At 51.9% G+C, this 70,827-nt stretch overlaps 3 protein-coding genes across 3 annotated transcripts; all 3 read right to left on the bottom strand.

The window, feature by feature from the left end:
* Positions 1-40,122: 40,122 nt before the first annotated feature.
* Positions 40,123-40,821, bottom strand: LOC309685518 (olfactory receptor 14J1-like; the record flags this gene model as incomplete). The annotated part of the gene is made up of 1 exon (XM_082501277.1): positions 40,123-40,821. The coding sequence occupies one exon, from the start codon at positions 40,819-40,821 to the stop codon at positions 40,123-40,125; it is 699 nt and encodes a 232-aa protein (XP_082357403.1).
* A 12,779-nt stretch (positions 40,822-53,600) lies between these two features.
* LOC309685517 (olfactory receptor 14C36-like) lies at positions 53,601-54,536 on the bottom strand (the record flags this gene model as incomplete). The annotated part of the gene is made up of 1 exon (XM_082501276.1): positions 53,601-54,536. The coding sequence occupies one exon, from the start codon at positions 54,534-54,536 to the stop codon at positions 53,601-53,603; it is 936 nt and encodes a 311-aa protein (XP_082357402.1).
* An 8,140-nt stretch (positions 54,537-62,676) lies between these two features.
* LOC309685516 (olfactory receptor 8A1-like) lies at positions 62,677-63,636 on the bottom strand (the record flags this gene model as incomplete). The annotated part of the gene is made up of 1 exon (XM_082501275.1): positions 62,677-63,636. The coding sequence occupies one exon, from the start codon at positions 63,634-63,636 to the stop codon at positions 62,677-62,679; it is 960 nt and encodes a 319-aa protein (XP_082357401.1).
* Positions 63,637-70,827: the final 7,191 nt, after the last annotated feature.

The following is a 70,827-nucleotide window of genomic DNA, read 5'->3' as shown; positions in this document are numbered from 1 at the left end:
CAGTTCTGGGCTCCCCAGTTCAAGAAAGACAGGGAACTGCTGGAGAGGGTCCAGCAAAGGGCTACGAAGATGATGAGGGGATTGGAACATCTGTCTTATGAGGAAAGGCTGAGGGACTTGGGACTTTTTAGTCTGGAGAAAAGGAGACTGAGGGGGGACCCTATCTATGCTTATATGTACTTAAAGGGAGGGTGCCAGGGGGATGGGAACAGTCTTTTGTCAGTGGTGCCCAGTGATAGGACTATAGGGAACAGGCACAAACTTGAATGTAGGAAGTTCCATCTTAACATGAGGAGTAACTTCTTTCCTTTGAGGGTGGCAGAGCACTGGCACAGGCTGCCCAGAGAGGTCGGGGAATCTCCCACTCTGGAGAAATTCCAAACTCGCCTGGATGCCATCCTGTGCAACCTGCTGTAGGTGACCCTGCTCTGGGAAGGGGCTTGGACTAGATGATCTCCAGAAGTCCCTTCCAACCCTGACCACTCTGTGATTCTGTGAAACTGGAGAGACGTGGATTTGAAGGGTGGACTGTTCGGTGGATGAGGAACTGGTTGGATGGTCCCATCCAGTAGTGGTCAATGGCCTCATGTCCAGATGGAGATTGGTGCTGATGACACCACGCTGAGTATTGCGATTGACACTCCCAGGGAACAGGATGTCATCCAGAGGGACCTGGACAGGCTCAAGAAGTGGGCCCGTATGAACAGCATGAGGTTCAACAGGGCCAAGCGAAGGGTCCTGCACGTGGGTCGGGGCAATCCCTGATATCAATACAACCTGGGGGATGACAGGATGGAGAGCAGCCCTGCCGAGAAGGACTTGGGTATACTGAGGGATGAAAAGATGGACATGAGCTGGCAATTTGTGCTCGCAGCCCAGAAAGCCAAAAGAAGCATCACCAGCAGATCGAGGGAGGGGATTCTGCCCCTCTGCTCTGCTTTGGTGAGACCCCACCTGCAGTGCTGCTCCAGCTCTGGAGCCCTCAGCACAGGAGAGACATGGACCTGTTGGAGTGGGTCCAGAGGAGGCCACAAAGATGCTCCGAGGGCTGGAGCACCTCTGCTGTGAGGAAAGGCTGAGAGAGTTGGGGTTGTTCAGCCTGGAGAAGAGAAGGCTCTGGGGAGACCTTATTGTGGCCTTCCAGTACCTAAAGGGGGCCTACAGGAGAGATGGGGACAGAGTTTTTAGCAGGGCCTGTTGCGATAGGACAAAGGGTGAGGGCTTTAAACTAAAAGGGGGGAAATTTACACTCGATATAAAGAACCTTTTAACAATGAGGATGGTGAGACACCGGCCCAGGTTGCCCAGAGAGACAGGAGATGCCCCATCCCTGGAAACATTCCAGGCCAGGTTGGCCGGGGCTTGGAGACAGCTCATCCAGTTGAAGGTGTCCCTGCTCATGGCAGGGGGGTTTAATGAAATCCAGTTTGAAATGGCACAGTGCCCAGTCGTACTGGGAGGGGATGAGAGGATGCAGTTTATACTGGGAGCTTGCTCAGCCTGTACTTGGAGGGGTTAAAGAGGACTAGTTTGTAGTGGGAGGGGCCAAGTTTGTACTGGCAGGGGTTAAAGCAACCCAGTTTGTACTGTGACAGAGCCCAGACTGTAGTGGGAAGGGGCCAGGGGCTCCAGTGTGGACTGGGAGGGTGGCCCAGTGTACCCTGGGAGGGTCTAAAGGGATAAAGTTTGTACTGGGACAGGGCCCAGTCTGTTTGTACTGAGACGAGGCCCAGACTCTGCTGGGATTGGGTCAGAGGATCCAGTTTCTACGTGGAGAGGGCCCAGACTGTACTGGGAGGAAAGTGGGGATCCAGTCTGTACTGAGATGAGGCCCAGTCTGTACAGGGCAGTGTTAAAGCGGTCCATTTTGTACTGGTACACAGAGCAGTCTGCACTGGGAGCTGGGCTGGGATCCACTTTGGACTAGGAAGAGGCTCTTTGTCCACTGGGAGGAATTAAAGGGATTTTCTTCATACTGGGACAAGGCCCCTTCTGTACTGGGAGGGAATCAGGGGATGCAGTTTGGACTGGGACAGGGCCCAGTCTGTCCTGGCATAAGTTAGAGGATCCAGATTGTATTAGAGGTGGCCAGTTGGTACTGGGTGGGGACTGGGGAGTCCATTTTGGACTCAGCATTGGCCCAGTCTGTACTGGGAGGGGTTAAAGGGATCCAGTTTCTATTTGGACGGAGCCCAGTCTTTACTGTCAGGTGTTTAAGGGATCCAGTTTATAAAGGGACAGAACCCAGTCTGTACTTGGAGGGGTTAAATGGAATAATCTCTATTTGTTGACAGTCAGTTCTGTACTGGGAGGGGAGCACGGGATCCAGTTTGTACCAGGAGGGGACCCAGTCTGTACTGGGAGGGGCCCACAGCATCTAGTTCGTACTGCCACTGGGACCAGTCTGTAGTGGGAGGGGTTAAGGGATTTGGTGTGTACTGAGAAGGGCGCAATGTATACCGGGAGGGTTTAAAGAGGTAAAGTTTCTCATGGAATGGAGCCCAGTGGTTACAGGGAGGGGGCCATGGGATCCAGTTTGTACTGGCACCTAACCCAGTTTCTGTGTGGAGGGGATGAGGTGGTGGAGTTTGTACTGGGACAGGAACTAGTTTTTACTAAGAGGGGATCGAGTGATCCAGTTTGTACTAGGAGAGGGCCCCATCTGTACTGGCAGAGGTTGAGGGGATCCACTTCATACTGGGTCAGGGCCCAGTCTGTACTGGGAGGGGTTGAGGAGATCCACTTTCTAGTGGGACAGGGGCCCAGTCTGTCATGGGAGGGGTTAAAGGGATGCAGTTTATACTGGGAGAAGGCTCAGTCTGTACTGGGAGGGGATTGGGGATCCAGTTTGTACAGGGACGGGGCCCAGTCTTCTTGGGCTTGGTTCAAAGGGCCCCATTTTGGACTTGAAAGGGCCCAGTCTGTGCTGGGAGGTTGCCAGGAGATGCAGTTTGTACTTGGATGGTGCCCAGTCTGCATTCCGAGGGGATCAGAAGATCCCAATGACACTGGGATTCGGCCCAGTCTATACTGGGACACGTTAAAATAACCCACTTTGTACTGGACAGGACCCAGTCTGTACTGGGAGGTGTTAAATAAAGGCCAAGAAGGCAGATGTCATGGTGGGAGTCTGTTATAGACCACCCAACCAGGATGAAGAGACAGATGAAATATTCTAGAAGCAGCTGGGACAAGTGTCACGATAGCCAGCCCTTGTCCTCGTGGGAGACTTCAACTTACTGGATGTCTGCTGGAAATGCAATACAGTGGAGAGGAAGCAGCCCAGGAGGTTCCTGGAGTGTGTTGAGGGTAACTTCCTGACACAGGTGGGGAGGGAGCAGAGGAGGAAAGCACCCCGCTGGACCTGTTGTTTGCCAACAGAGGAGGGCTTGTGGGGGATGTGAGGATTGGAAGCCGTCTTGGGCATAGTGATCATGAAATGACAGAATTTTCAATTCTTGGAGAAGTCAGGAGGGGGGTCAGCAGAACTGCCACCTGGGACTTCCGGAGGGTGGGCTTTGGCCTGTTTAGGGGTCTGGTTAACAGAGTCCTTTGGGAGGAAGTCCTGAAGGGCAAAGGAATCCAGGAAGGATGGACATTCATCAAGAAGGAACTTGTAAAGGCACGGGAGCAGGCTGTCACCATGTGCCAAAAGATGAGCCATCAGGGAAGAAGACCTGGCTGAACAGAGAGCTTTGGCTGGAACTCAGGGGAAAAAAGGGGTTTATGACAGTTGGAAGAAGTGGCAGGCAACTCAGTTGGACTGCAAGGATGTCATGAGGTTATGCAGGGAGAAAAGTAGAAGGGCTAAAACCCAAATAGAAATTAATCTGGCCATGCCATAAAAGACAATGAAAAATGTTTCGTAAATACATCATCAACAAAAGGAGGGCCAAGAAGAATCTCCATCCTTTATTGGATGTGGAGGGAAACATAGTGACCAGGGATGAGGAAAAGGCTGACGTACTTAATGCCTTCTTTGCCTCAGTCTTTAAGAGTAAGACCAGTTGCTCTCTGGGTACCAAGCCCCCTGAGCTGGAAGACAGGGTTGGGCAGCAGAATGGAGCCCCCACAATCCAAGGGGAAATGGTGAGGAACCTGCTACATCACTTAGAAATACACAAGTCTATGGCGCCGCTTGAGATCCACCCAAGGGTACTGAGGGAACTGGCAGGAGTGCTCAGCAAGCCACTTTCCATCATCTATCAGCATTCCTGGCTAACTGGGGTGGTCCCAGTTGACTGGAAGATAACAAACGTGGCGCCCATCTACAAGAAGGACCAGAAGGAGGACCTGGGGAATTACAGGCCTATCAGTCCGACCTCGGTGCTGGGGAAGGTTACGGAGGAGATCATCCTGAGTTCCATCATGCAGCACATACAGGACAACCAGGCGATCAGACCCAGCCAGCATGGGTTTATGAAAGGCAAGTCCTGCCTGAGAAACCCGACCTCCTTCTATGAGAAGGTGACCGGCTTAGTGGATGAGGAAAAGGCTGTGGATGTTGTTTACCTGCGCTTCATTAAAGCCTTTGACACTTTTTCCCACAGCATTCTCCTGGAGAAACTGGCTGCTCATGGCTTGGACAGGTGTACGCTCTGCTGGGTAAAACACTGGCTGGACGGCCGGGACCAAAGAGTGGTGCTGAATGGAGTTCAATGCATTTGGCGGCCGGTCACAAGTGACGTTCCCCGGGGCTCAGTACTGGGACCGGTTGTCTTCAATATCTTTATCAACGATCTAGACAAGGGGGTGGAGTGCCCCCTCAGTAAGTTCGCAGATGACACCAATTAAGGTGGGAGTGTTGATCTGCCTGAGTGTCGGAAGGCTCTACAGAGGGATCTGGACAAGCTGGATCCATGGGCGGAGGCAAATGGTGTGAGGTTCAACAAGGCCAAGAGCCGGGTCCTGCCTTTGGGTCACAACAACCTCACGCAGCGCTACATGCTTGGGGCAGAGTGGCTGGAAAGATGCGCAGCAGAAAAGGACCTGGGGATGTTGGTGGCTGAATATGAGCTGGCAGTGTGCCCAGGTGGCCATGAAGGCCCACAGCATCCAGGCTTGTACCAGTAATAGTGTGGTGAGCAGGACTAGGAAAGTAATCGTCCCCCTGTACTCTGCATTGGTGAGGCCCCACCTTGAGTACTGTGTTCAGTTTTGGGCCCCTCAGTATAAGGAAGACATTGAGGTGTTGGAGCGTGTCCACATAAGGGCAACAAAGCTGGTGAGGGGTCTGGAGGACAAGTCTTGTGAGGAGCGGCTGAGGGAACTGGGGTTGTTCAGACTGGAGAAGAGGAGGCTGAGGGGAGACTTTCTCGCTCTCTACAGTTCCCTGAAAGGACGTTGTAGCGAGGTGGGGGTTGGTCTCTTCTCCCAAGTAATGAGAGAGAGGACTTGAGGAAATAGCCTCAAGTTTCTCCAGGGGAGATTTACATTGCGTATTAGGAAAAATTTCTTCAGCTAAAGGGCTTTCGAGCACTGGAACAGGCGGCCCAGGGAAGTGGTTGAGTCACCATCCCTGGGGGTATTTAATGGATGTGCAGATGTGGCACACAGGGACATGGTTTAGTGGTGGACTCGGCAGTGTTAGGTTTACAGTTGGACTCTATGATCTTAAAGGTCTTTTGCATTTCTCAATGATTCTATGATTCTTTTGGGACTCTGGATTTTGTTCTGTCCTTGCCCCTTTTTGGGAGGCCAGGAGGTGTCACAGAATTTTCCTACACTCAGCCTCGCTCACCCTCACACCCCACGGCCCCCAGGAAGAGCCCTGAGCCACCAGTGAGGGGCAGGACCTGCCTTCCCAGGGCCTGGGGGTCAGGTGTTGGCCTTTCTGCTGCATCAACCAAACCAAGGGGTTCCTCAGCGTTACAGCCACCTGCACAGTGCCTTTGCCTACCTGCAGCCACAGCCTCCAGTTATCTCCTCTAACGAGCCCATGGGGAGGCTTTGGCAGTAACGACCCTCAGTGGGGCCAATCAAGGCTTCAAGGTACTTTGCTTCTGACTTGGACTTCTGGAGCACTTTGTTCAATCTTCTCTCAGTGCCTGAGGCTCATGGACTCAGCACCAAATACACCGTGGGGCTCATTAAAAGACAGAAAGCCCTAACAAGGTGTTCATCATTCTTGTAATTTTCTTCAAATCTTCAAGACTTGTACAGCCAATTAGAGAGGTTTCAGAGTGTAGTTAAGGAGGAGATTTCAAAGCGCACCTAAGAAAAATGTCTTTTTTATTTTAAAGAATATATTACTCCTGATTATCACTTACGATTAGGATAGAAGCATTCTCGGATTGTTCTGGATACAGGGTGTCCCTTCAGGGGGTCTGGACAGGGAGGAGAAGCAGTCCCTGGAGGTCTGACACTGTAGGACAGCTTTGCCCCTCACCTCCCCACCCTCCCCATTTCTGACATTGGCCACCTGGGACTGACACCCCTGGTCCTTGCATCAGACTTCTCCACTGAAGTCTGCAGCTGGATGTCACAGCTCCATTGCCCCATCTCCCACCTGCGCTCCTCAGAGCCCTGGCTGCACCCAGGCGCAGGAGAACTTTTCCTGTTTGTAAGACAAGAAAAGTAAAGCATAATCAGATTTCCTAAACAATAACACACAGTCCGCAATCACACGCTCAGGACAAGCTACCTCTAATGAGGCTGCCTTTCTACAAGGGAGTTCTTATGAGAAAGAGTTCAGGAAGTTAGATAGACAAGACATATAAACACAATTAAGGAGTTGGCTGAGGAGACAAACACCTCCAGACATGGCAAATCCACCACCTCCCTGGGCAGCCTATTCCAATGCTTGATAACCCTTTCAGTGAAACAAAAATTCCTAATATCCAATCTAAACCTTGCCTGGCATAACTTGAACCCATTTCCTCTTGTCCTATCACTTGTCACCAGGGAGAAGAGGTCAGCCCCCACCTCTCTACAAGCTCCTTTCAGGGAACTGTAGAGAGCAATAAGGTCTCCCCTCAGCCTCCTCTTCTCCAGGCTAAACAACCCCAGTTCCCTCAGCCGCTCCTCATAAGATTTGTCCTCCAGACCCCTCACCAGCTTCGTGTCCTTTCTCTGGACACGCTCCAACACCTCAATGTCCTTCTTGTAGTGAGGGACCCAAACCTGAACACAGTACTCGAGGTGGGGCCTCACCAGTGCTGAGTACAGGGGTATGGCCAGTTCCCTAGTCCTGCTGGCCACACTATTCCTGATACAGGCCAGGATGCTGTTGGCCTTCTTGGCCACCTGGGCACACTGCTGGCTCATATTCAGGCAGCTGTCAACCAACACCCCCAGGTCCTTCTCCCCTGGGCAGCTTTCCAGCCCCTCTGCCCCAAGCCTGTAGTGTCCATGGGGTTGTTGTGACCCAAGGGCAGGACCTGGCACTTGGCCTTGTTGAACCTGAAACCTTGTTGAACCTAAAGCCTTGTTGAACCTGTTCTTATGGAAATAAGAACAAATGAAGAGATGTCCTAAACCCAGAATTCAACAGACTACTGAAAGACAAATTTTAACTGCCTGAAGCTCAAAGCAGCAGTGGGATTGTTGAGAGGTGTCTGAATGATGAAAGAGGAAGGGGAAGGGAAATGTAGAGAGCAATCACAAGTGCTTCTGTGCACGTGCACGGCTGGAAAGGTGCCTTCAGACATGGTCACTTCCTTTAGGATAGGTGGAAATACGTGAAAGGTGAGGGAGATTAAATTCAGAGGCTGAGAGAGAGAGTCCTGACAATGCAAAGAGAGGGAAAGGTCAGTAGCTCTCATCTTGCTGTCAATGGACATCCTGAAAACTCCTCATCTACATCTCATGGGAGAACACCAAATGTTTATTAAAATTATTCTCTTGTTTTAGCTGATGAGGTCATGCTCATACACATGTCAAAATGTCTCAAGCTTCCAGGCAGCGCTCCGCTGTCTGACCATCAGTACCCAGTGGTACCTCCAGAGGACCCCGTGTCTCTGAAGCACCTGCCTGGGCCTGGCTGCTGTCCCAGAGGAGCTGCTGGAGACCAGAGCCCCTGGGAAGCTGCAGCTGGAGCCTGGGCAGAGGGTCCCAGGCACCTACACTGGCACCGCGCTCCCGTGTCCCTCTCACTGCATCCCACCCCAATTTTATGATCACTTGCCTTTGCAAACAAAGGCAGCACACAAAATCGCTGAGAAATCACTTATTAAAACAAGACAAAACCAAGCAAAGAGAATAACAACACCAAAAATGTTTGAAGTTTAGAGTTGCAAGAGGAAATCAACCAAAGCACAAATACAGGCTGGGTGCAGAATGGATAGAGAGAAGCCCTGAGGAGAAGGACTTGGAGGTGTTGGTGGATAAGCCCAACATGAGCCAGAAATGTGTGCCTGCATCCCAGAAAGCCAACCACATCCTGAGCTTCATTAAAAGCAGCATGGCCAGCAGGTCGAGGGAGGTGATTCTTCCCCTCTACTCTACTCTTGTGAGACTCCACCTGGAGTACTGCATCCAGCTCTGGAGCCCCCAACAGAAAAAGGACATGGACCTGTTGGAGTGAGTCCAGAGGAGGGTCACAAAGATGATTAGAGGGCTGGAGCACCTCTCCTCTGAAGACAGGCTGAGAGAGTTGGGGTTGTTCAGCCCGGATAAAAAAAAGACTCCAAGGAGACCTTATTGTGGCCTTCCATTACCTAAAGGGGGCCTACAGGAGAGCTGGGGAGGCACTGTTTTCAGGGAGTGTAGCAATAGGATGAGGGGTAATGGTTTTAAACTGAAAGAGGGAAGATTGAGATTAGATATTAAGAACAAATTCATTACTCCAAGGGTGGTGAGACACTGGAACATGTTGCCCAGGGAAGTGGTGGATGCCCCATCCCTGGAGGTGTTCAAGGCCAGGCTGGATGGGGCTTTGAGCAAGCTGGTCTAGTGGGAGGTGTCCTTGCCTATGGCAGTAGGGTTGGAAGTACATGGTTTTTAAATTCCCCTCCAACCTAAACCATTCTATGATTCCATGAAATATAGAGATGACACAAGCTCTCTGAGAGATCTCCTCCAGTGCTTGACTATCTTGATGGGGAGAAAGATTTTCTTCATGTTTTTCAGCTGATGCCCATTGGCGTTCTTCCTCCCATCATGCACAACAAGGAAGAGCCTGGCAGCCTTTTAATGCAAGAAGATACGGGGCAAGTCACAAGAGAGGATGAAGAGATTTGTCAAAGTGTTGGTGATGTTCCCCATTTGCAGGAGGGGAAACTGCATCAAGGAGGTTTGATTGTCCCCCTCCCCTTTCTTGGCCAGAAAGCCAAGGAGGGATAACATAGCAGACAGAGGAATTGGTAATGAGCCTGTCCAAGGCAGGTGAGATGAACCTCACTGGGATAGTGGGGGTTGTTCCTGAAGTCAGTCACACAAATGTCAGGGCTGTGAGGTGTCCCCACCTCATTTGGCCTCATGCGCTCTTCGTATACACAGGGGTGTTTGGAGACACGAGTCCTTCCCTTCAACAGGCAGAGGCAGAGCATTGCAGCAGTCATAGTGTCTCCCTGGCCTCCTGTTGCCAGTGCCAGAGGCTGGCCGGCACCTCAGCCCTGTGGTGTGTCCTCCTGCTCTTCAGTCATCTGAGATGCCCCAAATCGTGAAGAATGAACAGGGGGACCTCAGTTCCAGTGCTTCATTAAGAGGGTTTCCCAGGGGACCTTACTCTCCAGGTGAAGTGACCTAAAAACACCGTCTGTCCCACAGTCCTTCATGGCACCCCTAAGAACAGGTGATGGCGTTTGTGCTCACTTGGGTTCATCTTACCACCCGCACGCAATGTGTATACTTCTGTCTCCTCTGTACAACGCAAACATGGTCTTCACACCTCGTCTTTCAATGTCCCTCTGTGGAGGGAAGAACAACCTCTCTGAGCTGGGTGAGAGGGCAGTGCTGGAAACGGTGCTTGTTAGTGGCTGCCCTGTGACGATTGCCCCGGGGCAGCTTCCCTGGGGTGTCCCATGAACAAAGGCAGAGACATCACCCTGCTCTGCTGCTCCTGTGTGTCTCTCCCAGGAGCCCGGGCTGTGTGAGGACACTGCTGTGTGCTCCTACCCTGCACGCTCACACACTTTAGCTGTACATTGGTGTTTCTTCCTCCCCAGCGTTTCCGAGCCCAGCTGTCCCAGCCCCTTCCCAGCTCTCCCCACTCCTCTACCTTCTCCCCAGCTGAGCAGAGCAGCCCGGTCTGGTTGGGCCCTGCAGCAAGGAGGAAACGGAGGTAAGTAGCAGTGTCTCTTCTGCTGTCATGTCCTGGAGATCCCATCCCAGGAAGCGTGCAGCCCCCGTTACCAGCGGCGCTACCCAGAAAAGCACAGAGTCCTGGCCTTGGTGCTCCTCTGGCAGCTTCTGCTGTCCCAGCCGCAGGGCAACCTGGCCCAACCTGGCACTCACAGCAAAGTGTTTCTCTTTCCATGTCTCCCCTGCACACACACCGTTCCCTGCTTTTCTCCCAGGACATCCCACCTGCCCACAGAGCCTTTTCCCAAGGTCAGCACGTCTGTGCTGGCTCAGCCAGTCATTGCTGTGCCCTGTCCCCATGGTCCCCACAGCCCCCGAGCTGGTGATGCTGCTCTGCAAAGCAAGTGGGCTGTGGTGCCCAGGACCAATGAGGTGATTCTGCTGGGCTGTGCTGGTCAGGCTGGGAGGCAGACCCAGCTGATGGTGGTCACTGCCACTGAGCACCTCCCACACAAGCTCTTATGTGGCCATGGAATGTGCTGAGAGGTACCCTGCCTTACTCCAGTGCTGTGAGATGTGTTTGGGTGCTGCGCTGGATCCAGTCTGTGAAAGTTCACTGAGGGTAAAATGAATCACTTGCCAGACTCCTTTCCCTGTGCCAGCTGTCTCCCTCGCGTCTGCAGAGCTCTCATTTGCAGGCTCATACACAGATTTGGTGTGTTGTCTGTGGGTGACACCACAATGGACAGGCTCATGCTCAGTTGGGACCATTCACTGCTGACTCCCTGGCACACGCTGTCCCTGCAGATCCCTTGTGCTCTTCTGGCAGCTCCCAAGTCCCACCAGAAAAAACGCTGCTCTGCCATCAGCCCTATGAACTGCTGCAGAGCCCCAGGCAGGTTCGTTGGAGACCATTCACTGTCTGCATGGGCCCTAGCCACCAACAAGCAACACCTGAACCAGCCCTAAGTCCCTAGAAGGCCATCCTGGGACCACAGTCTCATCGCACTGAGCCCACAGAGAACAAACAAAGCAACAAGGCTCTTTAGAGTCTATTCCTTGGGCATGTTCTTGAGAGCAACTTTGGAAGAAGACGGAAGCTTTCAAGCACTGTGTTGAGGACATCCCCTGTCATAATGGAGATGCCGTTATAGAGGTCAGCTGTGTCACAGAAGTGCTCATGGCCTGTCCCTGCCTGCAGTCACAGGACTACCACACAGCAGGACTGTGACCCCTGAGGCCTTACACCTACACAAGTGCTCCAAAGGAGAGCGTGGAAGTGGCAAGAGAGCAGGTCTGGCAAGACCGAGGCTGGTGCGCCCTGGCAGTGCTGCTGTGCTGGGACTCGTTCCCCTCTACCTCTGCACACAGGCACTGCCCTGTGTCTTTACAGAGGTCTCAGAGGAAGGATCTAAGACAAACAAGTCGCTGCAGGGTCCTTTCTTTTGTTTGAATACACAGAGAGCACTGCACCTGATTTACACATTCTGTGGGTCAAATTCTACAGGTACACAATGAATTAGAACTGGGAATAATAATAAAATTTTGCTGAGCACAACATTATAACAAGAAAAACAAAGAAACACACACACAGCAAAAACTTGAGAACACATTCTGGACCTGCTATGAGTTACACTCTGAATGCTGTGCAGAAGAAAACAGGCACTCTGTTGCTTCTGAAAAACAAAAGATGAGGGGTTCTCTGCTGGAGGCACCACCGAGTACAGCACTGACACCACCAGGTCAAGGGATAGGGAGGTGAGATAGACAGGGGCTTCAGGTGGGTAAACGCTGATGTGCTGACAAACTGAAGCCATGAGGAGGTGAGGGAGGAACATGGGAAAGACTTTGTGCTGCCCCTGCTCCGAGGGGATCCTCAGCACAGCCCTGAAGATCTGCACATAGGACAGCACAATGAAAACAAAACCACCAAATCCAAAAACGATACTAATCACAAGTACTGCATCTTCTCTGTGGTAGGTGTCTGAGCACGGGAGCTTGAGGATGTGGTGGATTTCACAGAAGAACTGGTGCAGGGCATTGCCCTGGCAGAGGGGCAGTGAAAATGTATTGGCCGTGTGCAGCACAGCATAGGGTAAAACACTGCCCCAGGCAGCTGCTGCCATGTGGACACAAGCTCTGCTGCCCAGGAGGGTCCCGTAGTGCAGGGGATGGCAGATGGCAAGGCATGTTTGTAAGCCATGACAGTGAGAAGAGAAAACTCTGCTGCAACACAGAAAAAAAAAAAAAAACCAAAAACAACCAAACACCTGAAGAGCACATCCTGAGTAAGAGATGGCCCTTGTGTCCCACAGAGAATTGGCCATGGCTTTGGGGAGAGTGGTGATGGAGCCCAGGTCCAGAAGAGAGAGGTTGAGGAGGAAGAAGTACATGGGGGTGTGGAGGCGGTGGTCGCAGGCGATGGCGGTGATGATGAGGCCATTTCCCAGGAGGGCAGTCAGGTAGATGCCCAGGAAGAGCCAGAAGGTCAAGAGCTGCAGCTCCCGAGTGTCTGCACATGCCAGAAGGAGGAAGTGGGTGATGGAGCTGCTATTGAACAGCTACTCTGGGCATGGCGCACTGCTGAAAGAGAAGACATTGACAAGTTAAGGGAGACATCTTTGAGCCCATCCTGTGCTCTTTCCCAACAAATCCCCCAATAATGACTTCTTTTTTCTTTGGCATAATTTCCTCCATTTCTGGGAGGACATGTGTTGAAGGACATGTGTCTGAACAACGTGTATTGGGCACAAGGACTGAAGGACAGCAGTAAAATGATGAGGCTTCTGGGTCAATAGTTCCTTCAGTGAAAACCCTGACACAGGGTCCCAGCCTTCCTTTCCACAAAACCCTTCCAGAGGGGATGATGGCCACAGGGCCATGGTCTCATTGCAATTACAGAGACATGGTGGGATAGCTCGCAGGACTGGAATGCTGTCACGGACGGCTATGTACTGTTTCGGAAAGACAGGCCAGCGGGGTGAGGTGGTGGAGTTTCGTTCTACGGGACAGAGCAACTGGAATTTCTTGAGCTCTGCCTGCAGCTGGATGAAGAACGTGTTGAGAGCTTATCGTTAAGAATTAAGGGACAGGCTATGTGGGAGACAATTCTGTGGCTGTTTACTACAGACCACCAGATCAGGAAGAGGAAGTTGATGAGGCCTTCTACAGACAGCTGGAAATAGCCTCATGGTCACAGGCCCTGGTTCTCACAGGGGACCTCAGCCACCCCGATACTTGCTGGAAACAACACAGCCAGGCACACACAGTCCCGGAGGTTTCTGCAGAGCATTGATGAGAACTTTCTGACACAGTTGGTGGGGAAACCAACAAGGAGAGGTGCGCTGCTGGACGTATTACTGACAAATAAAGAAGGACTAGTTGGGGATGTGAAGGCTGGGGGTAGCCTTGGCTGCAGTGACCATGAGATGGTGGAGTTCTGGATCCTGTGTGGAAGAAGCAGGGCAAAAAGTAGAATTACAAGCCTGGATTTCAGGAGGGCTGACTTTGGCCTCTTCAAAGACATACTTGGAGGAATCCCATGAGCAAAGGGTTTGGCAGGAAGGGGGGTGGAGGAGAGCTGATTAATAGAAAAGTTCCACTTCCTCCAAGGTCAAGATGGGTGCATGCCTATGAGTAATAAATCAGGCAGAGGAGGCAGGAAATCTGCATGGATAAGCAAGGACCTTCTGGAAAAACTCAGGTGCAAGAGGGAAGTTTACAGAATGTGGAAAAAGGGAGTGGCGACTTGGGAGTATATAAACATTGCGAGAGTACGTAGGGATGGAACTAGGAAGGCTGAAACCCACTTGGAATTAAACCTGGCAAGGGATGTCAAGGACAATAAGAAGGGCTTCTCCAAGTACATCAGTAGTAAAAGGCAGACCAGGGAAAATGTGGGCCTGCTACTGAATGAGGTGGGTGCCCTGGTGACGGAAGATGCAGAGAAAGCAGAGTTACTGAATGCCTTCTTTGCTTCAGGCTTTACTGGTAAGGCCGGCCCTCAGCAATCCCAGACTCTGGAGAGAAGAGAAGGAGTCTGGAAAAAGAAAGATTTTCCCTTGGTTAAGGAGAATCGGGTTAGAGATCATTTAGGTAAACTTGACACCCACAAATCCATGGGTCCTGACGGGTCACAGCGCAGGAATGTTGAGGGACCTGACAGATGTTATTTCGAAGGTTCGATCTTTGAATGGTCACGAGGGACAGGAGAAGTGCCTGAGGACTGGAGGAGAGCCAAAGTCATGCCTATCTTCAAAAAGGGCAGGAAGGAGGACCCAGGAAACAGGAGGCCGGTCAGCGAGACCTGGAAAGGCTGGAGAGCTGGGTGGAGAGGAACATAATGAAATTCAACGAGGGCAAATGTAGAGTCCTGCACCCTGGGAGGAAAAATGCCATGCATCAGTAAAGGTTGGGGGTTCACCTGCTGCAAAGCAGCTTTGCCGAGAGGGACCTAGGAGTCCTGGTCGACAATAAGTTGACCATAAACCAGCAATGTGCCCTGGTGGCGAAGAAGGCCTATGGTCTCCTGGGGTGCATTACAAAAGAGTGTGGGCAGCAGGTGGAGGGAGGCCATCCTTCCCCTCTGCTCTGCCCTGGTGAAGCCACATCTGGAGTACTGTGTCCAGTTCAAGAAACACAGGGAACCACTGGAAAGAGTCCAGTAGAGGGCTACAAAAATGTTCAGGGGACTGGAGCACCTCTCTTATGAGAATCAGCTGAGAGAGGTGGGTACGTTTAGCCTGGAGAAGAGAAGGCTGAGAGGGGATCTCCTCAATGCTTATCAATTTCTAAAGGACGGGTGTCAAGAGGATGGGGCCAGACTCTTTTCTGTGCTGCCCAGTGACAGGACAAGGGGAAATGGGCACAAACTGGAACACAGGAAATTCCATCTGAACACAAGGAAAAACATCTTTACTTTGAGGGCACCAAAGATCTGGAAGAGGCTGTCCAGAGAGGCTGTGGAGTGTCCTTCTGTGGAGATATTCAAAAGCCGCCTGGCTGCATTGCTGTCCAGCCTGCTGTAGGGGCCCCTGCTTTCGCAGGTGGGTTGCACTAGACAATCTCCAAGGGTTCCTTCCAACCCCTACCATTCTGTGATTCTGTGATCCTGTGATTCTGTGATCTTCTATGATTTCTGTTGGCCAGAGAGATTCCCCACCAGTGCCCACCGATGCTGCCCTGTCTCTCAAAAGTGCTCCATTAGAGCTTGCAGTTCTCTGTACATGTCCTGAACCACCTCTGGCACCTCAAATGCCACCAGGTGTTTGCATTGGAAAAGCTCCCTCCTGGCCTCTGTCTCCATTACTCACAGGGCAGCTCAGAGAAGGAGCTCACAATGATGTTGGGCAGCTGAGCTGAGGCAAGAGGAATCCCCCCACCGGTGGGTCTGTGGGGTGCACCGGGGAAGATGAATGTCCCTCCAGCCTCAGGAACACTGCTGAGAGCTGAGATGCCTCATTGACTTGGCTCAATCCCTGCCCTGCACTGGTGGAAATGATCCCTGGCATGTCACTGCCTCCGTGCCCTGCCTGGCAATGGGACAGGAATGGGGGTTTCCAGAGGGGAACATGGACACCTCCTGTAGGTCCGCACAACCTGGCAGACAATTCCACCTGCAGGAATCAGTCCATTCAGGGTTCAGAAAGAGACAGTCAGTGATGACTTCATTGTGCTTCAAACTCTGCTCCCCAGGAGAGACCCCGCTGCCTTGGAGGAGCTGTCAGCCCTGGAGGCGCAGGGACACCTCGAGGGATTGGGGCAGTGCGGGGAGGAGGCAGACAAAGCCACAGCTGGTCCTCTGCTGCTGAGCTGGGCCGGGCTGCTGGGACGGAGGGAGCTCCTGGCAAGCGGGCAGCGCTGCAGAGAGACAGCTCTGCCCAGGAGCAGCTCCTCTGCACAGCGCAGCAGGGCTGAGGGCACTGCCTGCAGGCAGCGAGGGCAGAGCAGGGAGGCGGAGAGAGGTTAAAGGCAGTCTGGAGAGGGAGGATGCTGAGGGCGAATGGGGGGAGAACTCTTCCCAAAGCAGAGCAGCTGCAGTAGCTGGAGAGATCTCCAACAGCTGGCACCTCCCACAGCCCGTGGGATCTTTCAGGAGGATGCTCACACTTCTCTGCTGCGGAAGAAGAGGACATTCTCTAGATTGGGGCTTCCCTGCTTCACCATCAGAGGCACAGGGCATGACGGCTGCCATCTCCCAGGAACGGTCGAAGGGCTGTGAAGGTGGGTGTGCAGGCAGGGGTGGGCAGGGCTGTCCTTGCCAGCAGGGTCCCTGCAGCCTGGGGGCCGTGTGCCGGGCAGGCTGGGCAATGTCCTTCTGCACCTTCATGTCCCATAGCACCTTTGTGTTATCGGAAAGCCCCACAGAGAAACAGAGACTCTGTGACTGAGGAAATGCTGTTGGGTGGGTGAAATGAGTCATGTGTGTCCTTGGCTAGAGGTGGGCTGCTGAGACCTTGAGAAAGGGTGAGACATTTCATAGTCTAAAATGGATCCTTCTGCTCTCAGCACTGTCTGATGGCATAATAGAAGTAGGTGATCCCCCTCCATCTCATGACGGTGCAAGATGGAGGGACAAACCATCTCCCCTGTCTCTGCTCTCTGCCCCAGACAATCCTCATGTCTCACAACACTCACTCTGTTCTCCTGGAGTGCAGCAGAAATGCTGAGGGTTTCTGACATCCAAGAACAGTGCCCAGGGGAGGTGGGGGAGCTGTAAAATACCCAAAGCCTCTCCAACTGCCTTCTGCCATCCCTGTTCCATAGCAGTGAGTGTTAAGATGTTGAAAAGCCCATCTGCATTAGGTGTGGGTTCCTCAGCCAAAGCAGAACACCAGGACTGGCTCCTGCCGCCACCCTCCCTATGAACTCCCTGCTGCAGAGCAGGGCTGACTCCTTGGCAGCCACTGGGCAGCACCCTGCTCCTCATGGCACAGGCAGCCAACGCCAAATAGAGCTCCAGCCATGTAGGTGAGGAAGGTCTCCTGGAAAATGAAAAGGGAGTGTATGCAACAGAGACAGAGCCTACGGGAAATGGCTATCATTTTTCTTACAGAAGTCTGCATTGACTTACTCTGTTTCCCTCCTTGGACAGGTCCCCCTGCCCAGAGGCAGCAAATGTCCAACAGCAGCTCCATCACCTACTTCCTCCTCATGGAGTTCGCAGACACACGGGAGCTGCAGCTCTTGCACTTTGGGCTCTTCCTGGGCATCTACCTGGCTGCCCTCCTGGGAAACGGCCTCATCATCACCGCCATCGCCTGCGACCACCACCTCCACACCCCCCTGTACTTCTTCCTCCTCAAACTCTCCCTCATAGACCTGGGCTGCATCTCCACCACTCTCCCCAAAGCCATGGCCAATTCCCTCTGGAACACCCAGGATATCTCTTACTTTGGCTGTGCTGTTCAACTCTTTTTTGTACTCTTTTTTATGTCAACAGAGTATTCTCTCCTCACTGTCATGGCCTATGACCGCTACATTGCCATCTGCCATCCCCTGCACTACGGGACCCTCCTGGACAGCAGAGCTTGTGTCCGCATGGCAGCAGCTGCCTGGGGCAGTGGGTTTCTCAATTCTCTCCTGCACACGGCCAATACATTTTCACTGCCCCTCTGCCAGGGCAATGCCCTCGACCAGTTCTTCTGTGAAATCCCCCACATCCTCAAGCTCGCCTGCTCACACTCCTACGACAGGGAAGTTGGGCTGATTGTGGTTAGTGCCTGTTTAGCCTTTGGGTGTTTTGTTTTCATTGTGGTGTCCTATGTGCAGATCTTGAAGGCGGTGCTGAGGATCCCCTCTGAGCAGGGACGGCACAAAGCCTTTTCCACATGCCTCCCTCACCTGGCCGTGGTCTCCCTCTTTATCAGTACTGGAGTGTTTGCCCACCTGAAGCCCCCCTCCATTTCCTCCCCATCTCTGGACCTGGTTGTGTCATTTCTGTACTCGGTGGTGCCTCCAGCAATGAACCCCTTCATCTACAGCATGAGGAACCAGGAGCTCAAGGATGCCCTACACAAACAGGCCCAATGGACGCTGTTTCACTGACAATAACCTGCTGCCCCTTCCACGCACATTGCCCAAGGCTTATCTTAGGCTCTGAGTCTGCTTTTTTCTCTTGTGATAATCCTGATTATAGATATTTTTCTGAGTTTACACTGCTTGTCTTTAGGCTTGATCCTACTGTGTCTGACCCTTGCACAACACAGAGTCAGGTGTGGCCTGAGAGATAACAGCTCTTCAATAAAAGGGCATCTCCCAAGTGCAGTGCCTGAAGGATGGGGTGTTCCTCCAAAGTTCCTTCCAAGAACACGTTCAAGGAATCAATATTTTAATGAGTCTCTTCTTGTGTTTTCAATGTTTCTGGAGCTAAGCTGATGGTACTATTGGGTTCCACTGCACCAAATATTCTGGATTTAAAAGCGCTCTTCTTGGTGCCCAATGGCAGGGGAGACGGTCCATGAGCTCCCATTCTCTCCTCAGTCTTCTTCATGTATGACAGGACTGATGGCATATAAAGGACATTCTGGAAATGAATCTTTTAGGGGGGAGGAGGTGCAGGATTAGGGACTCAACACTTGCCCTTGGACGAGAATGGATGGAGACTCCGAAGGTGAAACACCCTCCAAGGTGAAGTCCACCAATATAAAGCACTGAATCAATGTGTCCACGCACAAGGACGCTGCAGTGCCGAGGGAGTCAGCAGGGACTCATCAGGCACAGGGAGGGGAGAGTGGGGAGACGCAGGAGCTGCCTGAGGGAACCCCAGGGCCAGGTCTGCTGTGCTGTCCTGGGGCATGGGGCTGACTGGGGAGAGAAGGGGGCAAATTCAGTCAGGGCTTGGAATGAGGCACAATATGAATTCCAGAGAAGCAGAGAGTGACCAGCCTCTTTTTTCTCATTCCCTCAGCACCAGCACGAGCCCCGGGGCTGATGGGCAGGCTGACCTCCTTGTCTGCCCCCCAGGAGCTGCTGTGCCCTTGGGAGGAGCTGGGGCTGTGCGGTGAGTGCCCAGAGCTCTGCATCAGCCTGCGGCGGGCAGTGCTGTGGGGCCAGTCCAGACTGGGCTGCTGGGCTGGGTTGTCCTGGGGAGAGAGCAGAGGAGGTGGGCAGAGCTGTGCAGGGGCTGGGGAGTGCTGGGAAGTGACTGGGAGAGGACTATTCCAGTACTAGAGCCCTTTCCAGGGAAGACTGAGGCAAAGAAGTCACTGAGTATCTCAGCCTTCTCCATGTCCTGGGTTACCATGTCTCCTGGTTCCTTCCCGAGTGGGCCCACGTGTTCCCTAGTCTTCCTTTTGTCACCCACATACCTATAGAAGGCTTTCTTGTTGCCCCTCATGTCCCTGGCCAGATTTACCTCTACCTGGGCTTTAGCTTTCCTAACCTGATCTCTCGCTGCTCGGACAATTCCTCCCAGGCTACCTGTCCTTGCTTCCACCCTCTGTAGGCTTCCTTTTCCTTTTTGAGATTGACCAGGACCTCCTTGGTCATCCACGCAGGCCTCCTGCTGTCTTTGCCTGACTTCCTCTTTGCCGGGATGTGTTGCTCCTGAGCTTGGCAGAGGTAGCGCTTGGATATTAGCCAACTTTCATGGCCCCCTCTTCTTTCCAGGGCTTTGTCCCAATGTAGTTCACCAAGCAGATCCCTGAAGAGGCCAATGTCTATCTCCTGAAGTCCAGGATAGCGAGCTTACTGTGCGCTCTCCTAGCCACCTTAAAGATCCCAGACTCTGCCACCTCAAGGTCACTGCAGCCAAAGCTGCCCTTGACCCAATCCCATTTGCAGTTTTCATGATGTTATCCTCGAAGGCCGAGAATTGTCCCCAGGGGTGGCCCAGAAGGCACTTGACTGCCTTTATGGTGCTGTCCTCCCAGGCAATGATCAGGGATACTGCAAATGTGCCAAGAGAATTAGAAAAAGCCATTAATGAGGGCAGGCAGTATGACAGCCTTAGAGGAAGAAATCAAATTGTCCTCCCAGGCAATGATCATTCAGGAAGGACTCTGACTGAAACCATGACTCGAATAAGACTGCCTCAAGAACATGAGAGCGATGTGCCATCCTCCCCTATGCAAGATGGTCCCCCTTTCGAGCCCAGTCGAAAGGAACGGGTGGTTTGCAAACTCTTTTGGGCAAGGATTTCCGATGCTTGTGCAATGCCTCACACAACTGTGGCCTGGGCACTCATAGACAACACATACCTGATCATTTCCATAGTGTCAGTGTCAGTGTGTGTGCCTTCGGAAACCATGCACGTGCTAACAAGCAATGGGATTTGGGTGAGTGGCGTGTATGTACAGTGAATATGAACTTCAAATTTATACCCTTGTGAAGGCAGGATTTCAAAAGTTTCAAGCAAAGTCCTTACTGTCGAAAATGCTGAGTTTATTTTTTCTAAGCTAAGAATAACCTAGACTTTTTTTGTTTTAAATAAATGCCCTCTGTCCCCCCTTCCACTCTTCCTTGCCCAGCAAGACTGCAACCTGCTGCCTCCTGTTCTGCGGGTCGTGAGCCATCCATTGCAGAACAGCCTTGAACACGGCCTCTTCTTTCCCACTGAGCTCCTCCTTCTGCAGGACACACAGGAGGTCTTTGACGGAATGCTGCAGAAACTCTCTCGACACCCTGGTCACCCCCTCCAAGTGATGGAGGATGAAAGCATGGGCGTCTTCTCGCAGGTCAATAATAAAGTCAATAATAAAGGCAGTAGTAATACTCGGTGAATCTCCAGATGCCGACGCAGTTCTCCAAGCACAGCTGGGACTTTAAGAACTCGCAGCACAGTCTGACGATGCCCATGACGTTGAACTGGTCGGCCGCTATCAGCAAACGTTCAATGTTGTCGGCCGTGACCGGTACTGTGCCGGTGTAGGCGTACTAGATAATGAGCCGCATCATTTCAGGTGAAGTGCCGGGGATTTTATAGACGACCTTCCCGGCATTGCTCCAGTGGGTGGAAAACAAAGCCCTTTTCAGGGCTTTTTTCAAAGCAAAGCAGTGCTGGGGGAAAAGCATCTTTCTGCATTAAACCCGGACCCCGTTATCCCCTGTGCCTCCTACCTGGGGCACCAATTTGGTCACGAGCAGTAGCCACGCTGGGAGGCCGTGGGGCTTATTAATTCATGTGTTACGAGCCGGTTGTTTTAACAAGGAGTCACCGCCTCCAGCTGTGCACAGAGAGCCACAGGGCCAGTGCCCCCGTTGCTTCAACGAGACCACCAGAGAATGGCGCTGTGTGGGGAAGGAACACCTCCCGCCCCACGGCAGACAAGCCCGGCTGGCCACGCTCCAGTCCTGCACCGCATCGGGGGGTTCGTCAGACACCGCTTCCAGTGCTGCTGTGAGATCTTGGGTTGGGGATGAATTCCAGTGTCCAGGGAGGCACCAGGACTGTGGGGAAGTGCTGGAGGAGAGTTTTCATGCCGAGGGAAGCACTGGAGGGACACTAAGGCAGCGTGACACAGCCTGGGAAATGCTGTGTGTCCCCATCCCCTCTTGTTCCAAGCACTGACCTGAACTATTGACTGCAGCTACAGAGGATGTTCTTGTGACCACTGAACTCAATGCCACACTGATAACCCACACTCACCCACACTGATAACCACATCACAGAGTCTCTCCTCCAGGCAAAGCTCACTAAAGATGGTGCAAAGCACAGCACTCATCTTCCTCTCCCTGGGTGAGGATGAGTGTCGCTGGGAGCCAAGCTATCGCCCACATCACAGCCTGTGGCAGTGGAAAGTGCTTCTCCTGGAGGTGCTACAGCGCTTTGTCCGTGCCCTCACTCCAACACCGTCTCCCAACCCCTGCCTGTCTGGTGGCTCTGGAATGTGCCCCAAAGTGAAATCACAGGCGCAGGGGTGACCCGGGACCGGCTGTGAGCCCCCGTGCAGCTGGTGCTTTACCTCCATATTGATTCATGGGTGGTGGCAAATGCTCTGTGGGGGTGGTTACAGCAGTGGGAGCAGAGCAACTGGCAGTGCAGAGGTAGACCCATCTGGGCTGCTGAACTGTGGCAAGACATTGCTGCCCAGATAGAGAATCTGGTTGTGAAAGTACATCATGTAGATGACCACGTACCCAAGGGTCAGGCCACTGAGGAACATCAAAACAACCAGCAGGTGGATCAGGCTGCTAAGATTGAAGTGGCTCAGGTGGACATGGACTGGCAACGTAAGGGTGAACTATTCATAGCTTGGTGGGCCCATGACTCCTCAAGCCATCAAGGAAGAGATGAGACATATAGATGGGCTCGTGACCAGGGGGTGGACTTGATCACGTTCACTATTTCACAGGTTATCCACGAATGTGAAACGTGTGCTGCATTTAAGCAAGCCAAGCCGTTAAAGCTTCTTTGATATGGAGGACGTTGGCTGAAATATCAATACGGGGAGGCCTGGCAGATTGGTTCTATCACATTCCATCAAACCCGCCAAGACAAGCGCCACGTGCTCACAACGGTGGAAGCAAGCACCGGACGGCTGGAAACACACCCTGTGACCCATGCCACCGCCCAGAACAACTATCCTGGCCCTTGAAAAGCAAGTCTGATGGCGACGTGGCACCCCAGAGAGAATTGAGTCAGACAGTGGGACTCATTTCCAAACAGCCTCATAGACACCTGGGCCAAAGAGCATGGCATTGGGCGGGTGTATCACATCCCCTACCATGCACGAGCCTCTGGGAAAATGAAACAATACAACGGACTGCTATAAACTACACTGAGAGCCATGGGTGGTGGGACCTTCAAAAGTCGGGATACACATTTGGCAAAGGCCACCTGGTTAGGTAACATTTGAGGATCTGAATATGTTCAGGAAGACAGTCTGGGATATTCCTGACACAGGCAAAGGCAAAATTATCTGTTGGATTTCTTTATTTTAAGGCCCTGAGTGCACTTGGTGGGTGATGCGGGACGATGGGGATGACCAATGTGTTCCTCAAGGGGATTTGATTTTGGTGAGAATGGCAAATGAATCAAATGATATGATATTTATTGCTAAATTACCACTATATGCTCTATCTATGGCATTGCAGTGAAAGTGACCTAAATTAATGAAGAATGAACTTTGATGAAACTGAGCAAAGTGCAGTAGTGGGAGTTTCCAGAGGGGAAATGCAGGCATGGCACAGAGGCAGTGACAGACCAGGGATCATTCCCACCGGTGCAGGGCAGGGATTGAGCCAAGTCAATGAGGCACCTCAGCTCTCAGCAGTGTTTCTGAGGCCGGAGGGACATTCATCTTCTCTAGTGCACCCCACAGACCCACCAGAGGGAGGATTCCTCTTGCCTCAGCTCAGCTGCCCAAAATCGGAGTGAGCTCCTTCTCTGAGCTGCCCTGTGAGCAATGGAGACAGAGGCCAGGAGGGAGCTTTTCCGATGCAAACACCAGGTGACATTTGAGGTGCCAGAGGTGGTTCAGGACACGTGCAGGGAACTGCAAGCTCTAATGGAGCAATTTTGAGAGACAGGGCAGCATCCGTGGGCACTGGTGGGGAATCCCTTTGGCCAACAGAAAACATAGAAGATCACAGAATCACAGGATCACAGAATGGTAGGGGTTGGAAGGAACCCTCGTAGATCGTCTAGTGCAACCCCCGTGCCAAAGTAGGGTCACCTACAGCAGGTTGGACAGGAATGCAGCCGGGCTGCTTTTGAATATCTCCACGGAAGGAGACTCCACAGCCTCTCTGGACAGCCTTTTCCAGTGCTTTGGTGCCTTCAAAGTAAATGCATTTTTCCTTGTGTTCAAATGGAATTTCCTGTGTTCCAGTTTGTGCCCGTTTCCCCTTGTCCTGTTGCTGGGCAGCACAGAAAAGAGTCTGGCCCCATCCTCTTGACACCCGTCCTTTAGATATTGATAAGCATTGAGGAGATCCCCTCTCAGCCTTCTCTTCTCCAGGCTCAACAGACGCAGCTCTCTCAGCTGTTTCTCATAAGAGAAGTTCTCCAGTCCCCTGAACATCTTTGTAGCCCTCTACCGGACTCTTTCCAGTGGTTCCCTGTGTTTCTTGAACTGGAAACAGTACTCCAGATGTGGCTTCACCAGGGCAGAGCAGAGGGGAAGGATGGCCTCCCTCCACCTGCTGGCCACGCTCTTTTGTAATGCACCCCAGGAGACCATAGGCCTTCTTGGCCACCAGGGCACATTGCTGGCTTATGGTCAACTTCTGTCCACCAGGACTCCCAGGTCCCTCTTGGCAAAGCTGCTTTGCAGCAAGTGAACCTCCAACCTTTACTGGTGCATGGGGTTTTTCCTCCACAGGTGCAGGACCCTACATTTGCCCTCGTTGAATTTTATTATGTTCCTCTCCACCCAGCTCTCCAGCCTTTCCAGGTCTGCCTGACCGGCCTGCTGTTTCCTGGGTCCTCCTGCCTGCCCTTTTTCAAGATAGGCATGACTTTGGCTTTCCTCCAGTCCTTAGGCACTTCTCCTGTCCCTCGTGATCATTCAAAGATGATGGAGAGCACCTTCGCAATAACATCTGCCAGGTCCCTCAACACTCCTGGGTGTGACCCATCAGGGCCCATGGATATGTGGGTGTCAAGTTTGCCTAAATCATCTCTAACCCGATTCTCCTCCACCAAGCGAAAGTCTTCCTTTTTCCAAACTCTTTCTCTTTGCTCCAGCGTCTGGGATTGCTGCGAGCCAGCCTTAACAGTAAAGACTGAAACAAAGAAGGCATTCAGTAACTGCACCTTCTCTGCATCCTCCGTCACCAGGGCACCCACCTCATTCAGTAGCAGGCCCACATTTTCCCTGATCTGCCTTTTACCACTAATGTCCTTGGAGAAGCCCTTCTTATTGTCCTTGACATCCCTTGCCAGGTTTACTTTCAAGTGGGCTTTAGCCTTCCTCGTTGCATCCCTACATACTCTCGCAATGTTTATATACTCCTCCCAAGTCGCCACTCCCTTTTTCCACATTCTGTAAACTTCCCTCTCGCACCTGAGTTTTTCCAGAAGGTCCTTGCTTGTCCATGCAGATTTCCTGTCTCCTCTGCCTGATTTATTACTTGTAAGGATGCACCCATCTTGAGCTTGGAGGAAGTGGAGCTTTCCTATTAATCAGCTTTCCTGCACCTCCCTTCCTGCTAGAGCCTTTGCTCATGGGATTCCTCCAAGTATGTCTTTGAAGAGGCCAAAGTCAGCTCTCCTGAAGTCCGGGCTTTTGATTCTGCTTTTTACCCTGCTTCTTCCATGCTGGATCCGGAACTCCACCATCTCATGGTCACTGCAGCCAAGGCTACCCCCAGCCTTCACATCCCCAACTAGTCCTCCTTTATTTGTCAGTAAAATGCCCAGCAGTGCACCTCTCCTTGTTGGTTTCCCCACCAACTGTGTCAGAAAGTTCTCATCATTGCTCTGCAGAAACTTCCGGGACTGTTTGTGCCTGGCTGTGTTGTTTCTCCAGCAAATATCGGGGTGGCTGAGGTCCCCCATGAGAACCAGGGCCTGTGACCATGAGGCTATTTCCAGCTGTCTGTAGAAGGCCTCATCAACTTCCTCTTCCTGATCTGGTGGTCTGTAGCAAACACCCACAACAGTGACTCCCACATTAGCCTGTCCCTTAATTCTTAACGATAAGCTCTCAACACATTCTTCATCCAGCTCCAGGCAGAGCTCAATGAGTTCCAGTTGCTCTGTCCCATAGAGAGCAACTCCACCACCTCACCCTGCTGGCCTGTCTTTCCAAAAAAGTACATAGCCATCTGTGACAGCATTCCAGTCCTGCAAGCTATCCCACCATGTCTCTGTAATTGCAATGAAACCATGGCCCTATGACCGCACACAGATCTGTAATTCTTCCTGTCCATTAACCATGCTGCGTGTGTACAGGCGTTTCAGAGAGGTCATCAAGCATGCAGGTTTCCCTGGAGGAGAGCGAGAGGATCCATCACAGTTGTACACGCCCTGGAGGTGGTTGGCTTTCTGGATATCACCTTGGGAGTCCGCTAAAAAATATTTGTCACTGCTCTGGTTGGCCGTGGTTATTGCCCAGCTGGATGTGACAGTTTCAAGCCTGCCTCACCAAGCTGGCCAGCCTGCTGCCAAAGACTCCCTTGCCTCTTCTAGACAGGTGGATCCCATCCCTCTCTAAAAGGCCATGTTCATATTTTATTGTCATAAAAGCAAAAACCCTCATGATAGCACCAGCCACGTAGCCAGGAGTTGACATGCATTATGCGTCCGTTTCTGGCTGCTCCCTTCTCTACCTGGTAAAACAGAGGAAAAGACTTCTATGTAGTCTAAATCGACCCTCTTCTACCTTAGAACTATTACCCATTGCCCTGTCGCAGCAGGCACTGCCCAAAGGGCAATAATGCCACCCTTGGTTTGTTCCTGTGAGCTGTCAGCAGGCAGTGCTCGGAGCCAGGCGCTGTTGCCTGCCACGGGGCCTGCACACCCTCATCCCACAGGCAGAGCATTCAGCGGGCCAAAGAGCATGGCATTGGGTGGGTGTATCACATCCACTACCATGCACGAGCCTCTGGGAAGATCAAATGATCCAACGGACTGCTATAAACTACACTGAGAGCCATGGGTGGTGGGACCTTCAAACGCTGGGATGCCCATTTAGCAAAGGCCACCTGGTTAGGTAACATTTGAGGATCTGCTATGGAGCTGTCCCTGCCCAGTGAGAACTTTTCCATACTGTGAAAGGAGATAAAGTCCCCACAGGGCACATGAAGAATATGTTCGGGAAGAAAGTCTGGGTTATTCCTGACACAGGCAAAGGCAATCCTATCCGTGGGTTTTCTTTTGTTTAGGGCCCTTGGTGCACTTGGTGGGTGATGCGGGAAGATGGGGATGACCAACGTGTTCCTCAAGGGGATCTGATTTTGGTGAGAACAGCCGATGAAAAACTATATATTTATTGCTAAATTACCACTCTATGTCATCACTACTACAGTGGCTATATGCTCTATCTATGGCATTGCAGTGAAAGTGACCTAAATTAATGAAGAATGAACTTTGATGAAACTGAGCAAAGTGCAGAAGTGATGGAACCAGAAGTGGCTGCAGCAACTGGCACCCGGGAATTGTCTTGAGATCGACATCTTCAACCCACAGATGATGGGTATGGGCCATGCCAGCTACACCAGCTGCGAGCTCCAGATGCAGCACGCAACAATTCAACACCACACACCACATCTCCTGCCGGGAAAGACAGTTACAACAGATGGAGCCCAAAGTCATGGACTAAATGAACTCAAGGGACATTTCAGTGGGATGGGCCATGGACTAAGGGAATGATATCTGTGTGCATATATACATATATCAAAGACAGGAAAATGGTGGTGATTTATGGAAAAGTGTAAGACCTGGGCATGAGGTAGATGGTATAGAATAAGGGGCGGACGCTGTCCTGGTTTTGCCTGGGATAGAGTTAATATCCTTCCTGGTAGCTGCTGTGTTTTGGATTGACTATGAGAATAACATTGCTAACACATATTGTTTTAGCTGTTGCTGAGTGATGCTTATATTGTCACGGACTTTTTCAACTTCCTGTTGAAGGTGGGGGGCCACAGACAAGACAAGCTGGCCAAAGGAATATTCCATCCCATAGACGTCATGCTCAGTATATAAATGGGACTTAGCAGGGGGGCAGGGATCGGTGATCACGTCTCCGGACAGGCTGGGGAGTTAATCATTGGGAAGTGACAGCAATTTGCTTTGCATCACTTTATTTTGTTTATTAGTAGTAGTAGTAGTAGTAGCAGTAATAGTATCTTTTCTGTTACTGTTCTTTTAAACAATATTTATCTCAGCCCATGTCTTTTTTTTTCCCGTTTCTCCATTTTCTCACTATTCTACCTGGGACATCCCATTTCATTTAAGAGCTGTTATCTGACCAGCTACGTCTGACTCAGTGTTGTGCAAGGGTCAGACCCAGTAGGATCAAGCCTCAGAAAAAGTAGTATAAACCCAGAAAAATATCAATAAGCAGGATTATCACAAGAGAAAAATTCAGACTCATGGTCTAAGATAAACTCTGGGCAATGTGCGGAGAAGAGGCGGTAGGTTATTGTCGGTGAAACAGCGTCCATTGGGCCTGTTTCCACAGGGCATCCTTGAGCTCCTGGTTCCTCATGCTGTAGATGAGGGGGTTCACTGCTGGAGGCACCACCGAGTACAGAAATGACACCACCAGGTCCAGAGCTGCGGAGGAGATGGAGGGGGGCTTCAGGTGGGCAAACACTCCAGTGCTGAGAAAGAGGGAGACCACGGCCAGGTGAGGGAGGCACGTGGAAAAGGCTTTGTGCCGTCCGTGCTTTGAGGGCATGCTCAGCACCGCCCTCAGGATCTGCACATAGGACAGCAGAATGAAAACAAAACACACAAATGCTAAACAGGCACTAACCACAATCAGCCCAACTTCCCTGAGGTAAGAGTGTGAGCAGGAGAGCTTGAGGATGTGGGGGATTTCACAGAAGAACTGGTCCACGGCATTGCCCTGGCAGAGGGGTAGTGAGAATGTATTGGCCGTGTGCAGCACAGCATAAGGAAAAACACTGCCCCAGACGGCTGCTGCCATGCGGACACAAGCTCTGCTGCCCAGGAGGGTCCCGTAGTGCAGGGGTTGGCAGATGGCAACGTAGCGGTCATAGGCCATGATGGTTAGGAGAAAATATTCAGCTGAAATAAAAAAGAAAAAGAAAAAGAGCTGGACAGCACATCCTGCATAGGAGATGGCCCTGGTGTTCCAGAGGGAGTTGGCCATGGCTTTGGGGAGAGTGGTGGAGATGGAGCCCAGGTCTATGAGGGAGAGGTTGAGGAGGAAGAAGTACATGGGGGTGTGGAGGCGGTGGTTGCAGGTGATGGCAGTGATGATGAGGCCGTTTCCCAGGAGGGCAGCCAGGTAGATGCCCAGGAAGAGCCCGAAGGTCAAGAGCTTCAGCTCCCGAGTGTCTGAGAATGCCAAGAGGAGGAAGTGGGTAATGGAGCTGCTGTTGGACATTTGCTGCGTCTGGGCAGGGGGACCTGTCCAAGGAGGAAAAGGCAGTGACAAACTGGGAGAGACTTCTCTGAGGAAATCCCAATGCCATTCCTCACAGAAATCCCCCTCCCACAGCTGAATGAGGAATGACCCAGCTCATTCCCAACCCCACAAACTCAATGACACACTCCCTTCAGGTAAAATACTACTTCGTCACCTACTTTCCATGAGGGCACCTCTGGGGCAGGACTCCCCAGAGTCAGAGGCAGAAGAGAAGCTGACCTGCACCCCCTCCCCAACTCCTGAGATGCAGAGTTCAACAGAGGGGTGGGGAAACGAGGAGAAATGCCTCTGTGCTCTGAAAAAAGGAAGCGAGGAGAGGGAGTCAGACAGGCGTGCAGTGAAGCCTTCTCCTCAGTGACAGTGTCTCCAGACAGAGACACTGCAGGGCACTTGCTTTTATGTTGTGCATCACTTGTAGGACACACTCACTTCTCCTGGACTGGAGGTGCAGCTGCCGAGAAGGCATCTCGGGCTCTGGACCCACTGGCTGTGGGGCGGGCGGGAGAGGAGAGCAGAGGCTTGCTGCGGAGAAGTTGTCTGAAGGTCAGGGGATGGCGGGAGGTGCCGGGATCAGGGCAGGGGGTCCCGGGCATGTCTGGCAGCAGCTCCCTCTGTCCCTGCCCGTGTCTGGGCTGCCAGGAGCTGCCCCTGCCTGGAGCTGCTTCTCTGCCCCCCGGGTCTCCTCCCTGCCAGTGCCCCAGAGCCCATCCCACCCGCTGTGTGCTCAGCTCTGCCCTGCAGACCCCTCCTGGCAGCACAGCGCTGCCCGGGGGCATCTCTGGGTGTGCGGGGGCTCAGGAGGGGTTCAGGGAAGAGCTATTGAGAACGGGGGTCTCTGTGCCTTCTCCACAAAGGAGAATTCCATTCCCACCTCCCACTGCCCACCCAGCAGATGAGAGGAGAAATCCCACAGTACAGACTTGTTCCCTTTCAGGGGAAAGGTGCCTCGATGTCCTTTTTCAAAAGGACTCTGTGCAAAAGTCCTGGGGGTGATGTGGATCTGGAGCAGCCCTGACCCACACAGGTCCATCTCAGCAACAGAAGGCATCTGCCTTGCTGGCAGTCACTCCTTCCACCCACTGCTTCTCCCCACAGAAGCTCCATGGGAGCTCCCCGGGCAGGCGCAGAGCTGACCCTGGCAGAGTCCCTGCCCCGGCACACAGCCCCGGGGTGCAGGGACCCTGCTGGCAAGGACAGCCCTGCCCACCCCTGCCTGCACACCCCTATGCACACCTCCACAACCATCCCCGGCAGAAGGCAGCCCTTGGGCCCTGTCCCTCTCACAGGGCAGCAGGGAAGCCCTGCTCTGGAGCACATCCTCCTCCTCTACAGCACTGAAACTGAGAGAGTCCTCCTGACAGAGCCCAGCAGCTCTCAGATGGACCAGCTTGAGGAGATCCCTCCAGGAACTGGAGCTGCATTGCCCGGCACCCCGAGACTTACCACACAGTGGGCGGTGAAGATTTCTGCCCCAGTGAGCTCTCAGCACACCCCACTCCAGATTGCCTTTAAGCTCTCTCTGCCTCGCAGGTCTCCCCTCTCTGCCTGCAGGCAGTGCCCCCAGCCCTGCTCCTGGGCAGAGCTGTCTCTGTGCAGCGCTGCCCGCTTGTCAGGAGCTCCCTCCATCCCCGCAGCCCGGCCCAGCTCAGCAGCAGAGGACCAGCCCACGCTGGCACTCTCTCTGTCCCCTCTGGGCTCCCTGGAGGTGTCCCTGGGGCTCCAGGGGAACCGCTTGTGAAAAAGGCTGATGCAATCTCTCAGGTTCCCTCCCTCAGCTGCGCAGAGACACTTACTTCCAGCTGTGTCATTTCTCCCAGCAGAAGAAGAGCTGGTCATGAGTAACCCCTCTTCTTGTCCCACCAGTAGCACACACGGGGTCTTGGACTCTTGGTACCAGGATTCCTTATGGCAAGTCACCGCTTGCCTGGTGCCACAGCTGGGGGGCTTCAGCCCAAACGTGCAGCAAGGATCTCAGCCAGGGGCACAAAAAGGACAAGCTGGAGCTGTTCCTGTGGCAGACAGAGCTGTGACATGGTGGCAGAGCTCAGTCCAGCTGGTCTTCAAGGACAGCCTCCTCCAAGCTCTGCTATAGTCCAGATCGCAATTCAATCTAACCCCGAAAGGCAATTCAAGGGCACTAGAATGAGTGTTTACTCCTTCAGGAACAGTTTGAAGAGAAACAAAGCCACTGTGTGGCCACTGCTGAGTTTCAGAGAGCGGGTGGAGCTATATCTGAGATTCTCTACATCCTCTTTGCCTCATTCTGCCCCAGCAAGGTCTCCCAGGGCTCTGTGACTCGGGGCAGGAATCTGGAGGAACGCCACCAGCAGTGGATTGTTCCCAAGTCACCTTAACTAAGACAATCCTTACCAGTCTATGGGACAGGAGGGGTGGCAGCTAAGGGAGATGACAGGGTAAGCCAATGTCCCAGCATGTCCAATGACACTCCATAACCATTGAAAGGCCATGGAGGTTGAGGGAGGGAACGCTCTGATGACTGGCAGCATCCAAATATTGCATGGTCTTTTAAAAAAATGGCCAACGGATAAACAGGGGAAGTTGTGCCCCAGAGTGTGTCCGCTCAGAACCCATTTGTGGGTGTCTGAAACCCTGGATTTACCCAGGGCAGCTTGTGTCCCACCATTCTCTGCTTCCTGTGATGGAAGAACAGGATTGCTCAGCGCAGGGAGAGCAGTGCTGGTCTTTTAAGTTGGAAGTCAGCAAAGTTTTCAGCATCTTCCCCCACAATATGCTTGTGCCCGAATTAGGATGTCATGGCTTGCATGGGTGCATAAGTCGATGGGTAACTAACCAGACGGCTGATGGGGCTCAGAGGTGTGTGGTCAATGCGTGGTACTCTGCATTGAGGCATCTAGCTCTAAAGCTCCTGCGAGGGTCTGTCCTGCCACCTGCCCTGTGTATCATGTTTTTAAGGACCTGGAGAAGATTCAAGTGTTCTTTTTCATAGGATTTGTAGACACTACCCTGGCGGGAAGGGCTGCCATGCCAAAGGACATAGACGGGCCGGAGGGATGGGCCAAAAGGAATATCATGATGTCCGATAAAGAGAACTCTGAAGTCCTGCCCTTGAGGTGCACTAACCCCGTGCAATGACAGAGGGCAGGGGCGGTGTGGCTGGGTGGCAGCTTTGCAGGAAAGGCTCTGCTGGTCCTTCAGTTTCATTAGGCAAAACAGGAGCCAGGGGCAAAGAAGGCCAACAGCATCCTTTGCTTCTCTTTCCATTCCCTGAAATCCCGAGTGCTTCTCTTTTATTCTCCTAATACCCTCCCAAAAGAACAGCCCACCTGTGCTGGTTTGAGGTGAAACAGAACCCATTTTCTGTTCAGTAATTTGACTTTGCAGCCAAGCCTCCTCGAACTAACTGAACTCTCTGAAATTTAATGCATATTGTCCGTAAGTTGTTGGCTCTCAGAGTGACAAAACCTGATTATCTATAATTTATGCCAAGGCATGGTATGCAGAGAGGCTCTTGCTTAGACTTTTTGCTATAACAACCAAGGGCAGCTCACTTTGTTATATGCCCCGTTGGAGGGTCGGAAGCCGAAAAGTGTAGAGGGGTCGCACCTTTGGATAGGATCAGAGAGGACAGGTGACCCAAAACTGACTAACTTATCTAAACTGACAAGTCCTTACCTCTTTGGAAAGAGAGGTGAGGGAGAGCATCTGTCGTTTGTCGCAGTGGCCAGGCCGGCCCAAACCATGACAAGGGTGAAGGAACTGCACTGTTGGACTAAAGGCAGTCCTTGCTCCTGCACACAGAATTCCAGCCACAAATAGCTCTGTGCTCATTTAATATTTGGTTGGATGCCTTGAGGAATTGTCCCCGACACACCCTTGGCTGGGCTCAAACAGCATTTTGTCTGGGAAGCTCTCCTAACAAACAGCCTCATCCCAACTTCATTGCGTGGTCTGGAAACGGAGAGGCAAGCCCTGCAGTCAAAGTGGAAGTTTTGTGGGTGATGGTGGTGACTGAAATCACCCACAATGCACCTTTGGTGTGGCTTTCTGGGTGCTCAAAACCAATGGACCTCTGAAGGAAAGTCAATCTGGAATTGGAGCTTACAGAAAACAAATTTAAAACTCCTTTCTGCTGAGTCGCTTGGAGCAGCAAAATTCCTGTTAGTGTTTGCCTGTGTAGAGGCAGTATGGGAAGTGCACAGCATAAAACAGACCATGCAGCTTGAGCTAAAATATATGTTAAGGAGGAAAAGGATGTTACAAACTCAATAAGCAGGTGATTGAACCAGGGCAATGCCCTAGGAGATCCCACTGTCTTAAAGTAGCAGATCCCACTTCTCCAACCTGTCAAGTTTACGTTAGTCATTGCAAAGTGAAAAAGGAAGCCGGTGCCATCGGAACCCTGTGGTGTGCCATGTATGATTCACAGGATCTCCTGAGAGAAATGGATGAGAAGGCAAAGAATTTCAAAAAAAACTATCTTTAAATTGAAGGAGGAGGAACTTCCCAAAATAAAGACAATCATCTTAATCAAAATTTGAGAGGAAGATCTCAGGGTAAACAGACATAGAACCTGGTTACAAATTAAACAGCTGGACTTAGAAGTTGGACAAGCGCACGATTTAGAAAGAGAACTAAAGGTTTTAGAAAATGAGCTACAGAAAGCTAGAACAGCAGCTCAGTTTCCAGCAGAGTAACATATAGCCACGAACAGAAGTCACAACCAATGCAGTGCACTCCCCTCAGTCTCGGAATTCAAGAGTATGTCTAGGACAAGATCCATAGGGTCTACTGGGAAGGCCCAGGTTCCTGTGGGCTGGCACCAGGGATCCTGGAGTGCTTGCCACCACATTCTTGGGGATAACCCACATCTGAAGTGGCCATTGGGAATAGGAGAAACTTGGCCCTATTATTAGAGGACGCATGAGCATGCACGGACCCTCTTCATGTATGGCAAACTCAGGCTGAATAACTCCAGAGTAGAGTCACTTTGTTATAGTCACTTGGAGTGGCTGTGAGAGAGCCCATCGTCTTGACCCAAGGTGGGAAAATGTCATTTTCTAACCAGGGCAATGAAAGGAATTAATGTGAAAAGACCCATCAGGTCAACCTGCATCGTAAGGGAAAGCAAATTTTCCTTTTCTAAAACAGACAGAAGCCCCCCCTTGCAAAACCAACATGGTTGGTCACCACTGCCAATCTGCTGCTTTAACTGCTCCACACCATAGAGTCTGATCTCAGTACTGACTTTATCACAAGAATTATGCATGAGCACTGCAAAGCCTAAACGCAAGATGTACCGCCCTGTCTCTGGCAACCTGTGGGGCAGAGGAGAGGGAAAAGCCAGTAATGGGGTTTGGATGTTGAAGGTGGGGTCCAGCAGAGATGAGGAGTCAAGGGAGTGGATGGGGAGAGATAGGCAAAGGTGAGACAAGTTCTGATTTGATTGTGAGGCCACTACTGTTGTAGGAGCATGACTGGCCTGCAGCTGGCCCCAGCAGTTTGGGGACAAGAGGTTTATCACAAAACCGCTCTTCCCAGCAGAGCCAAGATAGGGGCAGAGGGAAAGGGGAGTGGCAGGCCAGGGGGAGATGGCTGGCATGGTGATGATTCTGAGGGCACTTCCACAGCAGCAGCCTGGTTGGCCCTCAGGAGACATGCTGGCCAGCAGGCATGCTGAGGTCATCCAGCGCATCAGAGACCCCACCCAAGAGGAATTCCGTCCTTGGGGAGGGGAGGGGGTGAGGCAGGTGGAAGAGGCCCACCTGGGTTCTGATCCTGGGGGCACCTCTGTTACAGCAACCTGACAAACCATGGCAGACAGAAGGGCAGGTGGGGCTCATGGCCACCTGGCTCAGGACAAGCCCTGACACTGGCAGAAAATCTTCTCCTTATCTCCAGGTTGAACATCCCCTCTTTCACCCAACACTTGTCTTTCATCCTCTTAATATGCAACAAATTGGAGAGCCTATCTCCGTATTTTTATGACCTCCTCCTAGGTTCTGACAGGCTGCAAGGAGGTCCCCGTAACCCTTCTTTCTGCTCTTGACCTTCCTTGCAACCACTGGCTCAAGGGGAGCTTTGCCTTCCTAGAAACAATGACGTCAATAGGGATAAGTTTCTTCCTTGTAATGTCCTTGCTGTCACCTCCGGGCAGCTGCTTCATGGCCCCTGTCAGAGCCAGCCTCGTCCCTCTACTCACCCAGCCTCCCTGCCCCCCCCCCAAATGCATTATCATCACTGGAGGACTTGTGGTACACAAAGAGGTGTCTAGGGCAATCAAAACCACGCCCAGTGGAGAGAGGGAAACAAGGGTGGGCTCTTTGTGTGCTGTATTATGTTAGTGTAAGATATCTACCCATATAGACACACAGCAAAAACGGATCCTTCCAAGAGCTGGTCTGACACCTTCCATCTATCCAGAACCTGGCCCCGGGATCCCCTCGTCCCCCTGATCCCCCCAGGCACAGACAAGCACACGCTCACACAAATGGCTCTCTGTACCACAGAGTCAAAGAATCATTGAGGCCAGAAGCCAGTCAGCGTCCACCTTCTCTGGACTGCCCCTTCGTGCTTCATTTTAGTCAGGACCTCCTTTCTCACCCATGCCAGGCTCCTGCCAGCTTTGACAGATTTCCTGTATGATGGGGTGGACGGTTCTGGAGCTGCAAGAGTTGATTCTTGACTATCAAAGAGCTCTCTGCCCCCCTCTTCTCCGCAGGGCCGTATCCCATGGGATTCTTCTGATCAGGTCCCTCAGAAGGCCAAAGACTGCTCTCCTGAAGTCCCCCTCTTGGCCTTGTTCCCTTCTTTCAGGAGCCTCAACTCTACCTTCTCACCCCTGACTGTGACATCCCTGTGACATCCCTGACAGTGGGAGATGGGAATTTTTTTTTCTCCACTCTGGAGCAGGCACGGAGACCCCAGTTCTTGTTAGCACTTGTCTGAGCCTCTTCTTAGACCTTGGAACGCAGAGATGTCCCTGGGCAGTGCCCTGCTGCCAGGAGGGATCTGCAGGGCAGAGCTGAGCACACAGCGGGAGGGATGGGGTCAGTGAGCACTGGCAGGGAGGAGATGTTGGGACAGAGAAACAGCTCCCGGCAGGGACAGCTCCAGGCAGCCCAGACGTGGGCAGGGAGTCGGAGGGACCTGCTCCCACAAACACCTTGGGAGAGGGCACTTGGGCACCCTCCCTGCCATCCCCTGCAGTGCAGACACCCACTCTGAAGGAACGCCCTGGTCTCCTCTTCCACCCAGCAGAGCCCAAAGTTACAGTTACTGCAGCGTACATATTATTCTGTTTAACTTTTAATACATGAAAAAGGAAGAGGAAAACACCCACGAGTACCCATTTTAAAGAAAAGATTGTTGTAAGAGTGTCACAGAACGACTGGCAGGAGGGGCGGGGATGGGGGGAACTTAATGTTTAAGGAATGAAAACACGTTACAGGTCTTTCTGTTTCTGAGAAGTCCCATCCCCAAGTCTTTAATCACATTCAAATTTATCAAGACGGCGATTACCAAACTGAAATATCATACTGGGTAATACGAAACCATTATGATCTCTGAGAAACAGGCACCTTTGACTAGATTTAAAAGAATTTAAGACTTCTCTAAGAACATTGCTTACATATAGTCACCATAAATGTTCTACCGTAAAACTTCAGTACTGCCCTGATATGGTTAACTCGTAGTACCAGGGAAAAAATTACAGTTAGAAATGAATGATGAAATGGTGCTCAGTAGCACCTGAATGACAATTTCTTTGGTGTAGAAAAGAAGTCACATTAAAAAGAGATTCCAAATTGTCATTTAGATAGGGAGACAACTCCTGTGCAAGATGGCTTTCAAGGGCCTGCGTAGATTATACCTCACAGATACACTCTTGATCCAAAAGGTTGCTGGTGAGCAGTTTCTGCAACTGCCGCAAAACCAGTTCTCCAATGCAGTGGAGTAAAACAAGTTGAAGACAACATTAAGTCGCCCAAACCACTTTTTCCTCAAATTGCCCTTCCGTTCTGTTTCTGTCCCTTTCAGCGCTCTCCACCAGCTTTCAAAGACATCTGGCAAGTTTGTTCTTATAAGATATCCTCCCACATTTCCTCATCGTTTTACCTGGCTGAGCCCAGCGCGGCCTCTGCTCCCTCTCTGGCACGCAGTGCTGCCAGGCCTGACCGGTCACTATGGCCACGGGGACATGGCACGCCGCCCCCGCCCAGCCACGCCTCACGTGCATTGTGACAAAAGGCCTGTCACCACCCAAGGCCGCTGCTGTCCCTGGTGTCCTGTGACCTGTCTCAAATGGGTCTCCTGTCCCCCCAAGTCTCTGGGGTCCCTCCTGTCTCCCCTGGGGCCTTCATCACCCGGAGTCACCTCCCGGCAGCCCCTGGGCCAGTGCTGGCTCTCCCCACAGCCCTGTGCCCATCCTGCCACCCCCTATGCCTCTCACCGCCTGCTGGCCCTCCTGTCACCCCCTGGGCTGTCACCTCCCGGGCTGTCACCCCCGCTGTCCTCTCCTCTCTGCAGCCAGCCGGGGCAGATGCAGCGGGCTTTGCCCTGGGGCACCCGACTGCCCACGCTGCAGGGCCAGCCAAGGCAGGGGACATCTCGGAACTCTGAGAGCACCTTGGGGCAGGGACGGAGAGTTCAGCCAAAGAGGCCAACGACCACCTCTGTTTATTTCCATAAACCAATGCACTTCCCAACCGCGGCACACACACAGTTGCTGCTTGAACTCTGCGGAGGAGGACGAAGGAGTCAGGAATGAACCGTCAGCATCAGGATGTGCCCCAGGAGACCATTTCTTGCTCTCTCAATCACCACAGCTGCTGCTGACACAGCCCTAGCGCATGGAATCCTGCCTTGAATGACGAGGTCTAGCTCTGCTGGTTGATATGCTGAAGCTTGCAGACGTTTCTGGGAACACTGCTGATTTCTCAGCCTTCCTTCCTAGGAAAGATGCTGCAGCCCCTTAAATCAGCTTTGTGGCCCTTTGCTGGAAGTCCTTTAGGAGGTCAAGAGCTTCCTTGCACTGGGGAGCCGAGCACTGGACACAGCACTGCGGATGTGACCTCACCAGTGCTGAGGAGAAGAGATAGGTCACATCCCTCCAGCTGAAGACAATGCTTTTCCTAACACAGCCCAGGAACCTCTTGGCCTTTGCTGCAGCGGTGCATTTTTTTGGATGCTTGTGCAATGCCTCACACAACTGTGGCCTGGGTACTCATAGACAACACATATCTCATCATTTCCATAGTGTCAGTGTCAGTGTGTGTGCCTTCGGAAACCATGCACGTGCTAACAAGCAATGGGATTTGGGTGAGTGACGTGTTTGTACAGTGAATATGAACTACAAATTCATAGAATCATAGAATCATAGAATCATAGAATTGTCTAGGTTGGAAGAGACCCTTGGGATCATCGAGTCCAACCATCTACCCTACTCTACAAAGTTCTCCCCTACACCATATCCCCCAACACCATATCTAAACATCCCTTAAACACACCCAGGGATGGTGACTCAACCACCTCCCTGGGCAGTCTATTCCAATGCCCGACCTTGCGACCTTCATACCCTTGTGAAGGCAGGATTTCAAAAGTTTCAAGCGAAGTCCTTACTGTCGAAAATGCTGAGTTTATTTTTTTCTAAACTAAGAAAAAGCTAGACTTTCTTTTTTTTTAAATACATCCCCTGTGTCCCCCCTTCCACTCTTCCTCGCCCAGCAAGACTGCAACCTGCTGCCTCCTGTTCTGCGGGTCGTGAGCCATCCATTGCAGAATGGCCTTGAACATGGCCCCTTCTTTCCCACTGAGATCCTCCTTCTGCAGGACGCGCTGGAGCTCGTTGACGGAGAGCTCCAGAAACTCTCTCGATACCCTGGTCACCCTTTCCAAGTGATGGGGGATGAACGCGTGGGCTGCTTCTCGCAGGTCAGGACAGTAGTAATACTCGGTGAATCTCCAGAGGCCGACGCAGTTCTCCAAGCACAGCTGGGACTTTAAGAACTCGCAGCACAGTCTGACGATGCCCATGACGTTGAACTGGTCGGCCGCTATCAGCAAACGTTCAACGTTGTCGGCCGTGACCGGTACTGTGCCGGTGTAGGCGTACTTGGTAATGAGCCGCATCATTTCAGGTGAAGTGCCGGGGATTTTATAGACGACCTTCCCGGCATTGCTCCAGCGGGTGGAAAAAAAAGCCCTGAAAAAAGAAAAGCAGCGCTGGGGGAAAAGCATCTTTGCTGCGTTAAACCCAGACCCCGTATCCCCTGTGCCTCCTTCCCAGGGCACCAATTTGGGCACGCGCTGTAGCCATGCTGGGAGGCCGTGGGGTTTATTAATTCATGTGTTACGAGCCGGTTGTTTTAACAAGGAGTCACCGCCTCTGTTTTAGTTGTTGCTGAATGATGCTTATACTAAGTCACGGACTTTTTCAACTTCCTGTAGAAGGTGGGGGGGCACAGACAAGACAAGCTGGCCAAAGGTATATTCCATCCCATAGATGTCATGCTCAGTATATAAATGGGATTCAGCCTAGGGTCAGGGATCCATCATCGCTTCTCTGGACAGGCGGGGCAATTGATCATTGGGTGGTGACAGCAATTTGTGTTGCATCACTTTATCATCATCATCATCATCATCATCATCATCATCATCATCATCATCATCTTTTCTGTTATTATTCTATTAAACAATATTTATCTCAGCCCATGTCTTTTTTTCCTTTTTCTTCCTTTTCTCCCTATTCTACCTGGGACATCCCATTTTATTTAAGAGCTGTTATTTGTCAGGCCACATGTGGCACGGAGTTGTGCAAGGTTCAGACACAGTAGGATCAAGATTCAAGACAAGTAGTATAAACCCAAAAAATACAAATAAGCGGGATTATCACAAGATAAAAAAGCCGGCTCGTGGCCTAAAATAAACTCTGGGCAACGTGCGGAGAAGGGGCGGCAGGTTATTGTCGGTGAAACAGTGTCCATTGGGCCAATTTCCATAGGGCATCCTTGAGCTCCTGGTTCCTCATGCTGTAGATGAGGGGGTTCACTGCTGGAGGCACCACCGAGTACAACACTGCCACCACCAGGTCCAGAGGTGGGGAGGAGATGGAGGGGGGCTTCAGGTGTGCAAACACGGCAGTGCTGACAAACAGGGAGACCACGGCCAGGTGAGGGAGGCATGTGGAAAAGGCTTTGTGACGTCCCCGCTGTGAGGGGATCCTCAGCACAGCCCTCAAGATCTGCACATAGGACACCACAATGAAAACAAAACACCCAAATACTAAACAGACACTAACTACAATAAGCCCAACTTCCCTGAGGTAGGAGTGTGAGCAGGAGAGCTTGAGGATGTGGGGGATTTCACAGAAGAACTGGTCCACGGCATTGCCCTGGCAGAGGGGCAGTGAAAATGTATTGGCCGTGTGCAGGAGAGAATTGAGGAACCCACTGCCCCAGGCAGCTGCTGCCATGCGGACACAAGCTGTGCTGCCCAGGAGGGTCCCGTAGTGCAGAGGTTGGCAGATGGCAACATAGCGGTCATAGGCCATGACTGTGAGGAGAGAACACTCTGTTGACATAAAAAAGAGTACAAAAAAGAGCTGGACAGCACAGCCAAAGTAAGAGATATCCAGGGTGTTCCAGAGGGAATTGGCCATGGCTTTGGGGAGAGTGGTGGAGATGCAGCCCAGGTCTATGAGGGAGAGGTTGAGGAGGAAGACGTACATGGGGGTGTGGAGGTGGTTGTTGCAGGTCATGGCAGTGATGATGAGGCTGTTTCCCAGGAGGGCAGCCAGGTAGATGCCCAGGAAGAGCCCGAAGGTCAAGAGCTGCAGCTCCCGTGTGTCTGCAAACTCCATGAGGAGGAAGTAGGTGATGGAGCTGCTGTTGGACATTTGCTGCCTCTGGGCAGGGGCACCTGTCCAAGGAGGGAAACAGAGTAAGTCAATGCAGACTTCTGTAAGAAAAATGAAAGCCATTTCCCGTAGGCTCTGTCTCTGTTGCATACACTCCCTTTTCATTTTCCAGGAGACCTTCCTCACGTCCATGGCTGGAGCTCTATTTGGCGTTGGCTGCCTGTGCCGTGAGGAGCAGGGCGCTGCCCAGTGGCTGCCGAGGAGTCAGCCCTGCTCTGCAGCAGGGAGTTCATAGGGAGGGTGGTGGCAGGAGCCAGTCCTGGTGTTCTGCTTTGGCTGAGGAACCCACACCTAATGCAGATGGGCTTTTCAACATCTCAGCACTTCTGCTGCCCTCCAGGGGAACAGAGTGAGTGCTGTGAGGCATGAGGATTGCCTGGGGCAGAGAGCAGAGTCAAGGGAAATGGTTTGTCCCTCCATCTTGCACCGTCATGAGATGGAGGGGGATTACCCTCTTGTATTATGCAATCAGACACTGCTGAGAGCAGAAGGATCCATCTCAGACTATGAAATGTCTCACCCTTTCTCAAGGTCTCAGCAGCCCACCTCTAGCCAAGGACACCCACAGCTCATTTCACCCACCCAACAGCATTTCCTCAGTCACAGAGTCTCTGTTTCTCTGTGGGGCTTTCCGATAACACAAAGGTGCTATGGGACAGGTTGGCATCCTGGAGGGCAGCTCACAGCTTCCATGGACACCCAAAGGACTTACCCAATTTATGGGATCTCAGTGAGAGAAAATGGACTCCTTCCCCACCCACACAACCTGCATTGCCCACAGCCCCACAGGTCAGAGGAAAGCGGGGACACTGGTTCCCATGGACACACTGGCAGGAGTGGATGAACAATATCAGTGTGGGACTCTGCAGCTGAAATTCCCATCCCAGGGAGGCTGACAGCAATAAAAAGATAACTTTAAAGGAGACATGTGGAGAAACCCGGAGAAATTTCGTGAGGGTCTGACTGGGAGAGGCACAGGGAGAGGCAGCCGGGCACTCAGGTCAGCATTACCCTCACCCTGCTGGGCCCGCCACCGCCCAGACACTGATCATGCAGGGCAGGTGCCCTCAGCCCCACCGCTGGGCAGCAGCAATGGGGCACGTGGCAGGAGGGATGCCCCTCGCCTCTCCTGCTGCTCTGCCGGGCACAGAGCCGACTCCCACCCCAGAGCCCATGGCCGTGAGGGCTGAGGGCTGTGATGGGTGGCTCAGGGAAGGCATCTGCACTGCAGGGGTAGCTGGAGGTGCCCCATCTCCCCTGCAGCAGGGCTTCCAGGAGCAGCTCCCTCCTTCCCTGCCCATCTCCACTGCCTGGAGCTCTCCCTGCCAGCAGCTCTTTCCCTGCCCCCACGTCTCTTCCCTGCCAGTGCTCGCAGACCCCATGGCAGCCCCCGTGTGCCCAGCTCTGCCCTGCAGCCTCTGCGTGTGTGCAGGGGCTAAAGGGCAGGTGCCACAGACCCTGGTAAGACTGGAAAGGGGATGCTGGTGCTGTCTGTAGCCCCCAGAGCTGGAAACCGAAGACACAGACTCAGGAAAGCTCCTTATCTCTACATGAACCCTCCTTTGATCTTTCATTTGAAAGTCCTCTTGGACATGTGCCACTGCCCACCCAGCCAACCAAGAGAAGAAACAGCAAAAGAAATTTACCTTCATATTAAGGGAACTCCATCTTGAAAAGTCTCTGTGTTTCTCTGTGGGGCTTTTCGATAACACAAAGGTGCTATGGGACAGGTTGGCATCCTGGAGGGCAACTTACAGCTTCCATGAACACCCAAAGGACATACCCGATTTTGGGGATCTCAGTGAGAGATTTAGCAGGGGCTAAAGAGCAGGTACCACAGACCCCGGTGAGACTGGAACAGGGATGCTGGTGCTGTCTGTAGCCCCCAGAGCTGGAAACCAAAGACACAGACTCAGCAAAGCTCCTTATCTCTACAGGGATCCCTCCTTTGATCTTTCATTTGAAAGTCCTCTTGGTCATGTGCCAATGCCCACCCAGCCAACCAAGAGAAGAAACAGGAAAAGAAATTTACCTTCACATTAAGGGAACTCATTAAGGGAACATCTTGAAAAGTCCCTCCAGGAATGACCAGAGGTGATCTGGAGGTGTAAAGAGCCCTGACCCACACAGCGCCCTCTTCAAAGCAGAAGGACATTGCCCAGCCAGGGGTCACTCCTTCCACCCACAGCTTCTCCCCACAGAAGCTACGTGGGAGCTCTCTGGGCAGGCGGAGAGCTGACCCTGGCAGGCGGCAGAGTCCCTGCTCTGGCACACAGCCCCCAGGGTGCAGGGACCCTGCTGGCAAGGACAGCCCTGCCCACCCCTGCCTGCACACCCACCTTCACAGCCCTTCGACCGTTCCTGGGAGAAGGCAGCCGTCATGCCCTGTGCCTCTGATGGTGAAGCAGGGAAGCCTCAATCTAGAGAATGTCCTCTTCTTCCACAGCAGAGAAGTTCTGAGCATCCTCCTGAAAGATCCCACGGGCTGTGGGAGGTGCCAGCTGTTGGAGATCTCTCCGACTACTGCAGCTGCTCTGCTTTGGGAAGAGCTCTCCCCCGACTCGCCATCAGCATCCTCCCTCTCCAGACTGCCTTCAACCTCTCTCTGCCTCCCTGCTCTGCCCTCGCTGCCTGCAGGCAGTGCCCTCAGCCCTGCTGCGCTGTGCAGAGGAGCTGCTCCTGGGCAGAGCTGTCTCTCTGCAGCGCTGCCCGCTTGCCAGGACCTCCCTCCGGCCCAGCAGCCCGGCCCAGCTCAGCAGCAGAGGACCAGCTGTGGCTTTCTCTGCCTCCTCCCCACACTGCCCCAATCCCTCGAGGTGTCCCTGCGCCTCCAGGGCTGACAGCTCCTCCAAGGCAGCGGGGTCTCTCCTGGGGAGCAGAGTTTGAAGCACAATGAAGTCATCACTGACTGTCTCTTTCTGAACCCTGGACGGACTGATTCCTGTGGTGGGAATTGCTCTGCCAGATTGTGCGGACCTACAGGAGGTTTCTGTGTTCCCCTCTGGAAACCCCCATTCCTGCCCCATTGCCAGGCAGGGCACGGAGGCAGTGACGGGCTGGGGATCATTCCCACCGGTGCAGGGCAGGGATTGAGCCAAGTCAATGAGGCATCTCAGCTCTCAGCAGTGTTCCTGAGGCCGGAGGGACATTCAGCTTCTCCAGTGCACCGCACAGACCCACCAGAGGGAGGATTCCTCTTGCCTCAGCTCAGCTGCCCTAAATCAGAGTGAGCTCCTTCTCTGAGCTGCCCTGTGAGTAATGGAGACAGAGGCCAGGAGGGAGCTTTTCCGATGCAAACACCGGGTGACATTTGAGGTGCCAGAGGTGGTTCAGGACACGTGCAGGGAACTGCAAGCTCTAATGGAGCAATTGTGAGAGACAGGGCAGCATCCCTGGGCACTGGTGGGGAATCCCTTTGGCCAACAGAAAACATAGAAGATCACAGAATCACAGGATCACAGAATCACAGAATGGTAGGTGTTGGAAGGAACCCTTGGAGATTGTCTAGTGCAACCCCCCTGCCAAAGTAGGGTCACCTACAGCAGGTTGGACAGGAATGCAGCCGGGAGGCTTTTGAATATCTCCACGGAAGGAGACTCCACAGCCTCTCTGGACAGCCTGGTCCAGTGCTTTGGTGCCCTCAAAGTAAAGACATTTTTCCTTGTGTTCAGATGGAATTTCCTGTGTTCCAGTTTGTGCCCGTTTCTCCTTGTGCTGTCACTGGGCAGCACAGAAAAGAGTCTGGCCCAATCCTCTTGACACCCTCTCTTTAGATATTGATAAGCATTGAGGAGATCCCCTCTCAGCCTTCTCTTCTCCATGCTCAACAGACGCAGCTCTCTCAGCTGTTTCTCATAAGAGAGGTGCTCCAGTCCCCTGAACATCTTTGTAGCCCTCTACTGGACTCTTTCCAGTAGTTCCCTGTGTTTCTTTCACTGGACACAGTACTCCAGATGTGGCTTCACCAGGGCAGAGCAGAGGGGAAGGATGGCCTCCCTCCATCTGCTGGCCACGCTCTTTTGTAATGCACCCCAGGAGACCATAGGCCTTCTTGGCCACCAGGGCTGGCTTATGGTCAACTTATTGTCCACCAGGACTCCCAGGTCTCTCTCGGCAAAGCTGCTTTACAGCAGGTGAACCCCCAACCTTTACTGGTGCATGGCATTTTTCATCCCAGGGTGCAGGACTCTACATTTGCCCTTGTTGAATTTCATTATGTCCCTCTCCACCCAACTCTCCAGCCTTTCCAGGTCTCGCTGAGCAGCCTGCCGTTTCCTGGGTCCTCCTTCTTGCCCTTTTTGAAGACTAGCGTGACTTTGGCTTTCCTCCAGTCCTCAGGCACTTCTCCTGTCCCCTGTGACCTTTCAAAGATCATAGAATCATAGAATGGTTTAGGTTTGAAAGGACCTTAAAGATTATCAAGTTCCATCCCCCCTGCCATAGCAGGGACATTTCTCACTAGAACAGGTTGCCCAAGGCCACGTCCAGCCTAGCCTTCAACACCTCCAGGGATGGGGCCTCAACAACCTCTCTGGGCAACGTGTTCAAGTGCCTTACCACCCTTACAGTGAAAATCTTCTTCCTAATGTTCAATCTGAACTTGCCCTCTTCCAGTTTAAAGCCAAGATGATGGAGAGCACCTTTGCAATAATATCTGCCAGGTCCCTCAACATTCCCGGGTGCGTCCCTTCAGGGCCCATGGATTTGTGGGTGTCAAGTTTGCCTAAATGATCTCTAACCCTATCCACCTTGACCAAGGGAAAATCTTCCCTTTTCCAGGCTTTTTCTCTTCCTCCAGGGTCTTGGATTGCTGAGGGCCGGCTTCAGCCTTCCTCGCTCCATCCCTACATACTCTCGCAATTTTTATATACTCCTCCCAAGTGGCCAGTCCCTTTTTCCACTTTCCGTAAACTTCCCTCTTGCACCTGAGTTTTTTCCAGAAGGTCCTTGCAGATTTCCTGCCTCCTCTTCCCGATTGCTTATTCCTAGGAATGCACTGATCTTGAGCTTGGAGGAAGTGGACCTTTTCTATTAACCAACTCTCCTGCACCCCCCTTCCTGCCAAAGCCTTTGCCCATGGGATTCCTCCAAGTATGTCTTTGAGGTGTCCAAAGGCAGCTCTCCTTAAGTCCAGTTCTACTTTTTGCCCTGCTTCTTCCACACAGGATTCGGAACTCCACCATCTCATGGTCACTGCAGCCAAGGCTACCCCCAGCCTTCACATCCCCAACTAGTCCTCCTTTATTTGTCAGTAATATGTCCAGCAGCGCACCTCTCCTCGTTGGTTTCCCCACCAACTGTGTCAAAAAGTTCTCATCAATGCTCTGCAGAAACCTCCGGGACTGTGTGTGACTGGCTGTGTTGTTTCTCCAGCAAATACCAGAATGACTGAGGTCCCCCATGAGAACCAGGGCCTGTGACCATGAGGCTATTTCCAGCTGTCTGTAGAAGGCCTCATCAATTCAGGCATTTCAGAGAGGTCATCAAGCATGCAGGTTTCCCTGGAGGAGAGCGAGAGGATCCATCACAGTCGTACGCACCGTGGAGGTGGTTGGCTTTCTGGATATCACCTTGGGAGTCCACCTAGGAATATTTGTCACTGCTCTGGTTGGCCGGGCTTATTCCCCAGTAAGCTGTGATGGCATGAGCATTGTCCCCTTCACCCCAGCCCCAAGTCTTTTGGATTCAAGCCCGCCTCACCAAGCTGGCCAGCCTGCTGCCAAAGATGTAGTCTATGTAGTCTAAATCGACCCTCTTTTGCCTTAAAACATCTACGCATAGCCCTGTCGCAGCAGGCACTGCCCAAAGGGCAATGAGGCCACGCTTGGTTTGTCAGCAGGCAGTGCTCGGAGCCAGGCGCTGCTGCCTGCCACAGGGCCTGCACACCCTCATCCCACAGGCAGAGCATTCAGCGGGGTCTCTCGGGGGTGTCCCATCCCAGCTTCTGCCTCCCCTCCTGCTTGGAACCCCCCAGGCTGCCCCTCCTTCCCCCTGAGAGGCCACCATGCCCAGCACCCGGAACCAGCGACTCTGTGACATCAGCCCCGGGAACAAGGGCACCGCAGGCACTGTGAGGACTGTGGGCAATACGTCGGCTGCTGCACTGGTGGTGACGACCCCTCGGCTCTTCCAGCTGCAACGTGCCGCCGCTGGCAGTGATGAATGTGCTCCCTGTTGTCGTCCTGATGGCCCTGTGCTGGGCCATGAACAGCACATGGGACAGCAGTGGGTAAACGGCCTGAGGTTCTGAGAGGGAGCTTGGGCAACACTTATGGGCTTCACTGGAGGGTGCCTGCTTGTCCCCTGTGGCCACTCCACAGCTTCCAAAACCCCACATGGGAGCCTGAGACCCTTGCCAGCACCCAGGATGCTGGCCCATCTCACCAGTGGGGCTCAAGCAGAAACAGAGGCAGGCGTACGCACACCCCACAGGGTTCCCTGGCCCTGCTGTCCATGCAACACCTTGTGGGGAGGGGAGATGGCTGACCTTCAACCTGAACCACAGCAAGTCATTGAGCAGGACAGTCATGAGCTTCTAGTGACAGAGGGACCTGCAGGCTCCAGCCCATGGCTTCCGACTATGAAACAGCACATGTGGTGGGTGGCACAGATGTCCAGCCAGGCATCTGGCCCTGGACCATCAGCATCCAGCCTGGAGAAGAGAAAGCTCTTTGGGAGACCTTATAGCAGCCTTTCAGTATCTGAAGGGGGGCAACAGGAAAGCTGGGGAGGTACTTTTTACAAGGGCAAGTAGGGACGGGACAAGGGGATTGCTTTCAAACTGGAAGAGGGGAGATTTAGAATAGATATTTGGAAAAAAATATCACTGTGAGGGTGGTGAGACACTGACGCAGGTTGCCCAGGGAAGCTGTGGCTGCCCCATCCCTGGAGGTGTTCAAGGCCTGGTTTGACAGGGCTTGGAGAAACCTGGTCTAGTGGGATGTGTCCCTGCCCAGGGCAGGGGGGCTGGGACTTGGTGATCTTTAATTTCCTTGCCAATCTAAACTATTCTATGAGTCTATGATTCTACAATTCTACTCACACCGCTCAAGCTGCACCATCTATTTGATGCTGTGCACTTCCCATACTGCCTCTACAGGGGCAAACACTCACAGAATTTTGCTGCTTCAACCAGATTAAACATTTTCATGGTGTTTTCCGTATGCTCCAAATCCAGATTTACTGCACTTCAGTGTTCCATTGGTTCAGAGTGTCCAGAGACCCAGACCAAAAGCTGCATGATGTGTCATTGCAGTCACCACCATCACCCACGAACCTTCCACTTCAACTGCAGCGCGTGGCCCTAAGTTTACAGACCACGGAATGAAGTTGATATGAGGCAGTTCCTCCAGACAGCTTCCCAGAGAAAACACTGTTTGAGTCCAGCCAAGGGAGTGTCAGGGACAATTCCCTGAGTCAGCCAACCAAATATTAAATGAACACAAGTTATTTGTTGACGGAATTCCATGTGCAGGATCAAGGACTGCCTTCAGTCCAACAGTACAGTTCCCTTATTCTTACTGTGGTTTGGAGCACGCTGGCCATTGCAGCAAACAATAGACGCTCTCCCCTACCTCTCTCTCCATGGACAGGAAGAAGAGAAAAATACTTATGAACTTAGAAGAAAGTCTGGTACTTTAACACAATATTAATAACAAAATAAAAAAGAAATAATGACATACATACTGAACTGGATCAAACTCCCAGGATGATAATCACGTCACCAGCAGGCCTGGGGAAAGTCCCCAGCTCAACTCTGGGATGGATGAGAACTGCATTCAGGAATGCACAGATAGCAATCAAAGACAGACAAACAGCCAGAAACCTCCCAAGACAACAGCCATTGAAGGAAAAAACCTGACCCTTTGATCCCTCAGCTTTTATACTGAGCATGAAACAGATGGGATGAATTACCCTGATGGTCAGTTTGGGGTCACCTGTCCTGGCCCCTCCTCCAGACAGGTGCGACTCCTCTATGCTCTTCTGTTTCTGACCTTCCAATGGGGCAAAGAAACAAGTCAGCTGGCCTTGGGTGTTATACCAATAAGTAGGAGAAAGAGAATTCTGCATACCATTCCTCGGCATACATTACAACTAATCAGGTTTTATCGGTCTGAACAGTGTCACCACAATATGCTGTTAATTTCAGAGAGTTCAGTTAGTTCAAAGTGGCTCAGCTGCAAAGTAAAGTTGCTGAACAGAAGAGGGGTTCTGTTTCACGTCAAACCAGCACAGGTGGGCTGTTCTTTTGGGAGGGTATAAGGAGAATAAAAGAGAAGCACTTGTGATTTCAGGGAATGATAAAAGAAGCAAAGGATGCTGTTGGCTGTCTTTACTGATGGCTCCTGTTGTACCAAATGAAACCCAAAGACCACCAGAGCCTTTCCTGTGGAGCTGCTACCCAGCCGCACAGCCCCTGCCCTCTGCCATTGACAGCGATGGAGTCACTGCGAAGGTGCAGTAGAAGAAATGAAACAGTTTGTGGTGCTGCAATGGATGGGCACATAGTTCTCAGTACAGACAGGATGGAAGGCTCAGGGGTGGGGTTCCCTCTTGTGGCTCCATCTCTGGAGAGAGAGGAGCATTAGGAGGGCTTTGGAAGAAGCTGCACAGGTTATGGGGAACTCATTGGCAAAAGCTCAGAAAAACATGGCTTTGTGTTTGAAGAATTAGTGAAGACAGAGAGTCATGAGTAAAGCTTGGGCCAGCACGGGGTGGGAGTGAGGTGGGGAAGCAGGGGTGGTGGTTGAAATCTGTAGAGAAACAGGCACAGGCAGAGGAAAGTGTAGGACAGCCTGTGGTCAGGATGCACGACATCCCCCCCACCCCGCCCCAGCAGAACTGAAATCCTTGTCCTTTCCACAATGGCTGTGGACTCTTCCACTGGAACCCCTGAGAGAACTCCAGTTCCTCACAGACACACTGCTTCGCTGCCTCCTCACCCACCCTCCAGACAGCCCGAGACGTTTCCTACACACACTCCCTCATCTCACCGCTCCAAGGAAGAGCCCTGAGCATCCCTTGAAGGAAGAAGTCCCCATTGCCAGGGTGTGGGGGTCAGCGCTTGAATATCCTGCTTGATGAGACACGGCAAGGGCTTTCACAGACACTTTCACATTTCATTTCCAACTGGAAGCAGTGCCTCTGGCTTTCTGCTTCAGGGACAGTCAGGGATGGCCCTCAGTGGGGACCGCTGACGCCCTCAGAACCTTGGAGGCTGACTTGCACTGCTCTAGAGACCACTTCAATCCACCCTCAGTACCTGCAGTTCAGGAACTGGGCACCAGAGGGCTCATTAACATGCAAAATGCCATAACGAGCAATGGCTCTGGGCATAATTTTCTTATTATACAATTCTGCTGTGGTTAATTAGAGAGATTTCAGAAGTGAAAAGGTTTCAATAGTAAATAATGAGAAGAAAGGATTTATTTTTCTTACTTTTTTTTTATTTGTCTGCTTAATTTCTCTGTCTATTGATATCAGCAATTTCAAATGACACTGAAACTGGACCTCTCCAAACAGAGTCTGACTGAGTAGGGCAGTCAAGACCCTGTATGTCAGACACTCTGTGGGCAGCCTTTGTCCTCACCTCCAACCCCGCCTTTCTCTCATCAGCCACCTGGGACTTACAGCACCTTTCCTCAAATCTGAGCTTTCTCTGCTACACTCTGGAGTTGCAGGTTTCAGCCCTTTGGCACCAGTTTCCACCTGTTTCACTTGGGGAATGAACTGCACCCAGACACAGAATTTTCTTTGCAACCCAAAAACAAGCCCAAAGGAAGGCATGGTTGAATAGAAAAATACAATATACAAAATGCAAAATACACTCCTCTGCTGTACATTAAGTCCACCTTACCTCCGCTGAAGTCCACTCTCCACAGTGGATAGCCTTAGACCAAAGGAAAACACATTTTTGTGCCAAACTGGGATCCCACGAACACCAAAGCACTCCCTGCCCTGGACTCGGTTCACATGGGCTCACAGCGAGTCACACGCTAAGGTCACGAGCTCCCTCCATTCACAGAGGGAAGCAAAGAGACAAAGTGAACGGCATGCTCTTTTGAAGGGGTCTGGGTTACGGGAACATCTCCAAGCAGACTCTGCAACATCCGCACCCACTCCTTGCCCATCCTCCTCCAGCGATGGACAGCTTGGGTGCAATTGTCCAGGCTTCCTTTTCTCCCGGAGGGAGAGAAATCAGTTGTCTCAGCTGAGATGCTTTGGCCTACCTTGACTGTCCACCAGCTCCAGCTCCACAACTACCACTTGTAAAAAGTCCCTCTCCAGCTTTCCTTTAGGCCCCCTTCAGCTACTCGGTCTGCTATAAGGTCTCCCGGAGTCTTCTCTTCTCCAGGCTCAACAACCCCAACTCTCTCAGCCTGTCCTCACAGCAGAGGTGCTCCACCCCTCTGATCACCTTTGTGGCCTCCTCTTTTCCCACTCCAACAGATCCATGTCCTCCTTATGCTGGGGCCCAGCAGCTGGATGAAGCACTGCGGGGTCTCCCCAGAGTGAGTAGAGGGGCAGAACCACCTCCCTCGCCCTGCTCGCCATGCTACTGGTGATGCAGCCCAGGATGCGGTTGACATTTTTGGGCTGCCAGCACACATTGCAAGCTCATCTTGAATTTCTCATCCACCAGCACCTCCAAGTCCTTTTTCTCAGGGCTGCTCTCAAGCCATTCTTCACCCAGCCTGGATTTGTTCACAGGATTGCCCTGACCCACATGCAGGACCTTGCCCTTGGCATAATAGAACTTCACGAGGTTTGCACAGGCCCACCTCTCAAGCCTGTCCGGGTCCCTCTGGATGGCATTCCTCCCCTCCAGAATGTCGACCGCTCCACACAGCTTGGTGCCATTGGCAAACTTGCTGAGGGTGCACTCCATCCCAACATCCATGTCACCAACAATGATGTTAAACAGCACCAGACCCAATACGGACCTCTGAGGAACGCCACTCGTCACTGCCCACCATTTGGACAGGGAGACCTTGACCACAACTCTAATTTTCTTTCCAGTGGCTGCTGTGTTTCAGATTTGGTAGGAAAAGAATGTCAGTAATGCATATTGTTTTAGTTGTTGCTAGGTGTTGTTCATATTTTTCAAGGACTTTTTTTTAAGCTTTCTGTAGAAGCTCAAAGGGGCCGAGAGAGAATGATGGAATGGGCAATGAAATATTCCATTCCACAGAAGTCATGCTCAGTATTTGGATGGGTTTAACCAGGGGGCGGGTACGTGCAAACGCTGCTCGGGAAGGCACCAATTCACTGAGTGGTGACAGTGACTTGTATTGTCATTAGTAGCAGTAGTAATATTGTTGTTGCTGTTGTTGTTGTTTTCCTTTTCTGTTATTGTTCTATTAAGCTCTCTTTACCTCAACGCATGACTTTGGGTGTTTTTTTTTTGTTTGCTTATTTGTTTTATTTCCCTTTCCACTCTTTTTCACCCTCTTCTCCCTTTCCTCCTGGGGGAAGGGGGAGAACTGCACCGGTGGGTGCATGGTCCTAGCTGCTGGCTGGGGTTAAACCACGACACCTGTGCTGAGGGCTCCAGAGCTGGAGGCAGCACTCCATGTGGGGTCCCATGAGAGCAGAATAGAGGGGCAGAACCACCTCCCTTTCCCTGCTGGCCATGCTTCTTTTGATGGAACCGAAGACACGGCTGGATTTCTGGGCTGTGAGTGCACATTGTCAGCTCATGTCCAGCTTTTCATTGCCCCATACCCCCGGGTCCTCCTCAGCGGGGCTGCTCTCAATCCCTTCATCCCCCCGACCTATACTGATATGGGAGGTTGCCCCAACCCGTGTGCAGGACCCCGCACTTGGCCTTGTTGAACTTCATGAGGTTCAAATGGGCCCACTTCTCCATCTTGTCCAGGTCCCTCTGGATGCCATCCCATCCCTCAGGCAAGTCAACAGCACCACTCAACTTGGTGTCTCCATCTTGGGTGATTTCTCACTTTGTGGGGCTCCATTCCGTGCCTACCCCAGGCAAATGCTGCTTGTGGAGAGCCCAGGGGATCTCCAGGAAACTCCATTTCCCCCTTGAGAATAAAGTTGTCTGTCACGGCTTGTATGTGACAACCTTGGCTATGTCACTCAGTGACCAGCCATTGCTTCCACTGTCACTACATGCTGACGAGTGAGTCCTAAATCCAATCCTCGAGCTCTAAAAGAACCCAAAAGCAACAGTCCTTTTGGGGATGCCATTGCTCAAGCCTTCTCCTGAGACCAGCTTTAGAAGTAAGGACCAGTGTTTCTGCATAGCACAAAGTAGATCCCATTTTGTTATAGGGATGCTGTGAGAGTTTCAGTCCTGACCTGGTGTTAGACACTGTTATAGAGGCACCAGTGGAGAGATAGTGGGTTAATGCCTCTTTTGAAGTGGAAGGCATCGAAACCTTTCTGCAGGAAAAATCTAAAAAAAAAACTAAGAATGAAAGTAAGAATGAAGAGAAGAAAGAGAGCTCAGGACTGGCGTAGAACATCCTATGAGTCATCTGTGGAGAGAGATGGTAATTTTACTGCTGCTTAGAAGGTGACCATGAAATCAGTTTCTGAATGGAATCTTTGAGCTCCTGGTTCCTCATGCTGTAGAGGAGGGGGTTCACTGCTGGAGTCACCACCGAGTACAGAAATGACACAACCAGGTCCAGAGATGGGGAGGAGATGTTGGGGGGCTTCAGGTGGGCAAACACTCCAGTGATGATAAAGAGGGAGACCACAGCCAGGTGAGGGACACACGTGGAAAAGGCTTTGTGCCGTCCTTGCTCTGAGGGGATCCTCAGCACCGCCCTCAGGATCTGCACATAGGACACCACAATGAAAACAAAACACCCCAATGCTAACCAGGCACTGACCACAAGAAGCCCAACTTCCCTGAGGTAGGAGTGTGAGCAGGAGAGCTTGAGGATGTGGGGGACTTCACAGAAGAACTGGTCGAGGGCATTGCCCTGGCAGAGGGGCAGTGAAAATGTATTGGCCGTGTGCAGGAGAGAATTGAGGAACCCACTGCCCCAGGCAGCTGCTGCCATGTGGACACAAGCTCTGCTGCCCAGGAGGGTCCCGTAGTGCAGGGGATGGCAGATGGCAATGTAGCGGTCATAGGCCATGACAGTGAGAAGAGAAAACTCCGCTCCGAGCAAGAAGAAAAGCAGAAATACCTGTGCAGCACATCCCAAAAAGGAGATGTCCCTTGTGTCCCAGAGGGAATTGACCATGGCTTTGGGGAGAGTGGTGGAGATGGAGCCCAGGTCGAGGAGGGAGAGGTTGAGGAGGAAGAAGTACATGGGGGTGTGGAGGCGGTGGTCGCAGGTGATGGCAGTGATGATGAGGCCGTTTCCCAGGAGGGCAGCCAGGTAGATGCCCAGGAAGAGCCAGAAGGTTAAGAGCTGCAGCTCCCATGTGTCTGCAAATGCCAGGAGGAGGAAGTGGGTGATGGAGCTGCCATTGGGCATTTTCTTCTGGGCACAGGGACCTTTTCAAAATGTAAAGACAGTGACAAGTTAGGGTAGAATTCATAGAATCATAGAATGGTTTAGGTTGGAAGGGACCTTGAAGATCACTGAGTTGCAACCCCCTTGCCATGGGCAGGGACACCTCCAACCACACCAGGTTGCTCAAAGCTCCATCCAGCCTGGCCTTGAACACCTCCAGGGTTGGAGCTTCCGCAACTTCTTTGGGACACCTGCTCCAGTGCCTTAACACCATAAAAGTGAAAAATTTCTTCCTAATATAAATCTACCTTCTTCCAGTTGAAAGCCATTCCCCCTCAGCCTGTCACTACATGCCCCTGTAAAATGTCCTTCCCCAGCTCTCCTGTAGCCCCTTTAGTTACTGGAGGGCCGCAGTAAGTTCTCCATGGAACCGTCTCTTCTCCAGGCTGAGAAACTCTAACTCTCCCAGCCTGTCCTCATCGGAGAGGGCCTCCAGCCCTCTGATCATCTTTGTGGCCATCCTCTGGACCCACTCCAACAGGCCCATGCCCTTCTTTTGTTTGGGGCTCCAGAGCTGGAATTCTCTGAGTATAATCTATTCAATTTCTCATAAAACACCCCCAAACCACTTTTACCTTTCCAGGAAGACCTTTTGTGAGCTGAGATTGGTGCTGTCTGAGGGTGCCCCAGAGAACAGGAGGTTCTGCTGTTGGCTCTGCAGGACTCAGACCCGCCCTACAGCAAAAGGAAAATAGGAACTTGGGGTGATCTCAGATTAAATCCACTTTTGATAGCAAAGAGCTGTTCAGCATTGTGGCTCCCAATGCACCCGGCTGCAGAGCAGAGCTGTGGGGATGTTGTTGTGTTCGTACTGTTTTAGTTGCCCCAACACACCTTGGGAGTGTTTTTAAGACAGAAATCCTGCTGCGCCTTGTGGGTCCTGAGACACAAACGGGCTGTCATTGCAGGGGGTTGACTAGGTGACCCGTAAAGGCCCCTTCCAACCACACCATTCTAGGAGTCTACGATTCTGTGGCACTGGTGAGAGCAGAGGAATGTGCCTTCTAAGTGCATCTCTCTAAAGCCCTCAGCCCCTCTAATCGTACCTGAGGAAGACCTCAGCTCTGCCCTCCCAGCCAGGGACACAGAGGGCTCATTACAGCTGCCCACAGACAGCTGCCCAGCAGCGTTTCCATGGCTTTAGCACCACGATGTCTTCTCTGTGGGACTGCTAGATAACACAGAGATGCCGTGGGAGAACTGTGTCCTTCTGGAGGGCAGCCTGCAGCCCAGCAGGACCCCTCAAAGAAGGAATCACTTATCTTAAATTTGCTTATCCTGAAGGCACGATCAGGTCATTTCCAGCCGCATACACTGTGATTCCCAGAGCGCCAAAGGCAGACAGGATGCAAGTTGGCTGCTTTTCCTCCATGGACATACGTGCACGAAAGTACGTGCAGTGTTGGTGTCTCAGCTGCGCTTCAATCCTTAGCCCCCCCCACCAGGGAGTGTAACAGTAAGAACAAGGGCAGACGGGAGAAGAGGGGATGCCAAAGTACCTCTGCCAGGGCAGGCAGGTGAGGGAGACACAGTCGGACACTTGAGCAAATCTCCTCTGTGGTGGTCAGGTTGCTGGAAAGGCAACTCATGACCAAACCCGCATGACACGAAGGGCAGAGGCTCTGCTGTGTGAGCGAGGGGACCAGGGGTTGCTCCAGGGAAGGCATCTGCACTGTCGGGGAGGGCAGGGAGATGCCTGTATCCCCCTTCCCACAGCATTTCTGGGAGCCCGGCTCTCTTCCTCCCTGCCCATGACTCTCTTACCTGGAGCTTGTCTTGGCCAGGACCTGTTTCTCTCTCCCCATATCTCCTCCCTCTTCATGCTCACAGACCCCATTCCGCCTGCTGCGTGCACAGCTCTGCCCTGCAGACCCCTCCTGGCATCAGGGCACTGCCCAGGGACATCTTCGTGTGCAGGGGTTAACGAGAACCTCAGACAAGTCCTATCAACAAATGGGGTCTCAGAGCCTTGTGCACGGTGGAGAAATCCATTCCCATCTCTCCCTGCCCATCCAGCCGACCAAGAGGAGAAAACTCACAGCATAGACTTGTTCCCTTGCAGGTGACTAGTTCCTTGACATTGTTTTTCAAAAGAACCCTCTGCAAATGTCCTTGGGGTGACCTGGAGCTGGGACCAGTCCTCAACCCTGCAGTTCCCTTGCACAAGCAGAAGTAATCTGCCTCACTGGCGGTCACTCCTTCCACCCACAGCTTCTCCACACAGCGCCATGGGAGCTCCCCGGGCAGGCTGAGAGCATACCCTAGCAGGCGGCAGAGCCCCTGCCCCGGCACACAGCCCCCGGGGTGCAGGGACCCTGCTGGCAAGGACAGCCCTGCCCACCCCTGCCTGCACACCCAGTGTCACCTCCTGCAGACGTCTCCAGGAACAGGCAGCCATCGTGCCCTGTGCCTCTGATGGTGGGGCAGGGAAGCCCTGCTCTGGAGCACGTCCTTCTCCTTTGCCCCAGCCATGGAAGGTGCCAGCTGTAGATAGTGCCAGGAGCTGCAGCTGCACTGCCCCGCAGCCAGAGACTTACTGTGCCGAGGGCTGTGGAGATGCCTCCCCTGGTGAACACTCTGCTCTGCCCTCGCTGCCTGCAGACAGTGCCCTCAGCCCTGCTGCGCTGTGCAGAGGAGCTGCTCCTGGGCAGAGCTGTCTCTCTGCAGCGCTGCCCGCTTGCCAGGAGCTCCCTCCGTCCCAGCAGACCGGCCCAGCTCAGCAGCAGAGGACCAGCCCACGCTGGCACTCTCTCTGTCCCCTCTGGGCTCCCTGGAGGTGTCCCTGGGGCTCCAGGGGAACCCGCTGGAAAACAGCCTGATGCAATCCCTGATGTTCCCTCCCTCAGCTGCGCAGAGACACTTACTTCCAGCTGTGTCCTTTCTCCCAGCAGAAGAAGAGCTGGCCATGAGTAACCCCTCTTCTTGTCCCATCAATAGCACACACAGGGCTTTGCACACCAGGATTCCTTATGGCAAGTCACGGCTTGCCTGGTGCCACAGCTGGGGGGCTTCAGCACAAACGTGCAGCAATGATCTCAGCCAGGGGCACAGAGAGGACGAGCTGGAGCCGTTCCTGTGGTAGACAGAGCTGTGACATGGTGGCAGAGCTCATTCCAGCTGGTCTTCAAGGACAGCCTCCTCCAAGCTCTGCTATAGTCCAGAGCACAATTCAATCTAACCCCGAAAGGCAATTCAAGGGCACCAGAATGAGTGTTTACTCCTTCAGGAACAGTTCAAGGAGAAACAAAGCCACTGTGTGGCCACTGCTGAGTTTCATAAGAACTGGTGCTGATAGATCTGAAATACCCCATGTCCTTTTTGCCTCAGTCTGCCCCAGCAAGGTCTCCCAGGCCTCGGGCTCAAGGATGGAACCTGCAGGAGAACCACCAGCAACGGCTGGGGTCAAGTCCTCGAGCAAACACAATCCTTACCAGCCTATGGACAGGAGGGGCGGAAGCTGAGGGAGCTGAGGGGGCAGCCAGTGTCACAGTGGTCACTCTGTGATTTGGAAGATCACGGAGACTGGGGGTATTGTCTGCTCACTGGCAGCGCCCAAAAAGTGCATGCCCCAAAGGATTAGCAGGGGAGCTGAAGGCTGTGCCCCAGAGCATGTCCACTCAGGGCCTTTTTCTGTGTGTTTGAAACAGAAGGTGACGGGTTTTACCCAAAGCAGATCGCACCTGGCCATCCTCTTTGCTTTCTGTGCTGAAAGGACAGGATTACTGGGCAGAGAGAGCGGTAACTTTTACTGGGAAGTCAGAAGGGCATTCAGCATCACCCCCACCTTGTTTCTAACTGAGGACAGTAGAATCTGCATGGGTAGATAAGCAGGTGGGTAAAAAAACAGCTGAACTGCTGGGCTTGGAGGCACGTGGTTCCTGCATGGTACTATGTCTGGAGGTATCTCTCCAGTAGGGTTCTGCAGGGGTCGATATCGTAATATGCCCTGTTTGAAATGTTTATAATGACCTGGAGGACATAAGAGTGAAAACTGAGTAGGAGGGTGGTGCTGCACCGCAGCGGGACCCTCCCAGAGGATCTTTGATCTCCATGTTTGGAGGTTTTCAGGTTTCAGCTCCACAGTCACAGCTGACCAGAGTCTGAGGTTGGCGATTTCCCACCCTTTGGTGGGAGGCTGGACCAGAGACCCCAACAGACCCTTTCCCTACAGCCCTTCCCTGAGCCTGGATGTGAGGGTGGCTACAGCAGATGCTCATGGGACAATTCAGGGTGGAACTGTCCTGTGATCAGTGGGTCTCTACTTCGACCTTTAGTTCCAAGCAGGGCTAGTTCTGAGGTCAAGCAGGTTGCTCAAGAAACAGCAGCGTCCCTGTGCAGACTCTGCACACGAGAGCCCAACATCGAAGCCACCATTACAGACACGGGGACAAGGCATTTGACCAGCTCGTTGAACCCAGAAATCGGTATGCCACGCCTCCTGAGATTCCCACAAGCACCTAAGATTTTGTCCAGGGAAGTGGGGAAGTGTGATTCCTCTTTCAGTGTCCTGCCTGTCTCCGGCCCCATGTGGTGCTTTAGGATGTGAAGAGAATCAAACCCAACCTTTGGACTAGATTAGTTTCATTTTCCATGCTGGAATGCGGGGCAGATGAAGGCAGCTCTGAGCTCTCTGCTGCACAGCTCGGACTTCCGAGAATGGAAACGCAGGTAATCTTCTGGTGTGATCACCGATTTGCCTGCCTTTGTGCCCTTTCACTAACCTGGGATCTATCCGTTGGCCTGAGAAACTACTCCCCTATTCCACCTCCCTCTCTTCATAAAAGGAGGGAACAAAGATATGGAGCATGGATGACTTAAGGACACTATTGTAATCTTTACATTATAGGAGAGAGAAAAGATAGTACAACTAATTCCAAACTATCCTTGAGATGCATTCTGATTCTTCCTTCTTTCCAAAGCTCAGCCACCTTAGATCTTGAAAGGACTGCCTCAAATCTCTGCAACGAAAATCCCACAAGCCTTCTCTCAGAGAAGTCCTTTTAGCACAGGACACCTCTGCCCGTCACTTCTGCCCTATGCCCAAACTCTGTTTTGCAGTTGGGCGAAGTCAAGGTGTCAAGGTACTCCCTTGCAACATCTTCCCTACAAAAGTTGTCTTCTCTTCATGCTGATCCCACTTGCATGGCCTCATGTTATGTACAGCTCCATCCTCCTCTTGCACAGCTCCACTGGGTGACCAGTTTTCCGTTTCTTTCCTGCCCATTCACCTTCACAACCTTTTTGTATTTTATGCGTACCAAATATTATCTGAAGCAACACATTTATTGCCCCCAGCTTCACCCATTTCCAACTGCAGGCTGAGCTATTTCTCCTCTTTGAGCAGACATTGTGCAAAGCTGCTCCAGGTATGGAAACTCACTTAAATGCAGCACATTAATTGGGGCTCAATCAAATATAAAAAACGTATCCTGAGCTAGTTTTTCAGAGACAGTTTCAAAGTGGCAAAGCAGATTCAAAGTGTCTGAAGGAACTGGGGGTTTTTAACCTGGAGAAAAGGACGCTGAGGGGAGACCTTATTGCTCTCTACAACTACCTGAAAGGAGGTTGTAGCCAGGTGGGGCTTGGTCTCTTCTACCAAGTAACAAACGATATGACAAGAGGAATTGGGCTTGAGTTGCACTGGGGGAGATTTAGATTAGACATTAGGAAAAAACGTCTTGACTGAGAGGGTTATCAAGCATCGGACCAGGCTACCCGGGAAGGGGTTGAGTCACCATCCCTGGAGGTATTGAAAAGACATGTTGGGATGGTGCTGAGGGACATGGTTTAGTGGTGGACTTGGTTAACAGTTGGACTCGATGATCCTAAAGGTCCCTTCCAACCTAAACGATTCCATGATTTTATGATTCTATGATTCCATGATTCTATGATTCCATGATTCTATTCTACATAAATTCTGAGAACCAAGTTACAAGAAAGGGAAAAATAGGTGAAGCTGTATTTTCTAGACTCACTAATTCTCTGTCAGTAAAGAGAAGGTCCCACAGCCTGTGGCACGTTTTCATTAGTTGGCCCTATGGGAAGTTTTGTTTCTTGGGTCTCTTGGCTCGAGCCTGCTGCGTTCCTATTTCCAGCAAGGGCAAAAGTTCCCGTTCAGGTATCAAACTTTTGCCCATCCTGCCCGGAGAGCCAGGACAGTTGTGTCACACAACATTCAGTGTCAGAGTGAAGATGGAAAAGAAGTGTGAATTGAAATGATTTGTCCTCCAATGGAAACTCAAATCCTGAGCTGGCTGGACCACATTGGCTGCAGTTAGACATAAGTTACCTGAGACAAATGTGAGTTCAGACCTGGTTGGCAGAGTTTCTCACAGCCCTCACTGAGGAGAGCAGGGTGTTGCGAGAGGGGAGCGAGTATCTGTTCCCCAAATCCCAAGGTAGTGCCCAAAACATCTTTCCCTTGGCCTCTGGCATCTCATGTCTTGAGATGCAAGAAATGCTGGGCCTTCTGTCAGTAATCCTCCAACAATCCTTCAGGCGGTTGTGTGAGTTCCCTATCAGTATCTAAAAAAAGTAACACCCTCCCCCAAAACTAAACAAACAAAAGCCCCACCAATCACAAAAAAACAATCCAAAGTCACCCACAAACATTAATCTGCCTAAATCTAAATGCAGCAGTTTGCATCTTGGACAGCCGCTCTGGGCAGTGCCAGTGAAATCAGTATTTGCAGCGTGAGCCGTGATACCCCATCCTCAAGAACAAATCCAACGCAGTTCAGAGGAAGGGTGGTCTTTCAAAAGGCACTGTTTGAGTCCCCAGGTGGCATGGACACTGCTGATTCCCCACTCCAGAGCGGCAGAGGCTGGAGCCCTTTTGCAGGATGGACTTCTTGCCAGGAAGCCACAGCTATGGGGGTGTCTCACCTGGTTCTTACTGTCCCTTAGCTCAGCATCCATTTCCGTGTATTTCACTCTTTTCTATGTCTACTCTTTCTATATGTCGGAATGACAGAAAAGCAAACATTTCCTAAAAGTTTGTCATAATGTCCTTGCTATAGACAAGAAGCCCATCAACCCTGGAGGCAGCCAAGAACATTGCCATGAGCACCAAGAAGATCCAAGAAGCTCAAGGCCTCTTCTGAAGGGCAGCAAATTCTTGCAACTGTGATTTGAGCCTGGAAGTGGGAAGGAATTTTCGTCTGTGCTTGGAGGAGGAATAAGCGTGTTGTGGCAGTATGTCAGGGCCGAAGGCCCTTGCGCAAATCAGGGATGATGGAGACATTTCCATCTTGTGTGCGTGCCTCAGGGCAGGAAATGGGGCACGCCCGCTGCTGGGGGTGTGTGTAGTCAGTCAAGCCTCATGAGCTGACCTTGTTCTCTCATGCAAGAAAGAAGAAAACAGGAGGACTGAGTTTGCCATACCTCAGTCAGCCAGTGGGAAACAAAAAAGTAAAGACATTGGGAGAGGAGGGTCGGAGAGGGGGAGGCAGATTAGGAGGAGGAAAGAAGGGGGAAAGTGATGATTGCTGTGTTCAAACATTGGGAAGCCAAGACCCAGCTTGTTTGCCTTTCTTCTGAAGATGGATCTTGGTTTTTCTTTTCGGGGGGAGGGAGGGCGGAGGTGTGTGACCCTGTCAGACTAGCTTTCACAGTTGTCCTCTGCTAGGAAGCCCAGAGAACACGAGGGCTGGCATGCATCTACTGGGATTTAGACGTGTCCACTAGCGGGGCTTGATTCAGCTGCCCACTTCTCACTGCCAATAGGGAGGTGCCCTGAGGAGTCCCAGGCATGCAAGAATGGCAGCCCTCAGCTTGGCTGGGTAACGGAAGAGGAAACAGCATGTTTAGCGTAAGTTTTCTCCCACTCCTGGGCAGGTGTGGCATTTCACAGCTCCCACCTGCAGGATCACAATCGTGTTTACTTTAAAGAAGGAAGCAAGCCAGGGAAGATTTGACACTCTTCAACACCAGACCTGTATTTCTTTAAGACACAAATTCCCCTCTCCCACTTCTCATTCCACAACCAGTCCACAGATTCTGCACTTCTAAAGATGGACCTGGGACACAAAATATGCACTTACGAATTGTCCATGCTTGGTCAAAGGAGACCCACAACCTGTGTCTTCCTGGTGGATCTCAACTAGTATGAGCTCTCGACGCAGGCCACAGTTTTTCTGAGTGCATTTCCTAGAGCCCCCTTGACCTCCCTGTTCCGCAGGCTGTAGAGGAGAGGATTGACCATGGGCGTGAGGATGGTGTAGAAAAAGGAGAGCACTTGATTGAGCTGCCTCAGTGAGGCTGTCCTGGGTATCATATAGACAACGACGAGGGTGCCATAGAAAACAGTGACCACCATGAGGTGAGAGGAGCAGGTGGAGAAGGCCTTCTGCCTCCCCATGGTGGTGGGGATCCTCAGGATCGCAGCTATGATGCAGATGTAGGATACCAAAGTGACTACAAACGGGACGACTACATCCAGAAAACAGATTATGAAAGTCACCAGTCTAAGCACGGTGGTGTCACTGCAAGCGAGCTCTAGCAACGGGGCAAAATCACAGAAGAAGTGATCAATTGCATTGGGACCACAGAAGTGTAACTTGGAAAATTGTCCAGTGACTATGGTAGACATCAGTAATCCTGCTAGCCAGGACCCAGCCGCCAGCTGGAGACAGAGCTTCCAGTTCATGAGGCTTGCATAGAGCAGGGGTTGACATACGGCCAAGTACCGATCATAGGACGTGGTGGCCAGCAGGTAGCACTCAGCACCTGCAAAACAGCCAAAGAAAAAGAACTGCGTCATGCAGCCTTGAGCAGAAATGGTTCTGTCCCTGGTTAGGAAGCTGGCCAGCAGCCTGGGCAGGATAGTGGAGGTATAGCAGATTTCTACACTGGATAAATTCCCCAGGAAGAAGTACATGGGAGTGTGAAGATGCCGATGTGCCACCACCAGCACAACAACGAGGATGTTGCCAAACATGGTCACCATGTAGATCATGAGAGAGAGGATGAAGAGAGGCACCTGAAGCTTGGGGACATTACTCAGTCCCAGCAGGAGGAACACCACTGGTGAGGTCTGGTTGTCCCATTCTTCTTTCTCCATGAGGTGCTGTAGGACCTTCTTTTCCCCATGAGGCAGGAAGGGAACCTGGGGAAGGGCATGCGTTTCTGTGCTTTTTGTGAAAATGAACTGGGAAGAAGTCACTGCCAGAGATAACATGGAGGTTTTCCCCCATTTGACTGAATTCCGACTTGGTTTAGGGGCACTATTCCTGGCGAAAGGGCAAGAAAAGGTTCTTTGAGAGGGCCAAACTGCTCTTCTTTGAAGAATCTCCTTTGATTAGAGAGGTGAGTTGCCGCATCGAGGTGCCTATTTCTGTGGAATGAAAGAAAATGTTCATTTGATCACAATTAGATTGTGATGCGTGAAGTTATTGCCAGGAGTACCCAGCATAGGTTTTAGCCAAATTTCAAGCAACAGAAAGACGGGCCAGAGAGGAAAACTCCATCATGCAAAAAAAGCCTTTAGGGGAACGCATCGTGCCATAGACAGCTTCTTTCCACTGAGGAAGAATGGACACTGAAGAGGGCTAGAGGTCTCAACTCCCTGAAACATTTGCTTTCTGATGACACAATTCTGTCCCTGGACAGTCCATCTCTTTCCACTGACCAAGAGTGGCCAGAACTTACTAGCTTGGTAGCTGAAGGCACTGCAAAGGGTCTGTTAGACAGGAGACTCAGAAGCAGATTTGAACTTGGGAGAGAAGGGTGGGGAAAACGGGATTCCAGAGAAGAGGTCCCTGAGGTTCTAAGCCAAATGAGGAAAAGCGACGTTGCACAAGGAGGAGGCAAAAAGGACAGGGGTGACGATCATTTGCTGGACATCTCTTCCTCCTCACCTTACATTTCTGGGTGCATTTGGGCTGCCTCCCTGCAGCAGCACAGCACCTGGACCTCAGCATTGCCACCTGAGTGCTCAGGGCTCCCTGTTCAGCACTGCAGTGAAGACACAAGAGTGTCCCGGGGGTGAGTGGGGGCTGAGGCAGAGAAGGATCCTCATGAAGCACACGTTTCCAGTAAATGCCTGATACACACCTGGTTGCCTGCCCAGGGAACGCCTGTGGCTGAAAGAGAAAGCCTACACCACCTCTCTGGGCTTCCATAATACTCGGGTCAGACAAAACACTGTCCCTGATGATGCTCTGCCTCAAACTTCACACATTTTACAGAGAGTTGGAGATGGCCAAGGCAGGCACCTGGTGAGCCCAGAGAGTTCCTGGGACGGAGGAGCCCTTTGACTCAGTGATTCAGCGCACCTACACTGGGATGCATTGTTCCAGAAGGTGCTTCCATGGGGAGGGTGCCCCAGAGTCAGTGCTCTCAGTAAATCACACCCCATGTGGATGGCTGAGAGACAGCTGTGAGAGAGCTGAGGCATTGAGGTGAAGCCCTAAGACACAAGCAAGATGGAGAAAGAGACAGAGAGAGAATAAGAGTTGAGACATTAAAGGACGTGTGTTGGCACGCTGGCCCCATACCCTCCTCTCCAACCTCTTCATGTCCACGGAGGTGTCCGAGTGCCCATCAGCTGATGCCCCGCAGCTCTGTCTCTGCACTGACAACCACGCTGCCTGTATCTGTTCAGTGGTGTCAAAGACCCAGGGAGGGTATCCAGAGGAAAGAGTGAGCTGGAAGAAGAAGACATGCAGGACAGGGCTGTACCAAGACACATGGTCCCACTTCCTAGTGGCCGCTGTGCAAAGAGCCATTGGCACATTAATGATACCCACCTCAGCAAACCCAGCACCTACCTGTAGTCCCCAGCAGGATGTCACAGCCCTTCCTCTGAGGGGAATGGAGCATGAAAGGCAAGGTCTGGGGGCTATCTCCTGCCTCGTCCCCATTCCACCCTCCCCTTTCCAATTCTGCCTGCAGACCCTGACCCATGACTTAGTCACTGCTCTGTCCTTGCACTCACCTGTCACCATCTCCTTCTGAGAGTCTTCAGCAGCACCTGAATATCCCCTTCTCTGCAGTGCCTCCCGGGTTTATAGAAGAGGCTCCTGAAGGTTCCTGCTGCAGCTCAACTCTCTGTGTCACAGCAAGTGAGCCCTGTGCAAGTGAAGCCCCGGGGGGATAAAAGCCCTGAGCTGCCCTCCCTTGGACCTCTGTGCTCTTCGGAGGTGGGGAAACAAGCCGGGGAATGAGCCGTGATCTCTTCCAGCTCACAGAGCAGAACTATAATGAGATGCTCCTCACAGCTTCTCCTTCTAGACTCCACGAATGGTTGTTGGGGAGGGAGGAGTGATTTCCTCCAAGCTAAGGAGACTGGGAATGTGGGACAGGATAAGTCCCCAACAGGGGTGCCAGGCTCTGCCCTTTAAGGAGAGAGGAAACCCAAACCTTCCCCAGAGGTCAAGGTGCTTCACTTGCTGGGGGCTAAAGTGAGCTCAGCTGCTGATCTAGTGACAGTTAGGACTCCACCCTCCTAGAGGAATGGTGCACAGGGTTCTGCTTGGCTCCAGCTTTAGGTTAAGGGAGCTGACTTAGGTTAAGCTCTGCTGACTTGCTCCTCATGACAGGTGGACCCCTCAGGTCTCTCCTCTGAGTGCAAAGGGAGAGAAGGACCCTGAGACATCATTTAGGGTAGCAATTGCACAGAGCATTGTCTCCAGTGAAGTCAGACTTGGTGGTCAGGGCTGTGTCCCAGTAGGGTCTTGAAAACTTCAAAGAGTAGACGTTCCATAGCCTGCCTGGACAACTTGCTCCAGTGTCTGTCTGTCTGATGTTCTTCCTGTTCCAGGTCAGAATCTCCCGTTTCAGGTTATAGAATCGTAGACCCTAGGATGGTTAGAGTTGGAAGGGACCTTAAAAATCATCTTGTTCCAACCCCCTGTCATGGGCACCTTCCATCAGTCCAGGTTGCTCAAAGCCCCATCCAGCCTGGCCTTGAACACCTCAAGGGATGGAACAGCCACAGCTTCTCTGGGCAACCTGTGCCAGTGTCTCACCACCCTCAGAGTGAAGAATTTCTTTTCCCATATCCAATCTAAATCTCCTCTTTTCCAGTTTGAAGCCATTCCCCCTCGTCCTATCACTACATGCCCTTGTAAAAAGTCCCTCTCCAGCTTTCTTGTAGGCCCCCTTTAAGTACTGGAAGGCCACTGTAAGGTCTCCCTGGAGCCTTCTCTTCTGCAGACTGAAGAACCCCAACTCTCTCAACCTTTCTTCATAAGAGAGGTCTCCATCCACCTGCATCATAAGAATGGAACCACCTAGTTACCAAGGCTAATGGTTTCTTCACAAGCAGAGTCCTTTTGTAACTGTAAGGTTGCAGCCATTCCTGGTGGGGGTCTCTGCAGATCCATCTCTGATCACACATGAAGCCTTGCTCCAGATGTGCCCCAGCTGTTGGTCGCTCTTGATGTGTGTGAGGCCAGAGCGGGGGGACGAGGGGCCCATGAGCAGCCTTCCCTGAGCAGATCCCACCACCCTTCAGGCACATTAACTGAAGGGGGGTTTAGCAGGTGGGTGAGACAAGACAATCTCCACAGACCACCTCCAAAACCCTACCGGTGTGATCCTGGGATTCTGTGAGTGATCTGGTTTGAGCCAGTGCACCTGAAGGAATTTTTTCCTGGATGATATTTACGTTCACTCTTGGCTCTAGTTAAGGTCTGACCCACGCTTTGACTCCAGATGAGATTTTCTGTCAAAAACAAGAGCATTTTTCCTTTCCCACTTGGGTTCTGATAGTGACTCCCAGACACCTTGGCCACCTTTTTCCTCTACAAGACAGCTTGCTTCCAGACACTGCTCCCCTGACTGAAGGGAGCTGAGGGTCCTCACTGGTGCCTACCTGATGCTGGTGGCGGCTGAAGAACCGTGTCCTGATCAAGCTGTGCAGGTACAGTCTGGAGAGCCAGGACCGGCAAGGACTCAAAGCCCATTTTGCCAATTTGTACCATGCTGTTCCTCCATGAGTTCCTCAGCTCTTGCAACGTTGAGGTCTATGGTCAGCAGGGCCCTGTGAGCCTTGTGCAGAGGGCAGGAGAGAGCCAGTCAGCCTTCTCCAGCCCATGAGTCTCTCTAGGAGAAGACCCAGGTCTGCCTTAGGCACTGGTTCTATCCAGCTGCTGGACCCTGGTCTTCATGGTCTCCTCATTGCCTGCACCCGGGCATTGGAGTCCAGGATGTTTGCAGCCCTGCTCCAGTTGCTGGAAGACAGACCTCGTATCCTCCTCACCGGTGATTCCAGCTTGAAGTTCACTGCCATTCACACATGCCCACTAAGAACAGAGGATGCGCCCGCACAGAAGGTAGTTGGAAATCGGCTCCAATGAGAACACGGGACACAGGCTACTGCAGGGCTCCATCAGAGAAGCCTGCTGACTAGAAACCTGTTTCCACTCACACGGTCCCTTTTTCCCCCTTTGCTCTGTTTTCCTATTTTGTTGCCAAACCACTTTCCTGCTGGTTCTGTTTTCCTTTACACTCAAAAGGAGTTTTCCAGGGCTACACACAACAGGGACTTATCCGAGAGTGCCGATTTCAGTACGTATATAGCAACACACGGATTATGGTGCTGTAGGCATCCTAGTCAAGGGAAGGCTTAAAGGGAAATTGCAAGGAGACTTTTGCAATGGCTGCGTGGGTCTGTAGAAGAGATGCTTCTGAAATGATCATAGAATTATAGAGTGATTGAGGTTGGAAAAAGCCTTTAAGATCATCGAGTCCAACTGTGAACCTAACACTGCCAAGTCCAGCAGTTAATTTTGAAGGTGACTCATTTTGGCTCATTTTGGAGCTGGTTAATTTTGAAGGGGGTGACTCAACTCAATCCTTTGGTTCCATGTCAATCCCCTCTCTCAGACCAGTGTCTCCTCTTGTCGATGTAGATGATGAGTTGGGAGGGTCCCTGGACCACCCAGGGGATTAATGACTGAAGAGCTCTGGCTGCACACTTGCACAGGCTTGATGCCCAGCTACACCACCATGAGAAATGTAACAGAATTCATACAGCTTTTGCCAGAAATATCAGTTCCTAGCTGGCAGTCCAGAATACCCATGCAAACCAGCAAGGCTGGAGAGGCATTTCCTGAGTCTGAAGACAAGTGGGCTGGATCAATATTTGTTTCATGCCACTGGGTAAAAACACAGAGAAAAGCAGAATCCTTACAGAGGGCAGTTCTGGTGTCCCATTTCAAGAAGGAAGAGGAAGCCCAAGAAAAGGGAAGGAAGGGTCAAAAACACAACATGGTATTAGTTACCCTTGTCATGCGTTCAACTGACTGGGTACAGAAATGGATCCTCACAACCATACCACATCTTTCCTGAAGACCTTTCCAGTCATTCCAGAGTGGAAAGTCCCCCTTTTCACACTGCTGCTGGTGATTTATCTGCTCACTGTCACGGGGAATGCAGTCACCATTGCCGTCATTTGACTCTGCCGCTATACCACACCCCCATGGATCCCTTCCTCAGCATCTTGTCCTTCTTGGCCATTTAATTCACTTTGGTCATTCCCCTAACATGTTTGGCAGTCTCTGTGGCTGCTTACAAGTCACAGACCTTCTCCTCTGTCTTCCTGGGCCCAGCTGAGTTTAACCTATGTGCTGGGATGTGTTTCCTTTGCTGCAGCGCCATTTGCAACCCCTCATACTATTCTGTCCTTACGAACTCCTGGTTGTGCTCCATGCTTATCTTTAGCTGCTGGGCAATGACAACTCTATCCATGCTCAGCCCCACCAACTTGTATGCCATCGGACCCTCTGTGCCCAGTGTAGAGACTGCTTCTTCTGCGGCATTGTCCCTTTGCCGGGAGCAGCCCGCGTGGGCTCCAGCTACTATGAAACATGAGCGTTGCTCTCTCCTCTTATTTTCAGATAATTTAGGTGTCACCCAACAGAGTAAGAACACACAACCCTTTGGGTGTTTGAACTGACCCAGAAAATGGAAACTGGGACTGTGACCTCTGTTGCACTGACTCACTATGCTCATCCTGCTGTAGGTGACTGAGCCTGAGCCGCATCCAGCCAGTGGTTTAACCTCAGAAAGTTTTCCAGGCAAGAGCCAGTGCAGAAATTCCCCTGTGCCAGACTAGAGGCAAAGAACAAGCCGGGCGATTGGGTTCTAAGACAAGCCTGAGCCCTAAGCTCAAATGTCCATGCAAGCATGGGGCACCGCCCTATACTGAACTTCCCATTTTACTCCTTGGGTGAGTGCTACCCATTCTGCCCTGGACAGAGCCTGCGGGGACAACACAGGCTGTGGAGAAGCTTTGCATCCCTGCTTCAAACCCACCGTCTCCTCCCCTCCCTCTCCTCCCCTTCCATTTTGAATCATCCTAATTTGGGGGGGTCATCTGCTCTGCTTCTTTCTATGTCTAAAAGCAAATGCAAAGATGAAGGGAAAAACATCAGTCTTTATTGCATGTATTTTTTCTTGTGCTTCCTTCTGTTAGATGTGTATTTTGATGTAAAAAACAACAGTAAGTTAATGAGTCAGAGATTTGAGACTTGAATAATGAGTTTCATGTACTTCGTTGCAGGTGCCTATGAGAACTTGTTTCCCCAAGGCTCCCTCTACAGTCAATGGAGACACAAGAAAATGCTAGAGGCTGGGTCCTCCCAACCCATAACTGGCATGCCAAAGAAAGATTACAAATCTCTTCCAGACACTCTTCTCTTGCCCTGCATTTAGGTCAGGACATTTGGTAGTAATAGCAATGAGCCGCTGTTTGGAAAGCACTGCATTTCGGCACAGACAAATGTCAGAGGAGACCGTGTGACAGAGTGTGTGGAACCATGGTAAATTTCAATCATTATTTAGAATACGGAAGAAGACAAGTTCTATGTGGTCCCTATTCCACCCACTCCCCCTTTCCTGAAGAAAGCAAGAAGAGAACAAGAATCTGTGGAGGAGAGCAGGGGATTACAAAAGAGGTGCTTGATATTACTTGGTTTGAAATCAACAAATCCTCAGGGATTCCTAGCCCAAAAAGGCAAGTACTGAAAAGTACAAAAAAGAGCTTTCAACATACACATTTGATTTGATTTGATTTGATTTGATTTGATTTGATTTGATTTGATGGTTTAGCATTTGTGCAATAGAAGAGATGAGTTTGGCACATAGGTATGACAGATGTTTGCAATAGGTCTGAGTGAATTTGGAATTTCCCAGGAATGGGCTGAAATGGCTAAAAGCCTCTTTAAAATCTTCTGTTCTGCAGAAAGAACCCTTTGTGAGTGTTTGAAAAAGGTAGAAAGAAGATGACAAATACTCTGGGGACTCT

Source organism: Vanellus vanellus (assembly GCF_965231255.1).
Source record: "Vanellus vanellus genome assembly, contig: HAP1_SCAFFOLD_400, whole genome shotgun sequence".
In the NCBI taxonomy this organism is placed as follows: domain Eukaryota; kingdom Metazoa; phylum Chordata; class Aves; order Charadriiformes; family Charadriidae; genus Vanellus; species Vanellus vanellus.
Note: the sequence above shows the minus strand (reverse complement) of the source record. Positions and strands in the feature narration are given on the sequence as shown.